This window comes from Peromyscus leucopus, chromosome 6 (genome assembly GCF_004664715.2).
Source record: "Peromyscus leucopus breed LL Stock chromosome 6, UCI_PerLeu_2.1, whole genome shotgun sequence".
Classification (NCBI taxonomy): Eukaryota; Metazoa; Chordata; class Mammalia; order Rodentia; family Cricetidae; genus Peromyscus; species Peromyscus leucopus.
The window spans coordinates 125,554,696-125,626,239 of NC_051068.1; the positions used below are offsets into that span (position 1 = coordinate 125,554,696).

General features: G+C 45.7%; 1 protein-coding gene and 1 long non-coding RNA gene across 2 annotated transcripts; one reads left to right on the forward strand and one right to left on the reverse strand.

Annotated features, from left to right (window-relative positions):
• Positions 1-12,499: 12,499 nt before the first annotated feature.
• Positions 12,500-35,301, reverse strand: Lhx8 (LIM homeobox 8). Its single transcript, XM_028882922.2, has 9 exons — positions 34,854-35,301; positions 32,918-33,007; positions 32,550-32,711; positions 29,189-29,310; positions 26,795-27,015; positions 26,234-26,337; positions 22,072-22,167; positions 16,797-16,980; positions 12,500-13,201 (listed from the first exon to the last, which is right to left on the reverse strand). The coding sequence occupies exons 1-9, from the start codon at positions 34,932-34,934 to the stop codon at positions 13,155-13,157; spliced, it is 1,107 nt and encodes a 368-aa protein (XP_028738755.1). The 5' UTR covers positions 34,935-35,301; the 3' UTR covers positions 12,500-13,154.
• Positions 35,302-36,892: 1,591 nt separating this feature from the next.
• LOC119088139 lies at positions 36,893-39,309 on the forward strand. Its single transcript, XR_005091713.1, has 2 exons — positions 36,893-37,156; positions 37,357-39,309. It is a non-coding gene; the product is annotated as an uncharacterized LOC119088139 (long non-coding RNA).
• The last annotated feature ends 32,235 nt before the right edge of the window (positions 39,310-71,544 follow it).

Sequence of the window (71,544 nt, forward strand, 5' to 3'; positions counted from 1 at the left end):
CCACAGCCTTGGGGTTTACAGAGTGTAACCTGGAACCTCTGACCACCTGCAGGAGAATCCCCCTTGGGGCTTAATGAGACTTCTAGTCCCTCCGCAGTGACAGCAAGTCAACATCTCAGTATGGCTCTTTCTAACACTCCTTTCAGCCCCCAGGAAACTTTTGAGTGCCTTAAAATTGATAGCCACTGAACTAGGACAGTAGTTAAGATGTACACCCCTTTTAGCCATTGTTTCCAATCACTTTGTAACGTTCTCTGTCGTCCCTGATACTGTTTGGGAGCAGGCAGGTTCACAAAGGAGGTAGGGCTCCTGGCTGAGGATATGTTTGATGGTAGCGAGCTTGTCCAGCACGCGTGAAGCTCCTGGGTTCCATTCTTGTTTGCTTGTCTACTTGAGACAGCCTCTCATGGTGTAGCCCTGGCTGGTCTGGAACTGACTATGTAGACCAGGTTGGCCGCAAAGTCGCAGAGATCTGCTAGACAGCTGGGTCTAACGGTGAGCCATGTGTCTCACCCAGGCCCAGATCTCATTCTTAACATTTTTAAGCTCTCGGCTTTGTTTTGAAGAGCTTTATGGGGGTGGGGGTGGGGAGGTTATGCTTCACTTGCTCTCCAACTGGGAATTTTTGTATTATTACAGGATTACACAGGCCCATGTGCAGCACTTGCCTGTTTCCCTGGGCTATTAACAGAACTTTATATTATTGGCTCATTTAACTTTAATAAAACCTCAATTACATCTGAAGGCATCCAGTCTAAAACCCACTCCCTCTTCGACTTGAGATGCCCAGAGAATTCCTGAACCACAGCAGTGAGGCGGGAGCTCTGGGTGGGGGTGTGACGCACTTGGCTATGGTGGGCCCAGCGTGACACAAAGGTAAGGGCCCACGCGGGAAACAATAGAGCCTGGCATTTCCGCTGAAACGGCAAGGATGGGGCTGGCGGGGCCGCTGGGCTCCCAGAGGCCCACTGAGCTGTGAGACCAGGATGTAAGTGGACCAGTCTGACTGCCAAGGTCTGGGAGGCCCCAAGTCTTTATTAACTGGGCCCCACAGCTAAGCAGTGAGCTGCAGAAGTGGGAGAGGGCCCAAGAGGCAATCAGATCAATCCTGTTTCACAGGAATAAATCCTTCTAGAATTGGCTTCCTTTGGAGGAGCGTAGGTAGAGCTGTGGGCTGGACGGTGAGCTGATTAACAGAAGGTTAGGATGGCTGAGTGACAGCTGAGACTGGAGATCTCCAACCTGAACATCAAAGCCTCTACTGCACTTCAATGTGCAGTGGCATGCAGCTGAAGACCTGGCTGTGAGGGAGAGAGTTCCCTTGGTCTAGAGCCTAACGTTGCTTGCCCACCCAAGGGCCCTCTCCTGCTTTACTTGGTCCCTTATTCCAGGAGCAGCTACTTCTTTATGTAGGGCTCACAGTGCATCAGGTACTGTGCTGAACACTTTATCATTAGCATGGCATGTAACTCTCCAAGCAACCCTGTGGGGTACACAGGGGCATGACCTTTTTTTAGAAACAGATGAGGTGAGATGAAGCCACAAGTTCACACTTGTGATTGGCTGACTCACTGTTCTCCTGCTTTTCTTCTCACTCACTGCAGCCTAGAAGGGCAGCGTGGCTGGAGGCCAGTAAGAAAGTGTATGGAGGGGGAGGGGCTGAGAGATGAGGCCAGAGGGCTCCAAGGTGTGGACAAGTGGGGACTGTCCAGAGAGTAGACAGGAAGCCAGGGGAAGGGGTTCAGCAGAAAAACATCCCTGTCCCATGTATTTTAGGGAGCTGGAAGAAAACAGTCCAGAAGAGAGAAGGTGACTTACTCCATGTCAGTAGTGAGATGTGTGTGAGACACAGGCCCTAGAGACAGGACTGAGACAAACAGATTCATTTTAAGTTGGTCTGAGGCACTTAAGGAGCAAGAGGCAGGCTGGAATTTAGACATGACTTATTGTCATTTGCTCTGCTGCTGTTATGAAACACTTATCAAAAGCAACTTGAGGAGGCAAGATTTATTTCAGCATGTAGCTTACCATCCACTGTGAAGAGCAATCAGAGCAGAACTCAAGGCCGGAACCTAGAGGCAGGAATCGAGCAGAGGCCATGGAGGAATGCTGTTTACTGGCTTGCTCCCTGTGGCTTGCTTAGCCTGCTTTCTTAGACAACCCAGGACCATTGCCTGGAGTGGTCTGGCTTTCGCATATCAACCATTAATCAAAACAACAAACAAACAAACAAACAAAAAACGCCCCCAATAGATTTGCCTGCAGACCAGTGTGATAGAGGGATCATCTCAGTTGAAGTCCTCTCCTCAAAAGTGACTCTAGAGTGTGCCAGGATGACACAAACTAACTAATTCTGTGATTGTCACACTAACTCCAGTGATCTGGGTCACAGGCAATATCTACATCTGAAGAAAAGGTGTGAAAGATTCCCACCATTTAAACTCATGACAGAAGTGGTGTGTGTGTGTGTGTGTGTGTGTGTGTGTGTGTGAGAGAGAGAGAGAGTGAGAGAGAGAGAGAGAGAGAGAGAGAGAGAGAGAGAGAGAGAGAGAGAGAGAGAGAGAGAGAGAGTAAAACTTAAAAACTTCCTCTTTTAAAGAAAAGAAAAGGGGAAGTGCTGTGGGATGGTCTGTATGTCAAATTTCTCTGATTAGTCAATAAATAAAACACTGATTGGCCAGTGGCCAGGCAGGAAGTATAGGCAGGACTAACAGAGAGGAGAAAAGAAAGAACAGGAAGGCAGAGAGAGACACTGCAGCCGCTGCCATGACCAGCAGCATGTGAAGATGCAGGTAAGCCACCAGCCATGTGGCAAGGTATAGATTTGTAGAAATGGATTAATTTAAGATATAAGAACAGTTAGCAAGAAGCCTGCCACGGCCATACAGTTTGTAAGCAATATAAGTCTCTGTGTTTACTTGGTTGGGTCTGAGCAGCTGTGGGACTGGTGGGTGACAGAGATTTGTCCTGACTGTGGGCAAGGCAGGAAAACTCTAGCTACAAGAGAGAGACAGAGAGACAGAGACAGAGAGACACAAATAGAGAGACAGCGAGACAAACCAAGAGATACACACAGAGACACCCAGAAACACAGAGAGACAGAGACAGAGAGAGACAAAAAGAGAGACAGAGAGAAAGAGACAGACAGAGACACAGAGACAAATAGAGAGACACACTGAGAGATACACACAGAGACACATAGAAACACAGAGAGACAGAGACAGAGGCAGAGAGAGACAAAAAGAGAGACAGAGAGAAAGACATAGAGAAAGAGACAGACAGACAGACACACACACACACAGAGGGGGTGGGGGCGGGAATCACCTCTTTTCTCCAGAATGCAAAGTCAACACAGATTTTCCGACCATGAAGAGAGCAATGGGCATCCCAACCTCTCAGTCCTCTTGGAGGACTTATGAGGAAAGTGAGCTGATGCCCCATAACAGCTACTGTTGGCGAAAAGAAAGGCCTCGGCAACACTAGACAAGAGCCGGTGAGGGCTGCACACTGTGGCCACATTCACACAAGGAAAGCCAAGTAGAAGATTGAGCAATTACCCCAATAACTGCAGCCTGGGGAGCCAGCCAACTTGGGCAACTTGGATACAAACATGTGTGCTGGCTGCTTCCCTCGCCAGGATTACTTGATAATCACCCAACTGTCTGTTTTGCTTAGATAAAGAGAACAAGAAACAGGTCTCCACCCGAGGCAGGAACCTCCCATGGGCCACAGTGAAGTGGGGCTGAGGAGGGAGCTGGGGACGCTGGCCTGGGTGTCTACCCATCTGCGTGGAGGTGTTAACCACATGAGATAGTGGGTAGGTTCTGGGGACCCTGAGGTCAACCATCCCTTTCCCACATTCTCAAAGTTAAACTTGAGACAAACTTTAGATGGGAAGACTACGAGAATGTGAGGGGAAGGCAGGGGCAGCAATTGATCTGCATGGGGGTGAGTGGGCAGGTATGAAAGCTGAGTTTGAACAGTCAGTAGGTTATCCAGGAAAAGAAAAACAAGGAAGGGAGAGGAAAGTCTTGGGAAAGAGAGGCCTTTTTTCCTCCTCTAGTAGTAAGAATTAGTTTACCAAGAAGTCAGAGCATCCAATATCTATTAAGCACCAGGCACACTTTGAAGCACTCTATATATACCCTCTTACTGCATCATGGCAGGTATTGGAAAGAGGACTATCATCATTCCGTTCGTGTGTATGAGAAACAGGAGGCAGGCCTGGATGTGTGGCCCAGTGGGTGAGGATCTGCCCAGCATGCCTGAGGCCCTGGCACTCCCAGGTCTATAAAAGGGACAGAAAGGAGTGGGGAAAGGAGTGGAGGGGGGCAGGGAGGGAAGGACACACAGAGAGAGATGACTGAAAGACATAACCGTCGACTAACTTACCCACAGTGGCCATACTGGGCTCCACCTACTGTCATCAGCATCCAAGCATCTGCCATACTCCTCCCAGTCTGGTTAGTCTCTAACAGGGCCTCAGACATCCCCAATGGGCAGCAAGACCTGGTACTTCAGGAAGGCCAGAGTTGGGCTCCAGAGTAGAGCCCCAGCAGAACAAACTCCATGACAGCTTTGGCACTGACCTTATACGCCCTGCTCAACACCTCCTGCCTCTTCTTTCTTCAGTCTTGACTCCTCCACCTCTCCTCTGCATGAATTCAGCATCTTCCTGAAAGCCGTAAGTTCCCCACAGACTCTGGCTGCTGCAACACAGCTTTTTCTCTCCTAGCCTCACAGGAGTGGAGACCCCTCACAGGTGTGGAGACCCTTCACAGATTCATGTCCGTGTCAGAGTTCTCCTGATCTCTTTCCAAATGTGCTTCTATGGTCTCTCACCCACAGCCAGTGTTGAGATCTGCCAAGGGAGCTGTGGAGCTGGCTGTGCCCATCCTGAGACTTGTGCCCATCCTGAGACATGTGCCTACCACCATCATGAATGAACAGAGCTGTTTCCTGAAAGACAAATGATGAACTGGGAAGGCTGCCCACACACACTCAGGCTCTCTTGGGGAAGCCTCAACCAAAGACAAAATGTGTGGTTCAGAACCACGTTGGCAACAGAGCAGACCCTTTCCAGTGTGTCTGAAAGAAATGAGCTAAGAACTAGTTGTGGTTCTCTGGAGACTTCACCCTGGTTCCTGGAAGTAAATATTGTGAAATTGAATTTGTGATAATGGTTTCCATTTTTAAAATATGGTATCACAATTCCTTTGAGTTTAAACTTTTTTGCAAGCATTCAAAACCCCCCAGTAAACAAAATTACAGACTTTCTAACCCAAATCACAGTGATGACACCTTGACTGCAAACTCTATTTAAGGTGAAGAAGGGAATGTGTAGACACTGTGCTGTGGATATCTGTATGCTGTGAATGTGTTGCTCTAATTGGTTAATAAATAAAGTGCTGATTGGCCAGTAGCCAGGCAGGAAGTATAGTCAGGGAAAAAGAGAGAGGAGAATTCTGGGAAGTGGAAGGCTGAGTCAGGAGATGCTGCCAGCAGCCACCATGAGAAGCAAGATGTGAAGGTAGAACTGGGAAAAGGTACCAAGCCATGTGGCTAAACATAAATAAGAATTATGGGTTAATTTAAGTGTAAGAGCTAGTCAGTAATAAGCTTGAGCAAATGGCCATACAGTTCGTAAATAATATAAGTCTCTGTGTGTTTTCTTGGGTCCAAGTGGCTGCAGGGCCTCGGGAGCCGGGCAGGAACAGGATAACTTCAGTTACAACACTGCATCGATGTTTTACATTTGAGCTGAGGCTGGAACAAGAGGAGGCCAAGGGTGAGGAGCTCATTGGTAACCCGTTTTCCACTTGTGAATTTTCTGTAATGAAGGATAGAGGGAGCAGAGCTTCGGCAGGACCAGTGGCTTTCTGATGCTCCTGCAGCTTGGCATCATTTGCCTCACTCCCAAACTAAGGGAGCCTGATTTTACGCTTGATCTTAGCCAAAAGGCCGAGAAGCGATAGGGAGCCTATTTTTAAACAGTTTTTCCCATTCATTGTCTCACCTCAGCCTCATAAAATCTTTTTGCTATTTTGAAAAACAGTATCTAGGGAGACTGGGTCCTCAGTAATCCAGGTGTCTCACATCCCTACTAAAAATATAGGAAAAGCAAGAACTGCCACAGTATGCCAGATTCTTGCTGAAGGAAGGAGGAAGACAACGTGAGAATCTGAGCTCTTCAGGAAGATGATGCTGTCCCGGGTGCTCAAGCACTGTGTGGTGTTCAGGTTGCCTTCCCAGCATCCTCCGCCAAGTGTTCACCTGCTCTGAGGGAAGCACCCCGCCCCTTTCCTTCTCTATTTCCTAACAGTCTTCCTTCTTCCCCAGTTCTCCCACCCCTGACTCGCACATATATACACACAGTCTATCTCTCGACTGTGCTCAGCTCGCTAACTCCCATGTTCAGTTCCATGGTTGATACAAAGTAGCCATTGTAGAAGGCTGTGATAACAGTTTAGGTAGAGGAGAGGATTTCCTGCTGTGGTTTTTACAACCTCTGAGCCTGGAGTCTGCTGCTGTGGATATCGCTCTATATAAATAAAGCACTGATGGCCAGTGACCAGACAGGAAGTATAGGCGGGACAAGGAGAGAGGAGAATTGGGGAAACAGGAAGAAGGGGGGAGACACTGCAGCCACTGGCAGGACAAGCAGCATGTAAAGATGCCGGTAAGCCACCAGCCACGTGGCAAGATATAGATTTATAAAAATGGGTTAATTTAAGATATAAGAACAGTTAGCAAGAAGCCTGCCACAACCATACAGTTTATAAGTAATATAAGCATCTGAGTGATTATTTTATACGTGGATTGTGGGACTGCGGGGCTTGGTGGAACCTGGAGAGAAGCCTTCCAGCAACAGTCTGCCTTCCTGGGAATTTCTTAGGAAACTCATACTACTAACAATGCATGAATACATCCTCCTAAGAGATACCTATAAAAATAATCTGCATAATTCTTGCATATAAAACCAAAATGTTAATAATTATGTTAATCAGAACTCCCTAAATTTCCATTCCTTCATTAATTAAACAGGGAAAATATTCAGAAAGATGCAAAGGCCAAGTGCTGAGGTTCAACTGTAATCACCAGCAAAGCGCACAGAATCAGGCAGTGTAGAGGGCAGTGGGTAAATTAAAATCGGATTTCAGGTAAGTGATAGCTCTGAGAAACAAGCCCTTCCTCCTGTCTATTCTAACCATACATGCAAAACAACTAAGGGGCGGGAGGGGGTCATAGACGTGACCTCCTGTGTCTAATTTTACCACCTTTATAAGCAGCTAGTTCTCAGAAATGAAAATTAATAGTCCACACCAAGTACAGCTTTGAGAATCTTCCAGTTGTCCATAAAATTAGAAAGAATAGTTAGGAAGTTCATTTGAGTGGCAGGCACAGTAGAAAGGGATCGGGAACAGCCTCGGACTCTGTGGAGGACACAGCACGAAGGTTCTGGGGCCGTTGATGCATTTCAAGTCTGTTCACACGGCCTCACCACTTCTGGAAGCAGCAGTCTGGACGAGTGCTGCCCCCCAGAGACTCCTGTTGGTGGCGCTATTTGGAGGGTTGGGGTACATAACCTTAGGAGGTGAGACCTTCAAGAAGGAAGTACAGCACTGGGGGTGGGGGGTGGGGTTTTATTGCCTGGCCCCACGTTCTGCTTCCTCTACTTCCTGCATCGAGGGTGCCATGCTTGCTTTTCCTGCCCCTGCCGCGACGCCTCCCCGCCTGGTCCTCTACCATCCCCTCCGTGATGGACTCCAGCCCGCTCAATCTCTAAGTTAAAATGAAGCCTTTCTCACTAACGTTGCTTTTGGTTGGGGTATTTTTTTGGTTCCGGTATTTTTATCACAGCAACAGAAAAGTAACTAATACACTAGGGAAAGACAGATGGTTACATTTTATTCATAAAAGTATAAGTTTGCCAAACTCTGGCCACATAGATGGCTCCAGTTAAACTCAGTGAGTCACAAAACAAAATGAATAATTATGAACTTGAAAGATTTGTGGGGAGGAGAGGGTGAGTGGTCAGCATGCACTGTGTATATCCATGTGTGAAACTGTCTAAAAACAAACTTAATGAAAAGATAGCTATAAATATGCCTGCCACACAGCCATTGAAATAGAGAACAAATTGACACATGGCTGAGTTTGTAGAGCACCTGCCTAGAATGCATGCGGCCCTTAATGATCCCTGGTACAGAAAAACAAATTAACAATAAAATAGAGAGTAAGGGCATAGAATTAAAAGGTCCTATCTGGAGGAAGAGAACTGCTCAATTCACACACTGCCTTGGGGTTGTTGTGGACATACGGGGTAGAGTCTTCAATGTCCACACTTGTAATAGAGCTGGGAGACTAATGATGGACCCTGCCCTGAGGTCACTCAGTGTTGAACAAAATGCATCTGAGGAACCTGGGGTGTGCTTCAAGCACTCATCGTTAGATTACACTCAATCAAACGTGAGAGGCTGCCAGAGCCTCTAAACTTACTGGGATGCATGTCTTGGTGCACTGGGAACACTGTAACAAAATACCTTAGACTGAGTGATTTATAAGCAGCAGGGTGGTGTTGTGCATAGTTTTAGAGGCCAGCGTTCGCGATGAAGACACGAGCACATGCGGGGTGTGCTTGGGGCCCACTCTTCACAGATGGACCCAGCTACACATCCTCAAAGAGTGGAAAGGCAAAGGGGCAAGCCAGCTCCCTCCGGCCTCGTTTAAAGGTCATTCATCCTGTTCACAAAGGCTTCCGCCGCCGCCGCCGCCGCCGCCACCGCCACCACCACCACCACCACCTCTGTTTTTAGAGACAAGGTTTCTCTGTGTAACTCTGGCTGTCCCGGAATTCACTCTGAAGACCATGCTGGCCTTAAACTTAGAGACACTTGCCACCCCTGCCCTCCCCTCTGTCTCCCAAGTAGTGAGAAAAAGGTTGTGTACTACCATGCCCAGCTCCCACCTCTTTTTAATCAGTATATATATGGTGTGGCAGGGGACAGTCTCATTAATATAATTACAACCTAACACGAATTTTAAGTATTAATTGTATATGACATTCTTTTCAATACTGTGATATTGTAGATAGTTTTAATGTTTGAATTTGGGGGCAATAACAGCCATAACCCTTTATATCAATTAAAATCTTATAGATCAATATTTTACTTAAAAGACATTTATACAAGTTTCATTAGTAATTTGTCTATAGAATTGTTAACAATTAGCAGGTATTCGATTTGCTACTAATATTCAGATTTATTAGGGCACAGATCGATCTGGTGTGTCATTTAGGAGGTCAGTGTAAACGCTGGCATTAAGACATTGTTTTAATCAGCGCTGCCTTCAGTCTTGACCAGAGAAGCTTCTCTCAGAGTGGCCAGCAGTTAGAGCAGGCTCACGACCGCCCAACTCCTACAGAAGTGACTGTGAAGTGCCCATCCCTAATGAGACGTACATGCCAACGGGTCCCCCAAGACTCAGGGACATGGAGGAAGAGGAGGCCCAGAGGCTGTAAGGGGTGGAGGGTGGGGGGAGGGCCATCTTCTGGTGCACCCACCAAGTCACCGCAGCTAGTCAGTCACTTGCACAAGGTGAAGCCAATCTGGTCAGTCCACCTTCCACAAGCAGCCCTAAGTGGACTCACTGGGTTCTGAGAAAAGAGAAAGGGCCTAAAGTGGACTGGTTGGGGGGCACCTTGGGAGGAGTGGAGGGGAAGAGTTGAATTCGGATGTGATCCAGACACCATGTCTACACATAGGAAATTGTCGAGGAGTAGAATATACTGAGTAATTTTAGAAGACATTCTATAAAAGGGGAAAACCAGGTTATGAGACAGGACTGTGTGTGAACACAGCATATATTTTCTACATGTTTTCTGTTGCTTTTAGTGCGAGTGTGTGTGTGTGTGTGTGTGTGTGTGAGAGAGAGAGAGAGAGAGTGTGTGTGTGTGTGTGTGTGTGTGTGTGTGTGTGAGAGAGAGAGAGAGAGAGAGAGAGAGAGAGAGAGAGAGAGAGAGAGAGAGAGTGTGTGGAGGTGAGGGTAGGGTCTCAGCTGCCCTCCACTGTTCTCCACCTTAGATGTTTTTACATAATGTCTCTCTCAGAACCTGGTAATTGCTGTTTGAGCTAGGATGGATGGCCACCAAACTCCCCAGCGCTGCAGTTACAGACATGTATGGCTGTGCCCAGATTTTATAAGGGAAATGGGGATTTGAACTGGGATCTTCTTGCCTCCACAGCAAGCACCAGTACCCACTGAACCATCATCTCTTCAGCCTCCCAATTTTCTTTTTTGTTTTGGAATAGCCATTTAGCCACAGGAGACTGTGGCTTTTCCAGCCTCCACCTCTGGAGTGACAGGGTACCATACCCGGCTTTGAAGTGCTGAACACTGAACCCAGGACTTCAAGCAGAGTGGACACTCTACCATCGGAACTACTCTGTGCCTAAACTTCCTTTAGACTCAGATCTGTTTTCCTGAAACTTTAGTTGTATCATTTCAGTTCCTTTACCTCCGGCAGGGAGCACATTGAGAACCTTTTCTGTGCTAATATACACATTCAGTACTGCATTCCAATCTAAAAGACTTCTAACACCACCCAAGTGCTTCTTTCCCAACTGCTAAGGCCCTCCATGCCATAACAAACGTCTCAAGATCCCATCTAATCTCATAATTCTACTACACTAATTATATATACTGCGTGCCAAGAAATGCTGCAGCTATCAGCTTTCAAATGCCTGTAACAGTTTTTTAAAGTATGAACTATGATTCTACCTTACAGTGTTTATTATGGGATACTCAGCTATGTGTGCTTATAATTTATAATAATATGGGATTTTAAGAATGGCATTTGTGAAATGTAAGATTACTGTTGTTAATGGCACCTCGTCCTACTAACCGGCTTGGCTTAAGGAGGCTGAGTCGGGTGTCCCTGCTTGAGTACGAAGCTTGATTTGCATGGCACAGGTTATCCTACCTCCCAGTTTCTTGGTTTTAAGGGTATTAAAATGCATTAACTGCCTCTGTGTTGTATGTCTCCACCAGCAGGGTTTGAGATCTTTCTAGAACCCTTGTTTGCTGTACCTACTGGTAAAATGGGTATCTTACCTCTTCTCTGGTCTCTTCAGGCCTAAGAAGGCCGCTGTCGTCCGGCCCCTTCATCCCACCCTCACCAAAGCTACTTCACTACCTCCAGTTCTAACCCAGTAAGTATTGTGCTCACATGCTCACACCGAGCGTGGCAGCTTAGACACACTTGATTATCTTCCCAGTCGACTGCATACACGGCTGAAGGCCCCATCCACTCATATGTAAATTCTTCTGTATCCATCTCTGTTGTTAGTGATCGGTGCAGGGAACACAAACCTCAGCCATTCACATAGCTTTGAATCTCTGCTGAAGAACTGTGGAATCTCCAACTTTGAGATTCCTCTTCGGGGGTTTTAAAGCTCTTACAGATCCAAAGGGAAGGGCAGTGGAGAGAAGAGGCTTGCCTTAGGCCCCGCCCAGGCTAATGGCTGAGAATGCCAATCACACACAGCTGGGGCAGGCTCTCAAACTGCCCAGTGCTGAGCTTGGCTTCTCCGCAGGAGCTTGCTGGGACATCTGGGAAAGGTAAAGCTGACGTCACCCCCTCCTTGCCTATGTCAGGTAGTAAGACCCAAGGAGACCAGCGTCAATCTCCCAAAATCAGATAGAGAGACTTCTGGCTGTGCTGTTTGGACTTCGGTCAAAGGGATTCCAACCAGAGCAGCAGGCTGAAAAGGAAAATTGCTTTTTTCTTCCACTCAGGCTCGCAGCTTCTTGCACAGGGCAGATCGTCTAGTTCCTCGTGCCCATGTGACTGCATTCTGGTTGCACTTATGATGACTAAGATGAAATTACAAATACTTCACTATTACTTCCAGTCCCCAGCCAGATGTGTGTCCGCTCCACTAAGCAAACACTTAAGCCTAAGAGTCTCATTACCGTTCCCTCCCTAAGTGGTCCATGAAAGTCAGGAAGTGAGTGTGGAGAGGTGGCACCGCTCGCCCTGGAGATTCAGAGAAGCATCTATTACCTAGGCCCAGGGTGAAGTCCTGGGGGTGAGAATTCAGAACTAAGAATCCCTAGGATGCAGTCACCTGGGGAAAACAACAACAAACCAAACCAAACACAGAGCCCTGGTTCTAGAAACTCTACTAGTTTCTTTGAAACTCTGAAGAAATACATGCTATGGCTGCATTCCATGTCTAGAGTGAGATACCCCAGCAGTCAGTCCGAAAACCATTCTGTCTTTAAGGTCACATTTGACTATCTAGTTTAAAAGCAATTAAAGTTTAAATGAGATGTTTTCATGTGGGTTTGTTTGTTTTTTGTTAAGTATAGTCATCTACAAACAGGTTTCCCAATAAAGCGTACTCATGTCCCAGCTCAAAACAAAATGGCTTTGAAAAAAGATCAGGAGCAATTTAGTGGTGATAACACACACAGAAAACAAGCTGGCTGCGACTTCCACAAGGATGGCAAGGGTTTAATGAACTTAGGATGGTGGCTTTGTCAACTAGAGTGTATTTACAGCTACAGCTCCCCAAGTGCAGGCACTGCCGTGGGTGTGCGGCATGCTACAACGGACGCGCTCTCAGCTCATCCCGAAAACACCGTCAAAATCAATCTCAGTTGCAATTCACAGATACAAGCTTCAAGGTATAAAGTTGTATATAACAAAAAATACAGATAATATTTATAACAATAACTTACAGGTACAAACTAATGATAAACTACAGTTTCACAAAGGATTGTAAACATTTTGCACATTATCAGTCCAGTCTTTTAGGCAAAGTGCTCTTCTGATGACAAATAAATTAACAGATACACTCTAGAGCCAACTATTTCCAGACAATACAAAAAAATGTTTTGACTTGTTTTCTTCTTGTAAACATAAGTTTTACAAAAAAACAAAATGAAGAATCAATAAAAGTGTCTTGCAGGCCAACTACTGATACATACCTGGGCAGCGAAAGGATGTTTGAAATGCTTTGGGTGTTAAATAAAAAATTAACATTAATATCTTTTCAATGGTATTTTATACATAATAAATGACAAGTCTATATCCTCAATCATTTCTATCCCTGAAAAAAGGAATTAGGTGTGACTTATTGGTAGCTGGGTCATTGTATAGGGTAACAAGGGCTGGCGTCCAGGAGTTGTTGGTGAGCTACAAAACAGAAAGAGACGTGGGCATCAGTTCTTTAAGGTGGCAAAGTAGTCTCAACAAACAAGGACATCTCAAGGCAAGGTGGCTTTGTCGCTGTCTCAGCTGTGGGCATCAGTTCTGTGTGATATCTGGTGTCATATATAAGCAGTGGTCACTCTCCCTCCTCAGCAGGACCACCGACTCATCTTTAGGAGGAGGAGACACAAGCTTTGTGCACAGCGATGTGCTCCATCTCTCTCCCGTTCACTGCACCTCACCCTGCATCGAGAAAGGCACTGTGTGCTTCTCATAGAGAGTCAGCTCTGTATGCAGATGTTGCCTGTCTTTGCGTGCAGGTATTGGGGGAGGGGCATGCCCAGGTTCTCCCTAGGAGTACTTAACTGCATTCTCCCCGAACTGCAACTCATGGTTCCTCTTCCTAGGCCTTAGTCTCCAGGGTACTGGGGTTACAGGTGAGAACCCCCACCCTCAGCTAGCATCTAAACGTGTTTGTCTCAACTAGTACTGGAGTCTCTCCCAGGAACACACACAGTTCCAACAGCAGCATAACTAAACGGCACAATGGTATTATAGGCTGTTTGTTTTTTTTAACCAAAACTTAAAATAAAATTCTGCTTTCAGCGAAGGCTGTGTTGTTTCAAACCAAACCTCCCTCTGAGAGCAACTGGGAGAGCCAGACAATGACTGGATCATGTGCTGGGAAGCATTTAAAAGATACCCACGTAGTGGGAAGTTTTGAAGTCCAAACTCAGAGAGGAAAGAAGGAAAATGTTCTTGCTAACAAAGACACTAACAAATTTAACACATGAGGAATGTCTGTCTGAAAGGCTGAAATGTTCAACAGCTTGCTCAGAAGTTGAGTCTTTGGCAGGGCGGTGAAAAAACACAAACCAAACAAACACAGGCCCTCATTTAGAATTAGACTAGCCTCCTAAGCACTGTTGGGGCTTCAGGTGATTTCCTGTAGCCCAATTTTGTGCCACAGGAAACTATAGTTGTCTCTGATGAGAGATACCATCCAGAACCTCAAATGATTTTTTTCTTACCCAAATTTGAAATGAAGTGGGTTTGGGGTTTTTTGGGGGGTGGGGGTGGCAAATAAGATCTGGCTTGACTAAAGCTAGAGGAAAGACATCAGAGAAGATGCAGAGAAGACCCAGATGCTGGAGCCAACAAATGCCAGCTCCAGTGTCAGCTTGGGTAACCCAACATTTCACGTTAGGAATTAAGTGCCAGGTGGATGGATATCAACACAGAGGTAAGAGTCCTTAGCTGAATGTCGGCAACTGAGTAAGATGTTAATGGATGAGTTTTACACTCTAATATATACAGAGATTTTTGTGACCTAGAAGATGAATTGGAAGAAAATATACTAAAAATGGAAGGCCAAAAAGTTGGAATGTGAGAAATCTTCATCATTGGCTCAAAATAATTTTTTGTAACAGAGTCTCACTATGTAACTTTGGCTGACCCAGAACATTCTATGTAGACCAGGGTAGCCTCAAACTCAGAGATCCGCCTGCCTCTACCTCTTCCTTAAAGGTGGGATTAAGACCTTTGCCATCACAACCAGCTAAATAATTTTTAAAGACCACTGAGAGGTCCTCTTAATGCAAGACATCAAACAACTTAGTAAAGTCTCTAAATAGAAGATACTTTCAACACATGCAGTTATTGAAAAGGCTTTGTGCTTAGATTATAATCAAGAAATAAATTAGTTTTGAAAAGAGAAACCTTCAGGCCGGCCCATAGCCAAACATGCAAAGGATCTATCTTCACGAGATAGACAGAATGTCCGAAGGGGAGGGCATCTTGTCAGGCATGAGCAAACGCTAATAAAGATACTGAAATGGTACTGCACTGTCCCCAGACTGGTCAGGATGCAGGAGGGAGAGTGTGCCCAATGCTGGTGGTGACAGGAACACTTTGTTGCTCACATGCTGCTGCTCAAAGCAAGAGGTTGGAGCACAGTGTGACGCTGTCTGTCAGAACATCACATAGAGCCCATGCATATATCAAACAGAAGTGTGAATTAAAGGTACCAGAAGATGTGCACAAGAGAACTCACAGCAGCCTGTCCCTAAAACACCCAAACTGGAACACAAAAGGCTATCAAGCATAAAACTGATGTGAGTGGAATTCTGTACAGTAAGTCAGTAACATGGATGACTTTCACACTCCATGAAAGTGGGAGAGAGAGATACAAGACCACACTGTCCGGTTCCGTTCACATGAAGCCCCAAGATTGCTCAGCAGGAAAGAGCAGTTGCTGTCAAGCTTGACAACCTGAGTTCAATCCCCAGGATTCTCAGGCATAAAAGGAGTTAACAGATTCCTCCAAGTTGTCCTCTGACCTCTAGATGTGTGCTATGGCACACATGCACCCACCACACACACACACACACAAATATATACGCAAAAAGTTTTAAAAAGAAAAATTAAGACATGGCTTTTGAACTCCGGGTAAAGTCTGGCAGAAGAAAATACCCTGGAGGTGTTGCCATGGTAATCCTGCTCAGTGCGAGAGGCACCGCAGGTTCAGACATTCGGTGTATGTGCTGGGCTGAGGACCAATGGGGCGCGAACCCACGACCCTGGGATTAAGAGTCCGTGAAGAGAATTCTGGGAACAGGAAGGCTGACGTCAGGAAACGCTGCCAGCCACCGCCATGAGTACCAACACGTAAGATACTGGTAAGCCACGAGCCGCGTGTCAAGGTACAGATTTATAGAAATGGGTTAATTTAAGATGTAAGATCAGATAGCGAGAAGCCTGCCATGGCCATACAGTTTATAAGTAATATAAGTCTCTGTGTGTTTACTTGGGGGACGCCAATGGGAGAGATCTGTCCCGACTGCCGGCAGGCTGGGACACAGGAAAGCTCCAGTACATGGAGGGGATGCATGCAGTTTCTGGAGGCTAACACTGCTGCTCTCCTTCATCCAGGTGCCGTTTATAGAAGATGCTGGCTGGGGAAGTCATCAAGCCCAGCACCTGTGTGTGCTTTCATATGCGTGACTTACTTCAATGAAAAAGTATAAAAACAAAAAGCTCTGGTGCAGAGATGTGTCAATACCTTCTCTGACCATAGAAAAGTAAAATATTTAACTATGTATCCAGTAGAAAACAGAACAAAGGGGCTGAAAGGTGGCTCAGCAGTTAAAAACACGGGCTGCTCTTCCAAAGGACAAAAGTTTGATTCCCAGCACCCATAGGGTGGTTCACAACCACCTGTAACTCTAGTTCCAGGAGATCTGATACCCTCTTCTGGCCTCTGAGGTTAATTATGCATGTGGTGCAGAGACATACATGCAGACAATATCCATACATATAAAATAAAAGCAAAGGAAAATTAAAGAAAAGGAAGAAAAGAAACAAACAAAAAATGTTGCTGATAAAAACCAAGCACTGAGCCATCACTGATATCGGCAGCTCAGCCGCAGAGCAGAGCATCACACTAATAGTTGGATAACTTCGCTGTCTGCTGTACCCTCCAAAGTTTCTCAGCCATCACTGAGGTAATCCTTCAAAACTGTGAACACAACCAGTCGTCTCATATTAGACGTTACCCGCTGCTGGGTGCTGCGCTACCTACCATCCATGTAAGTATGCAGCGCGGTCAGCATGGTCCCATCCTGGGGCACATAGGCAGAGTAAGCCATTTCTTCCAGCATGGGTGGAGACAGCCTGGACGGGGCGACCGCCGTGACGGGCGCAGAGGAGGAGTGATTTGGACTGACGTGTTTCTTGTGGCGGGCTCTGCAGTTCTGAAACCACACCTGACAGGAGAAGACGGAGGCCGTTAGGTCACACACCAGCTTCTGACCAGTGGCCCAAGTCATTGCCACACAGCCCCAGAAAGAAACCTTCTAGAAGCCTGCAGACAGAGCTGGGAGGCTGTCCCAAGGCCTCGGTTCCCACTCCCACACCACAGACACCGGGTGCGGTGGTCATTCCTGTAACCCCGGCCCTTGGGAGGAGGCCACAGGTAGGTCCTGCATTGAAGGTCATTTTTTGATACATGGCAAGCTAGAGGCCAGCCTGGGCTATACAAAATCCTGCCTCTTTGGCTATATCAAGCTAGGGGCCAGCCTGGGCTATATAAGATCTTGCCTGAAAAAAATTTAAAATGTCCACTGACTGGAGAAACATTTTAGCTCAAGTATTATAACAATAGTCTTTTTATTTTTCTCAGCTAATAGTCTCTGGTGGTTTACTTAAAGATCTATTCTATGCTAAAACAAAACAAAACAAAACAAAAAGGCACTTTTTTAAAAAACGAGTAAAGCCTTGAGAATTCTGGGAAAGTGTCTCCAGTTTTGCTATTGGCATTTGGAAAAAGCAGAAAACAGGAAAGTTCTTTTAATCAGAACTTAAAAAGAAAGTACTGTTGTATTCTTAGACACCTGCTGGAAGCATTTCAAATCCTTGTTCACATTATTAAAATCCCTACTGAGAACTCACAGCTTTCTACAAGATTCTTGATTGAGTCATCCCAGCCGCATTTAACCTGCTGAGCTCACTCTCTTAGTGAATACATAGACTATTCCGTTAGAAGCATGTTAAGGTCAACTCTATAATAAGAACAAACTAGCCATATTTGAGCAGAATGAATTAAAACACATCCAACTGGTAAGACCTCACAAAAAGCAAAGTGCCAACCACTGCGCTATCCACTCTATGATGTAATTCCAGAAGGACAAGGCTTAAATACAGATCTAGGGACATGAGGCCTGACTGCCAGAGCATGTCCAGAAGTGAATCTCATGTGAGTGGACTCTGTCATGAAAGGCAGCTTCAACACACAGTGTTACTCTATTAAAATATGCTATCACAGGCTAAGGTATAGCTTGATTATAGAAGGCTTGCCTAACATGTGCATGGCCCTGGGCACAATCCCTGACGCACGCACGCACGCACGCACGCACGCACGCATGCACACGATCACCTTCATTCCAAACAAATTGTGTCACAGGAGAAATGATAAAGAGCTAAAAAACTTCAAGGAGATTAGAATAAGCATTTTGGCATCTGGGAGGGGCAGGCCAGGGTAAGGTCAAGAATGTTATCTGTGTCCAGGGCTACTGTGTAGGAGCTTCATGGCCTGAGATAAGAGAAAGAAAGTGCAAAGAACTTAAAAGGGAAAAAATGTTGGCCTGATTTCAAAGACATATCCTGCACCTTGGGACTAAAAACCTGGGGGCTGGCCAGCCATCGCTGCAAACCAAGGGAGCCAAACTTATCAGTCTCATAGGTGGTCAGCCTGAGCAGGTAACTGGAGAAAGCACAGGGAATGTTCCTAGGTGGAGATACACCAAGGAAAAGCAGGGTGTAGTCACAGCCTCTTCACTCATTCTCTGGAGACCACCCCCAAAGTCTCCAGTCCCAGGTCCACCCACAGGCTCTGTGACAGCACATACCACCACTCAGAGAGAAGACACAACATTCCCCATTGTTGAGGGGGGTCACCTGCCATTACATCAAAAACATCTAACATTCAATCCACATATATTGAAAGTTCCAATCTGAAAATAAAATCTAAGTGCTAATGCTGGAACGCAATCTAACTTGCACATCGTGACCTAATAAATGCCTGGAAACAGCCTGGCAGGTGTCTCTTGGGTCCTTACTCCTCCAGTAATAAGAACCACTCTGGGAAGACCACGCCATTCCATCTCCTTTGCTGGACTCACAACGGTCACACGTCTGAGCTTCTTGCCTCCACTTCACAATGAATAAAGTCTGAAATTAGGAGGACTCCTCCGTGCCACGGAGTCTGAACTAGCCACAAGAAAACTTCACTGTCTTCAGCAGCATCAACACCACACCTGCAGCCTGTCGTGAGGACAGTTCATGATGGACGAACACTCCACTTCAGCCACCCCTTCACAGGGTAGCTATGCAGACATGTGAAGATGCTGACCCTGTATAGACCCCTCCTGTCCTGTCCTCCTCACATTCATATTGCCTTTAACACCGCAAGACTTCTAGATCTTCTCAGCACTCCTTCTGGACTAACCCCTTGTTAGTTCTTTTGTAAAAAGTAAAGGTAGTACTCTGAACATGTGCGCAGTGCCCGAGACATGGGGCCAGCCTCCTAAGGGAGCCTCGACACACTGCAGTCACCAGGAGCCGCTTTAGAGAAGCTGCCTCCAACTCAGGTGTCCCAAAGGCAACGTTTACTGGTTTATCAGAAACACTTCCTGCTTCCCGGAAAATTAGCACCTAAATGTCAACTACATGAACAGAACATGTATACCAAAAAGGAACTCATGACCCCAGGCCAAACTGTTTTTTGCTGGTTATGATTAGTGCCGTTGATTAAAAAAAAAAAAAAAAAAAAAAAAAAAAATGCAACAATTCTTTTAACAATGCTCCATGCCCCTAGCCTCTCTCCACCGCCCTGGTCAGGCTTTTGATGCCATCCTTCTTCAGACCTCTGCTACTTCACCAGGATCCCTCCACTCAGGGTGTGGCCCTGCTCCCTCCATTCACAGAGCCTCTGCGACCCGTCCTCTCCCTCAGGCCCCTCCTCAGTTTGTAAAGAATCGACTCCATTCAAGGGACTGACCCTGTGGCTTGAGCCCTGGAGTCCCTCAAAAGCTGTTCACACAGCCGGTCACCGCCAACACCACATGGCTAGCACAGGTGGAGGTGACCATATCCTCCTCCCAACAGCCAATGAGCTCTTTGGACTCCTGACCCGGCACCCTTCCCAGGAGAACCCGGACTTCTCTGCTGCAGTCTCCAGGCTGCTTTCCTGACTTGCTAGTAGCCAGTATCTGCCATCATTATGCAATTAGTGAACGTGTTTCTGGAATTTAGTTGTAGGTCTACGCTGCAGTCAAGTCTCTTAAAAGCAAAACCAAAAACCTCCCTAGTTTCCTGGTCACCAGAACCAAAACCCTGGCTCCACTTCTTCCCAAATTTTGTCAACTTGTTCTTTCTTTCCCAAATCAGATGTCATGGCTTCCTCTTTACAAAAGGGGCAATTCCAACAATTTCCCAGAATCCCATACATGAATTCTACAGCATGTATGTTTGGCTATACCTCACTCTTCCCTATCTTGGTCATGTCACTTCTTCTCCTAGATCTTTACTAAAGACCATGATCAGACGATGGGGGTTGGGTAGAAAGTGGGTGGGAGAGGGGAAGGGAGGGGAGAGAGGGGAGAGAAGGGGAGGGGAGAGAAGGGGAAGAGAGGGGAGAGGAGGGGAGGGGAGTGAAGGGGGAGGGGAGGGGAGGGGAGAGAAGGGGAGGGGAGAGAAGGGGAGGGGAGAGAGGGGAGGGGAGGGGAGAGGAGGGGAGAGAAGGGGAGGGAGAGAAGGGGAGGGGAGAGGAGGGGAGAGAAAGGGAGGGGAGGGAGAGGAGGGGAGGGGAGAGAAGGGGAGGGGAGAGAGGAGAGGAGGGGAGGGGAGGGGAGAGAAGGGGAGGGGAGGGGAGGGGAGAGGAGGGGAGAGAGGGGAGGGGAAAGAAGGGGAAGAGAGAGGAGGGGAAGAGAGAGGAGGGAAGGGGAGGGGAGGGGAGAGAAGGGGAGGGGAGGGGAAGAGAGGGGAGGGGAGAGAAGGGGAAGGGGAGGGGAGAGAAGGGAAGAGAGGGGAGGGGAGGGGAGGGAGAGAAGGGAAGAGAGGGGAGGGGAGGGAGAGAAGAGGAGGGGAGGGGAGAGAAGAGGAGAGGAGGGGAGAGGAGAGGAGGGGAGAGGAGGGGAGGGGAGAGGAGAGGGAGGGGAGGGGAGAGAAAGGGAGGGGAGGGGAGAGGAGGGGAGAGAGAGAAGGGGAGGGGAGGGAGGGGAGGGGAGAGAGAGAGGGGAGGGGAGGGGAGAGGAGGGAAGAGAGAGGAGGGGAGAGAGAGGAGGGGGGGAGGGAAGAGAAGGGGAGGGAAGGGGAAGAGAGAGGAGGGGAGGAGGGGAGGGGAGAGAAGGGGAGGGGAGGGGAGAGAAGGGAGGGGGGAGAGAAGGGAAGAGGAGGGGAGGAGGGGAGGGGAGAGAAGGGAAGAGAGGGGAGGGAGGGGAGGGGAGAGGAGGGGAGGGGAGAGAAGAGGAGGGGAGGGGGAGAGGAGAGGGGGGGGGAGAGGAAGGGAGAGGGGAGGGGAGGGGAGAGGAGGGGAGGGGAGAGGAGGGGAGGGGAGAGGAGGGGAAAGCTCAGGTCAGATTTGGCTTGGAACTGCAGAATTTCTCAGCCCAAGGATCTCAGAGCTATCTGAATAAAGATGAACAGAGTAATTGACAAACGGTAGCCTAGTCCAGGAAAGCCAATGTCAGGCTGTTTAACAGTTTCTTCTGAGATTGAAATATTCCATCCTACAGGGAAGCTCCTTAAGCAGGAAGGTAAACAACTCAAAATAGCTTCAGGAAGTCCCTGAAATTGACCAGATTCACTAGGCCCCTCCCTGCCAGAGTAAACTATAAAAGCTGAGCATACTACACAGACCAGCCTAGCTGCCTGGAAGAAGCAGAAACAAGCCGGCTGAGCTGCTGAAAGAGGGTTAGACCAACCGAGACACCTGGAAAGGACACTCTTCAGTCTTCTGAGCTGTTTGCAGGCTGCACAGTGTGCAGGTTCCCAGCCTTTGTGACCTGTCCCCCAGACTGGGGTGAGCCTTGGTGATGCAGCTCTGCTGGAGTCATCTCTGCTCCTGTGAGTGACCATAAAGCTCACTGGTTCACCAAGTCGGACTTGGTGCTTTCCATACTTTAGTCTGTGGTGAGTAGACAGGGCTGCGTCTTTCCAGGAAACTTTGTCACGTGAGCTTTTAAGAAATAGGCTCAGAGTGGAAGAGACCTAAAGTAGGAGCTCACAAAAGGTCAGCATACACCCACAGAGTCAGATGCAGAACCCTCTGCATCTCTTGATTGACGTATGATTCTCACCTGTATGACACGTCTGCTCAAGCCCGTCCGCTCTGCCAGTTTCTGGAGGGTCTGTGCATCTGGGTTGTTGTCCTGAGCAAACTGTGCTTGCATAACCTGTGGTTGTTTTTTAAAACAGAAGTTGGGAGCAAACAGTTAACAGCTCGGTCTTTTAATTTTATGGCGGGACAGATAAAACACACGATGAAAATGTGATGTATATTTTACAATGAAAGAAAGGCTCACTTTATAAAGTCACACAGACTCTGAGATTTTAAAAACTGTCCCACTGCTGGATGGAATGCTGCCTCTCAACTGTGTCATTAGAGATGTCCCCGTTCTCCTTCCAGGCTCGGAACTCACAAATAAATCTACAGACCAAGGCTCCTTCACTTGGCTTCTTGTTTTGTTAAGTGTCCCTGCACTGGAAACTCAAAATACATCATCACGCCACATCTATCTCTGGCCTCTGTGGGTGCACACAGCCTCGGCCGCTAACAGTTTTCATGGTGCTCTGCTGCAGACATGCACCACACAGCACTGCTGAGATACCACTGGTGTGTGTGGAGGGCTTTGCTCCCTGTTCATCAACCTCTGAGATCTTACAAGACCTTAGCAGAGTCCAGAGATTCAACTGTAACCTTCCGAATTGACACCACTACGCAAGTGCTATGACATGTATATATTCACAAATGGCACCAGGAGGGGGCACTAATCTTAAGTTCCTAGAAGAAAAATATAGAAATGCCAATAATTGCCTCTAATCAAAGGTAAGTGGAGGAAGAAAATGAAAGCCACAGTCAAGGCCTTTGGATTCTTGGAAGGGGGAATCATGAGAATCAAGTAACATATTTGAATTTTATTACCCAAAGTCATTCAGCTGAGGGGAATATGCAATAAAGATAATTAATGAAGAACAACAGCATGTAGTAGGCTGTGCTTGTCTGTGGGTCAGGAATTGAGCCCCCCTGCCCCACCTGCTGGCCCCACCTCCCTCCAGGCAGGGGAACTGCAGCCTCTGCTAAGACAATGCCCTCATCCCTCTCTGCATCTTCTCTTGCCAGAAGAAGGTCGCCCAACAGGTTCCTTTGAAAAAGTGGGAGCTCCCAGAGGACTATGGGAAAGAATCCTGCATTATGCCCCCCCAGGGGGAGGGGGGATGCTACAGTCTCCACGTGCCACACTGTGCACTTTGGAGTTGGTGACAGAACCTTGACAATATGAGGAAAATCTCAAGAGATGGAGAAAGTCCAGCGTGGGTCCAGAAACATCTCAAGGGTACAAATGATGATCCTTTTAAGATGCCCCTGGCTACTGACTCTTCCAGGGTCAGATGCTCCTAGTGTCCCATCCAGTGTTGTACCACTATACTCACTGTAAAAGGAACAGACTTTTTCTTATTTAAAAAAGTGGCAAAGTGGACTAAGCATCTGTCGTCTCCATCCCTTCCTCTTTTCCCTTCCTTATCAGAGGGAATGCTTCTCTCTCGAGCTGTGCTTGTGCGGGGGTGACTTCTAAAGACAAAACAGCAAGAGAATTGATCATATCTTTAATTTCTCACAAAGAGCAAGCTGAACTGATACTTGGGAAATTGCTTCTAAGGTCATTCTTGATGATCTGGTTTAAAAAGGAACAAAAGCCCTCTAGAAATAAAAGTTTTAATAATAGAACCAATGTACATTTAGCAAAGACAGTTCATGAAGGAATGGAACGGAACTTTACCTCAGCCAATTAGAACTAGAATATTCTAAAGAAAATGGTGCCCTCATTGTTCTTCCTTTAGTTAGTGCCAGTTTTCAGTCGCACACAAAAAGAGACAAAAAGGAAGAAAAGACACACTGGATTTCTTAGTCTCCCTGTTCTGCAGATGTTGTAGCTGCTGAAGGCCACTCCCAGTCCTGGGAGCTCTTCAGGATGATCATTGGAAGCCCTGAAGCAGCATTTTTACACCAAGGAGTCTACCGGAAAAGTAAGGGGTTTGAGTGCCCTTCTTATCAATGGGGCCACGTTTGAGAGGGTATGCAGACATACCTTCAATCGGAAACTTTTCTTTCTGTGAGATTCTGAAATGGAATTTTAGGAATTTATCTAGTTGCCCTCTTTTAACACTCCTCCGTCCAAAGCAAGCACCACATGGGCAGTCTCAACTCAGTATTCACAGTGATTTTTTTATTATTATTTTTATTGAAGTCAGTATTTAAATACATTCACAGTTTTCTCAAAAATGGGACAGTTTGACAAGGTGAATATAGTACTTGGCTTATCAGATAATCTGTTGAAAGTAAATGATTCGGGTTTTTTCCCTCTTTTAAAACTGGCTATCCCAGCTTTCTTGTTCTTTGGAACAACTAAGGATTTATCTCATTTATTTTGACCATCTTGTGTACAGGATCAATGCTACTGAATACTGAATAAACGAGATCATGCTTTTCAGAACCCAACTCTGATGGTTTTTTAGCTTATGATTCAGGTCACATTCTTATGTAGTAATGCATAGTTTAAGTATTTTGCAAGTTTAACTATATGCCTGTCTGCAAGATTCAGGATTTATCCTCTCTGTCTTGCTGGGTTCTGCTGAAGAACATGGGCTCCTGGGAGGCAAAACCACATGAAAAGCACAGAGGTTGGGCAAGTCTGTCTGAGCCTCTCCTCTGCTATTCCCTGAGCAGTTGGTTACCTTGCAGGTGGTTCCTGTGTTCCCCCACCCCGTACTCCCCAGGAGGCAGACTACACTGAGAACTGTAGCAGTGGCTGAGGAGTTGAAGATGATGGGAACATGAAGCCTGGCATAGCACCTGACCTGCAAAAACCCCAACAAATATTCCATCTTTTTTTTTCTTTCTGTAATTATCTTCTCACCAGAGATTGTACAGCTATCTGCCATGACTTTGAAGCTCCACAGTTACAATTTTAGTAAGGAATTTTAACATCCAAGTTATGAAGCCTATAATCGTCAAAGTCACAGCCAATTCCTTATGGAACAGACCAGTTTCAAACCTGATACGTGTCTATTAGAGATGCTGTCTAATCCAGCCTTCCTGCTCAAACCGGGTGCTTTTGCAAAGCTTAGACAAGAATTCACATCAGCCGAAGCCGTGTGTGGCTTTCTCCAGCACTCCAGGGCGCATCTGAGCAGCAAGGTTCAGGCAGCAACAAGTCTCTCAAGTACTGTTTCTCACATATTACTTACGATCATGGACTTCACGTCTAATAAACAGCAAGCAACTGTGTACTTGGAGGTTTTTTCTTAATGGATCTAGATTTTAATACTCAGCATTTGGTCCATTTGCCAAATTCTTTTGGAATGCTGGCCATGTCCAGGTTACTCCTAATCATTCTGTTTTTACTGTAGAGGTCTAAAATGCTGACCAGGCTCTGACTGCTGGAAGTGGTTTTTCTTTCACTTGCTAACGAGACATGATTGCCTTCGGTACTGAGCTGAAGCAGATACTATATGCAACACACCCAGCAACCCATGGAAGAGGTGCAGTAATGTTATTCATCTTAAAATGAACACCTCAGCCACACTGATCATTTAGAAAATACGATTATCTGGAAAAATTCCAGAAAGAATCATCATATGTAGACTTAAATATAAATCAAGGAACATTTTCTTGACAGTGTGCACAAATGAGACAATCCTTGCATCCTAGACAACTGTGATAGCGAAGTCTGTCTGCTTTTGGAGGCAGAGTCAACCTCAGCCGGACGGTGGAGCCACTGCCTCTACCCCTTTACGATGGCGTCAACCACTGGATTCCTGTCTCACTTAGGCAGTTCTGTTCCTCCCAGTACGGAATCCCTGTGGTTTAAACACCTCACATAATTGACTTAAATGACAACACAGCAGAGTGCCGAGTCTCCACACAGCCATCTTCTGTTGTCATTGCATGTAGAATGTCTGCCTTAGACTGATGCTCGAGGGGACGGCACTGTGTCCTAACTTGATGTCAAAACCAAAAGACCCTAAGGACACAAAGCGACCGTGACTGGACTCTGCAGACCATGACATTTTAGGGCAATGCACTGATATTCTCATCAAGTTAGATCTTTTAAAAAGTGTAGGACCTTTATTAAATAATATTCTCAGGCAGCATGGAGATCTATTTAATTTGCTTGAAGTCTGTTTTCTTTGGGGGCGGGGAAAGAGTTTTAGAAATTGCAAATGTATTGCCATGTCTACCTGGAGCTGATCGGCTGTGAAGCTGGTCCGAGCTCTTTTGGCTGGCTTTGGATGATTGACATCTTGTTCTGTGAGCAGGGCTCCTTCCACACTAATCCCATTACCTGCGTTTTAAAAAACAAACCACCCAGGTTGGTAACTCAGATGGGTCCACACTAATGCACAGTCGTAGTTTCCTCACACACCTTCGCATCTTCCAAGTTTGTAAAGTGTTAAAAACATGTTGCCAATAGACCATAAGAGACTTTATATATAGCCTTGTGCACTCTGCCTGAAATGCAGTAAAAGCATACATCTAGGCCCATGTGAGGAAGGCAAATACGCACAAATAAAGCTGAACCCAAACTCCAGGCTGCTGCCACGGAGTACAGTGTGGAACTCACAGAGGCCACCCTTTGCCCGCAGAGCAACAGATGGAGCCCTTTCCTGGCAGCCCTGTTGACTTTACAGCCTTTACCTCTTGTATAAAATACGACATTAGAATGACTTTGGGGTGGAATCAATTTTTATCTCTTCATTCAAGGTCTTCAAAGACTCAAAGGTGTTCTGAGTCCTACTTACCATTCTCCACTTCTCTTTTTAAATTATCCAGCATGCAGTCGAAATGCATTCTGCAGAGGACTTTCTCTTCCACCAAGGCAAACTCCTCTCCAGTTGACAGCTGCCTCTTGCAAGAAAAGCAGGCAAAGCAGGCCAAATGATACACATTGCCCTTGGCCCTACGGACCCAGTCAGTGGAGTGGATGTGCCTGCCACAGCGGGAGCACCGTGTCCCATAACGTCTGCAGGACACAGGGAGGAGGCATGGTGAGGAGCGTATCAGGCAAGTCCAAACTAACCCATCATCATGCTCTTTGCAATGATTTAAGTATTGTGAAAGTGAAACAGAAATTAATTTTTTTCTCAGTATGGGAAGCAGTTGAGACAGGGTCACAATTCAAATCTGCTTTAAAGACAAAATTGCCTCAATTGGTAATGGCGAAGATGATTAGTTTTCAAATACATGAACGAGGAGTTTCAATAGCCCTTTTATTGTGTCATATCTTAAGGCACTTATAGGTCGCGTAGCAATTCCAGATACACATGCACAGTTACACATGCACACTCCAGGTTGAAAACCTCAAAGGGCAAGACTACACTAACTGAACATAGGAACATTGATCGGCTAAAATCTAGTTGGAGGGATGGGTGCAGCTCATGGCGGAATATGTACTTATCATGTGTGCACATGCTGGGTTCAATCTGCAGTGCCAGAAACAAACACAAAACCCAATGACTAGGGGGAATAACTAATGCTGACATATTTAAATTAGAAATTATCAGGGAAAGTACAGAATCTGTATTCTTCACCCTGAAGGGCGAGGAGAAAAAAAAATGCAGAAGCATTCCAGCAACGATGAATGGCTACATTGCCAGCCATGGGAGTAGAAATAGTGCCTAAAATTCCAGAAACATCTGTAGGCATTCTCAGCAAGATGCCAGAGGCAAGGGGAATTTTCCCCTCCCAGTCGTAGTGATCAGATGCCCTTTTCTGTCTCCCACCACAGTCACTGGTGGACAAGGTTGGCACCTCCGCCTGTGTCCACCCAGGGACCCATCTTTAAGTATTACCAGTTTAATTGGAGCACTGAATTCTAAAAATGAATTTCAGAACACAAAAAAAATCCTAAAAAAACAGATTTTAATAAATATTTTCTTAAAAAATCAAAAATTTCAAAGGGTGATTAATATACTGTAAGTCGAAGAGGAACCAACTGTTACTAATGCCCAGGAAATGGCCTAATTCTGGCCAGGCAGCGGTGGTGCACACCTTTAAGCCCAGCACTGGGGAGGCAGAGGCAGGTAGATCTCTGTGAGTTGGAGGCCAGCCTGGGCTACAGAGTGAGTTCCAGGACAGCCAGGACTACACAGAGAAACCCTGTCTTGAAAAAACAAGAAAAGAAAAAAGAAAAGAAAAAAATGGCATAATTCTGGTGAGAAGTATGCATTTTTTGGAAATTATAAAATCACTTGATTTTTATAAGATAGACTCTAATTATGATCACATGCTATAACCTGTCTATGTATTGTATTCAACTTAATCACTAAACTCTCTGAAATGACTTTTGAAATGGCATTGATGCTGTAATTAGTTGTTACTAATTTTGCTATACAAAATTTCACAATGAACTTTTTCTAATTTAGGAATGCAAATAAAGAGATATGACCACATTTAAAGTAATGTTTACAAGGTTTAGACAACTCTCCACAAAGAAGTACATCCTGGAAGACACCTGACACTTAACACAGCCATGGAGAGATCACAGAGAGAATGTGCACACTTACTGAGCAAGTACTTCTCAGAAGCCAAAGTCAAAGAACAGACCAAAATAAAAATAAAAATAAAACAAGACCTCTGGGCAGAATGATTCCGTTTGTTGATTTATGACAGTTTGTTCTTTTAAATAGTGTAGCTGATTATTTTATCTAAACGCCTGGTATCTTAGAGGTTTATTACCAGGGATCAGTTTCCCCATAATGATTTTATTTCACTTCACAACTGACTTCAAACAAGGAGCAATGCTACCATCATGTGTCTTATCCTTGAATACCCCAAACTTTCATCCTTAGAATGGGAATATGATCCAAAACAAAGTTTATTTAGCCAATTCCTAAAGGAAACAAACAAACACTAATTTAGCTTTAATACAAATTATACCCCCCAAAGAATTTTTGAGAAGTTGATTATGGTGCTTATAGCCTCTAATCTTGTCACTTGAGAGATGACACAGAAGGATCATGAGTTCAAGGCCAGCCTAGGCTACATAGCAAGATCTGATCTCAAAAAAAAAAAAAAAATGAAATATATCATCATAATTGGCTTTGAGTAATCAAACTCTATGCAAAAAGTCCTGTTACAAAGGTCTTTTAAAATAACTTCTTGAGGTGTTTATTAAAATGAAAATAGCAATATACCTGAAGTAATCGAGTTTACAGAAAATGTCTTTGTCTTTAATATAACAGCTCGTGTGCCTTCCCAGGGAGGTTCTGCAGACACTGCAGGACAGACATCGGACGTGCCAACACAAGTCATTCACCTGTGAGGGGAGATGAGGATGAGCACCGATGTGGTGTGGGAGGCAAGAGGAAGGCCTTACACATGTTCTGGAGACCGCCCCCCCCCCCAGCAGCACCATTGGCATGAGCATGCATCTGCCTATATCCTCTTCTAGACTCCAACAAGAAACCAGACGCCTATAGATCACATTCAAGTTTGTTTTTATAATCCTTTGAAGGCTTCAGGCTGTCTTTCTTCTCCTTCCTCCCTCCTTGACCAAACCTCTATGAACACAGAGAGAGCATTTATTCTAAAGTCCTGTGTATGGGTTGTTTTCACTTTGTTCTGATCCTTCCTACGGTGGAACCTGGCAGCTATGGAAGTCAAGATACAAACCTCTTCAACCTACTTTTTGGCCAAACAGCTATAAACTGTGTGCCATCAATAAGAATGACAAAGACAGAAAATGCTTTGTAAAGTATCCTAACAGAGAAAGCAAGCAATCCACTTCCCTCACACACCAGAAGTCGTTACAGTAGAGCTCAGTGATCTGTGCCTCATGCCTGCTTCTAACGTGCACAGCTACAGAGAACAGAGTGCAGAGGAGGGTGTTGGCAACCTACCAAACGACCTAGCTCCTGGAGAAAGAGAGGTGTCTGATCATAGGTGGCTATGACAGCACCCAGGAAATACGTCCACGTAGTGAGGCAGGACAGTATTTAATAAAGAGGCACTCTAGACTTTGACAGCTCAGGAAACAAATGAACACTACAGTCACCTGAAGCTGCGCTGCCCCTGCCCCTCTAAGCACTGAATGTCAGCCACCAAATGGAGCCTGCAGAGCGGCTCCTGAAGTGTGCTGATGAGTAGATATAGGGACTAATTAGGTTTATGCTTTGTAACTCCCGGTCAGGGTGTTTTAACTCTGATAGGATGGACATAAAAAAGACACTTTGAAGGAAACCATGGGTTTTCTATTGAGTTATGAGCCTTTTCTCAAAGCAGTGTTTCATTTCTGATGGAAATTTAAATTTGAGGTCTGGGTCTTTCTTCAAAAGAACCATATAATCACTATATAAAAAAATAGTTAATTGAATTAAAATGAAGACATCCTGGAAATAAAGATGTATTTTTCCTCACGTTTTCCCCTAAGTTGCTCCCAGTTAATATAGAAAGTCCAAGTGTCCGAGTATTCCATTGCTAACGGCCTTCAATCACACCCAGGCTTTTGTTTTCTAAAGCAAGGCTTTAAAACAGAGCCCTGGCCTCTCTCTATAATACTCTACAAAAGCCAGACCTCTGTCTGGCTTGACACCTTTCCACAAAATTTCTTTTGAAAAACAAAAGAAAGCTCCTTAACATTCTTCGCCTTTGCCAGGGAGTAAAGGAGGGTGGGGAAGATTCTGGAACGGGTTCTGGAACCCTTCTCTAAACTAGTATTCATCCAAGGCTCAACACCAGGCTAGGACCACTCCCGGGTGATAGGAGGGGCCTGGAAGGGGGCCACAGCTTCAGGTAGCTCCCGCTGACCACTCATCTGACTCCATGTGACCTGCTGCTCCACAGGATGATGTTTTTCCAATAGCCTCAAAAGCTGGATCTGCACTGGGTCAAAATACTTTTTACCAGTGAAAAGTTTAGAGTCAAACCTAGAGTAAGGAGTTAGCGCTTCACCTGGGGGTAAGGATGCTGAGTATTTAGTTTCTAAGTGATGCTGTGGTAGCAAAAGTTAGTTGATTTATAAAACCTAGTAGACTATGATTGCATTTAGAAAACCTTCCTAGATAGACTCCTGTCCAATTACAAAAGGAAACTTTGCATAACTCACTCAGCTAGAATTTTTATATCATATGAAGACAAGCATAAGCAATATATAAAATCACACACGATGACTGCTAGAATTTGAGGCAGAACTCGGACTTTACTGGGTAACTATTTCTACATCTTCTCTGCTGTGATATGTTAAAAGTTCTTAAGTCCGTTTCAGAAACAGTCAAGATTCTGCTACTTACTGAGAACCTTGTTCAAAACAAGAAGATAATTTTGACTCAGGGGAATGGTTTTGTGACATTTATAGTTTTCCAAATAGCAAATTAGAAATGAAATTTTTAAGAATGCAGATTTAAAGAGAAAGCCCAGGTTAGTTTGCCTGCTTCAAGAATCAACAACATCTAAAACTGTTTTCACCCAAGCCTCTTTTGGTGCTTTATCTGGGCTCCAGAGTAATATTCCCATTCCACCCAGAATTCAGCTTTTGAATGTTGACATTAACTTAAACCCACTAATTCACTTTTTGAACTTTTACTTTCCATAATTAATCCTTCAGAAAGCTGAAGCATGGGGAGGAGAAGAGAAAGTGAACGGGCTTGCAACTAATTTGGTATAGAGGAAAACATTTTTTTTTTTCACATAGCGCTTTTTAAAAGCTATTGAAGCTGGAAACCCAATGCATTCATGTTAAGACACATGGGACCGAGATCCTGCCTGCAATGGCATGGATAACTGCAGCCTACCAAAATTTCAACTCCAAAATTCCCCCACACCCCTGCACACAATATTTTAAAAGAAAAAGTTAAACCGAATTAAGAAGGTCAGTCAACTCTGAAACCACCGCGTGGAACATTTCAACCGAGGCTCTCAGTATGCCTGCCTAACTTCAGTCTATTTGGATCTGCGGCTCCCTCTCCCCCAGCACGGACAGGACATAACACTATTGTGCTTAGCAAGGTCCGCGAGGTACCGAAATGGCTTCTAAAAACTTAAATGAACTTTTGCTTTGGGAAGGTTCCGGGTACCTGCAAGACCGCGAAGATAATAACAGTCTAAACAAAAGGTGTTTTTTTTTATCAGTTTACAGTGTTTTTAGTCAAAGAAGGAGATTGTGAATCGGTTGGCAGACCGACCTGGGCTAGTCTTCGAAGATAGCAACACAGGCGTGTTGGAGAAGAGGGACCGTGGAGAGTACAGGATATTTAGGTAAGTAGAGGTCTAGGCTTGGTAAACAAAAGCCCTGGCAACTGGCAGCTCTCAGGATGGATGGCGCTTCCCCAAACCCTCCGCACCCACCCGGGGAGCCCTCCTTACAGCAGCAGACCGCGTCTCCACAGTTTCCCAACCCGACAACCCTGAGTGGCACTTCCCCCTCCTCGTGGTGGGGCCTAGAGCGGACCACTTGGCCGAGAGGGACTTTAGAGCCTGGGCTGACACGGGGTGGGGCACTTTCCCCTAGAGCCTCACGCGGACTCCCTTTGGGGCTCGCACGCCCCCCCCCCATCCTACCTTGAGGAGGTATTTGTCCACAATCTCCAGGCCGCAGCTACTGCACACACACTTGCCTGGCGGGCAGACGGAGCCCGAGGCCATGGACTGTGGCGACGACGACGGGGAAAGCGGGGCCGAGGAGGAGCAGGAGTCCTCGTCCCCAGCTCCCTCAGGATTCACCTGCAGGAAGAAGGGGGCACTGGCCGCAGACCTCTCCTCCCTTCCACGTCCCACCACCCCACGGGGGCACCCCAAGGGCTGTCCTCCCTCCCCAGCCTTCCCTGTCCTCTCCCTGGGGTCCCCAGACCTGCAAGACCCCCCGCAGCCCCGCGTCCCGCCCCGCCCAAGGAACTGGGGGTCCCCCCGCAGGCCGCCGCCCCACTCACCAGTCCTGCGTCCTCCCCGGCGCCTTTGCGGGTCCTCCCGGCCGCCAGGGCTGCAGGCCGCCCGCACTCCTCCGACATGAGCCCCGGGCACTGCGCCGCGACAGCGGGGAAGGCGGGGAGACACGGGTCAGGAGCCGGCGGCGTGCACACGGCGCCCCGCAGCCGCCGCGGCCCCGCCGAGCTCTTGAAGGCCCCGCACGAGGGCGGCGCGTGCAGCGGCCGCGGGCACCTGAGCCCGGGCGCAGCTGGCGGGCCAGCGCGCAGCCTCCCTGGGCCGCCGCCGCCAGCGGGCGACTGCAGGACTGCGGGGCCGTGGCTCGGGGCCCCGCGCTCACCCCGGCACGCCGGCTCCCCGCCCCCCGCCGGGGGTACCCAGCTAATAACCGGCCTCCGCGCACAAAGCGATTGCTTTCTAGACGTCAATCACCCGGGAGCGGGGAACACCCGGCTAAAGGGGGCGCGGGGCGTGGGGAGGTGGAGTGAGAGAGAAGAAAAGATGACTGAGGAGGGGGTGGGGAGAAAAAACTTGATTTCTTTAATAACATCAATTAAAAGAGCAAGACACACACACATATTTTTAAAGGGGGGGCTTTTTGAATAGGATAGCCCGAAAGGTGAAGAGGTTTAATCGGATACTTGAAAGCTAATTACAGTGGGATTTAAGAAGCCTGGTGTTTGTTCCGACGATTTGAATGAAAATGCTTCAGATTAAACGGAGCCAGCAGCTCTTTGGTAAACTTGAAGCAATTAGAACGGTAAGCGATTTACACTGGTTTCTTTAAGGTGTGAATTGCCACTTAGTGCTCAGTAAGTCAACATTTTAGCTACTAAAGGATTATTTTTAACCAGTGCAAAAAGCGGGTCGAATAATGGAAATATCCAGCTGAATTTAATTTGTCCCATTTAAAAAAAAAAAAAAAAACCAAAAAACAAAAAACACAACCTCACCCGACGCGGGTCAGTACGTTTTAGAGCACACAGGCGCGTCGCTCAAGTGTCCCCAAGCACCGGCTGCACTTTCAGTTTTGTTCTACAAACGAACGCAATCTCTCTGAGAAGTCTGCTTAGGGCTGGCGGGTCGGCGGGCTCCCGCGGCCCACAGCCGCCCCCGGCCCGCGGTCCGTCCCTTTGTCTCCCTTTCCTCCGTCCTCTGAAAACCCAGGTGAGCCAGCGCGCGGGTCTGCCCAGCGCAGCCGCCTCCCGGCCGGCCGGCCGCGTCCTCGCGCGCACAAAGCATCCGGGCGGAAACTCTACCTGTCACCTTCCCGGCAAACACAAAGCCCGCAGTGGCCCGCGCGTCCTGCCGAGGCCCCCAGGCTGGGAACCGGTTCCAGTTAAAACGCGAGCCACCCACGGGTCCTGCCTCCGGAGAGAGGTGACAGCTTTCTGGGTCCCCGGGTTAGGCTCGCCTCCTGCGGCGAGACTTGCCCCTTGGGTGTTTCCAATGAAATCATTTTTTTCTGGCCCTTCCCAAGAGCCGGCGGGACTCTGCAGGACCCACGTCCTCGAGTCTGTCGCCGCGGGTCCCCAGACCCCACACGCGCCCGACCCGAGGCAAGAGCCAGCGCTCAGCGGAGCGCGGCGATTGGTACCTGGTGCCACTCGCAAACGCCTGGACCCCCAGCCCACCGCTGTCCCAGGCCGCCTCGAACAGCGAGTTACATAGAAGAAAAGCAGGACTCACATGGCCCCAGAGCACCTTACGCTCCAGACTTCGTCTCCCAAATTAGAGTGTCCATGCCTCAGGTTAAGTGAGCCCACGGGGAGGGGACGCGGTGATTACTACCTAACGCTACTACGTAATAAAAAAAAAAAGTCAGGTCTGGAGATGAGGCAGTGACAGGTAGTTTCCGAGCCTCGCCTGGGAGCCCAGCAACTCTTTTTTCAAGGAAACTGCTGCTATTCAACGGATCCCGCTGGGCGTCGGCGCGCTCACCTTCTCGCGGGGAACCGCCAGCTCCGGCACGTCCTTTCCTTCCAGTTTACACACAAACATCTGATCGCTCTTCCAATACATGGCCCCGCAGGCGTTGCTTATCACATACCAGCTCCAGAGGGTCAGAGGCTGCGGGTGTCTGCAGTGCCCCCCTCCCCCGCCCCAGAGCGCCAAGGAAAGCTAACACGCAGGGTTGTGGTGCCAAAGTGCGTCTCGTCCAAAGAGGCCACAGTGGCCGTAGCCACTCTCGGACCCGCTGTTCTTAGATTCCTCTCTCAGCTACACTGAGGTCTGTCCCTCCAGGAAAAGAGGGAAAGAAGTTGTGTTTTCCAGAGGGTGGAACCTCACGGGGAGGAGGGGGTGTGGGGGAAAGTCTTTTCCTGGAGGGACAGCCTCACCTCCTTGCGGAAAAACCCGCCTTCTCTACATGTTAAGATCTTTATCTGCACCAGACAACTTACTCCAAGTTCAGTGTTAAAGGTGGGGGAAATGTGGATGGCCCATTAACTTGACTTTTCTGTTATTCCCCCTTTTCTTTATTATTTCTTCTCCTTCTCCTTCTCCTTCTCCTTCTCCTTCTTCTTCTTCTTCTTTTTTTAGAATCTGCTTTCCTCGTCTGACTTGTTTTAAATTCTCGCTCCCCAGCCAAAACCTAAACAAAGATTCGGGTTACATCTCTTTCAGCGCGGGAGGGGAAGCAGAGGTCTCCTGGGTTCCCAAGCTTTAGTCCTTCGGAAATGCGCATCCGTGGGTCTATCTCCATTGGCGAAAAGTTTTCCCGTTAAGATAAAGAAGGGGCATCTGAGCGACTAGATTTGATTTGCGACTAGATTTGGAATCAAGGATACAAGGAAGACGAAAGTATGTTACTCACGAATGCTGCTTTTATTTCATTCTAGACAAAAATCTCTGCCGTAGATGGAGGCGTCCATTGCTGCTGCGCACTCCCGTGCTAGAGTGTGTGCGTGTGCCTAGAAGTAGGGAGTAGGAGTAATTTTGCTCTGGATTGGAAAGTGTAGGAGCTTTGTGTTTGCTTGTTTGTTTTTAAAATTTCTTTGTAAGTTATCACTTCGTTTATAGAAGATAAATTTTGTAAGAAGTTATATTTAAATGACGTTTATTTACTATTTGTCCTTTTAGATAAACAAAATCGAAACATTTGGAACGTTAGTAATATAAAGACATCTTGGAGTCTTTATTTTTTATCCAGACTTGTAACAAAACCATGCTTTGTTACTTCAATTAGACGGAATGTGTGTAGTAAAACACAAGAATAGGAAATCTCACTCCCTTGTGTTTCTTGTGCGGAAGATGAAGTGAGACTTTGCCCGGACCTGCCGTCAGCGGCCAGCGGAGGGGCGGGCAGTGGACGGGTGGACACACTTTCCCAGATGAACTGAGCCTGGGGCCGAGCAAAGACTACAACTTCGCGTTTCCTTTGATCGCCCCTTTCCTCCTTAGACACGGGACTTGAACATACACCATCTCTGCTTTCCTTTTCAGCGGTTACACACCCGTTCACACTAGCATTCTCTAGCCGGTCCCCATCAGGAGATCTCCTTTAGATTTAGTATGGAATAAGAGAAGAGGGACCTAAGATTTAGAGTAACCTATATTTTGGTGGCACACTGAAGGAGTCGGGTTTGTACTGACAGCCTGAAAAGCTAAACTGTGTTTTTTGTTTTGTTATTTCGTCAAAAGCAAAAATCAGGATTAGGTGAAGGAATCCACATAATGATGTATTTTCCGTAGCTGCTGCACGGAGATGACCCTCTGGAATGGAAACAGACTGCTGCGGAACGCGGGCTCCAGCAGGCCGCACGTAGGACCGATCTCCTGGAAGAGAATTAACTAGAATCTAGCGTGGAGATTTACTCACAGTCCTTTGTGCTAAGGTTTGCAACGTGAATCCGTAGTTGCCTTTGCCTGCTAGCGAGAACGGTCTGCACGGGTCATCTGGAGAGCCCCGCGCGCCGGAGCAGTTTGGGGGAAGTGGGGAGGGGCGCCAGCGTGTACGCTGCTTTTCCACCCACCCTCGCCTAATCAGGCGGCTCTCAATCAGGTTTTCAACATACTAATCTTGATCTAAGAGCTCCTGTCTCTGCATAAGTGGAGGAAATGATTCGTTTTTAGAGGCTTCCGGGCTTAGAGAAGGAGGACGTCCTCAGACTGCTGCAGAAGATCTAAACGGCTGGTCTGCGTCTGCCCTGCTCCGTCTGCCCTGCTCCCGGCGCCCGGCGGGACTGAGACCTCACCCGCGGCAGAATTGCGTGTGTCCAGCGCGCTCCCCGGGCTGTCCCGTGGTAAGTGCGTTTCTCCGGTGGAAAGTGCGTTTCCTGTCCTGGGGACTAAAGCTTTGGCACCGGGTGTGTGGTGGAGATGGGCGGAGGGAAAGGGAAGGTTTTCACTAGGAAGGTCAAGGCTGAGCTTCCCGCGGGGTCCTGGGCCTAATGACCTTCTGACCCCGCTCACCTAAAACTGTTTTTCCTCTGCTTGCCCGCAGGCGAGCTGGAGTTCGTTGTTCCTCGGATCAGGCCAAGAAAAAGTTCACCCTCTCTTCTTCCCAAGTTAAGTGTTTTAGCTACAAGTCACAAAACACTTTTCTTAAAAAAAAAATGAGACCAGTTTTGAACGAAACACAGTAATATATATGCATATATATATATGCATATATATTATCTTGCCTGCCGGTAGATGGGAAAATAAATCGGCCGTGCCTTGATGGTGCCTTCCTATTGGACTGAAATTCGTAGGAGCCACCGCTCATCAAATGAAAATCGGAAGCGGAAGGCCCACTTAGGGGGTCTACCAACAGCCTTGATCCCCTGGCTCCATTCACGGAATGAATGGAGTCGGAAAGAGAACCAGAGAGAACTCCAAAGACGTCTGGTCCGGGGATGTGTGGCTCGTACTAAGTGTGTCCTGCTACAACCCAGGGTGTGTGGGAAGCGGTCTGGATCCCGTCGCGCCAGGCCTTGGTCCAGGGCTGGAGAAAGAGAGAACCCCCAACCTACCCGACCCCTACAGCTTCCACCTGGAGAAGGCCTGCTTAATTGGGCAGCGAGCAGCTGCTAAATGTGCGGTCTACTAATGACCCACCTCCTCAGCGACTCCTATCCAAGGCATAAAACTGATATTTTCACACCCGGATCGCACGGCAGGAGCCGTTATAAACACCCTGCATCCGTGGGATGGAAAAAAAAAAAAAAAGGGGCTGCATTGACAGGCGTCTCTGGAGCTCGGTATTTAAAAGCTATAGATCCGAATTAGAAAATTATTACTTTAAGTAGAGAAAGTACCCACCAATTTAACTATTGAACTGCACGTCTGAGCTCTTGGCACTAACTACGGGTCTGGAGGAACTTATCCTGGATCTTGCATGAAAGGCAGGCCATCCACTGGCTCTCGGCTTCTAAAGCTCTCCCCTGGGAGCTGCGGTCCTCCAGAGGGCTGGCGAGGGCTAGCCTGGGTCATGTCTACAAAGACACAGCTAGGACCTGGGGAGAAAGTCTAGGCGAAGTAGCCACAGCGGCCTGAGCTTGTTGGTGCTTTGCTTTCTCCAACCCAAGAACCGCGTCAGGGCGCAGTCGGCGCAAGGACTGTCCGATGAGGCAGGGGAATGTGTGACCTTGGCTCCTGAGAAGGAACTGACAATGTCCCTAAAGTGAATGCTCAGCTATGATCACCATCAAACTGCATGTGTGACACGTGGCTGTTGACTGTGTCTTTGGATTGTTGCCCACCTCGTTTATCGTGCACAGGAGTCTGGAAAGTGTTTGAAGAAGGAAGAATGTCCAGAGGTACTGCTCAAAGCGTGGGTCTGGGAACCTGTGTCCCCATTCAGTGGCACAGAGCATGAAACCTGCTCACCTTTAGGACTCACTGAGTCCAGACTCTTTTAGACTTCGTCACCCATAGCGCCAGGGAACAGCACAGGCGCGACTATTCTCGAAAGTGAAGGTCACCAAGATGACGTCTGCCGGGGTCTGAGATCTACTGCTAGCTGAGGCTGAGCCTGGGGAGTGGGGAGGGGGACTTTCTTGATAGACTGCACAAGGGACACTCGGGACACCCTGGTGTGCAGACCAGTGCTCCTCCCCTTGGCCCCGAGCTACACCTCAAGGAAGACAAACTCTGGAGATACACGGAGGGAGAGCTAGGTTCTGCTTATCCAGAGCCTGCACATGTGCTCTAGTTCTTGGTAGAGCATCAGGAAACCCGGCCCACTTACCGGACAGAGAAATGGAGCGAGAAAATAATTCCGGGCCACGAGGAACCCGAAATTAGGGGAGGGGCGGCCTGGAAAACTCCTGGGTTAAACGTTAGCACGCAGTTCCATTAACACATTGTGACATTCACAAGCCCACAATCTCGCTTTAAGCACGCCTGTGGTTTGGAGTCGCGGTGTTCTGTGCCTTTTCTTGTGACCAATAAAGCAGGAACCACGGAAACTTGACTATCGTTTCTATAGAATCCTGCCTGTAAACCCTAAAGAACAAGATGTAAGGGAATGTGAGAAATGTCCAAGCAACAATCCCCACCACCGTGGAGTTTCTGGCAGGTTCTAGGAACTCCTCTCTCCCAGGAGATACAGCTTTGAGCTCCCTCCTCTGGGAGACTGGAGACTTCATCCCGGAGGTCCCCACCCACTGTCTTCCCCCCGTATCATCCCACCCCGCCCGAGTCCGTTTCTCGCGGTTCTATAATTGGAATTAAACTCCAGCTAGGGTGGCAGAAAAGCCACTCAGGGTCTGAATGCAACAGCCCAGGCGTCAACAGAGTTTCTGTAGCGGGGAGTGGGGCTGCAGGGTATCGCGAGAGCCTCTGGTTCCCAGAATTTGATAAAGTTTGCCAAGGGAACTCGCGGCTCTGGCGGTTAGTCCTTGGGAGAGCCCAGCAAGCTGCCCACAGCTTTGGTGCCCACGGCTCTCTGCAACACTCCCAAGGCTTGTGCCCTCAGCCATATCTTAAGGGAACTTGTAAAATGATGCCTTCGCCATGAAGGTCTGCAGAAAAATTCTAAACCATACTTTTAAAAGTTAAGTATCTTGGTATGTGCATTTCAACTGCAGGAGACTTGGTTCTCATAACCAAGAAAATGTTTTCCTCCAATTCGCTCCCTCTCTTCCTTCCTCTCTCTTTTCTACCCTCCTGCCTTTCTGGGGGCGGGTGGAGGGAAGTAGGTTGTTAAAAGAGCCAGACAACTTGCTGTCCATTTAATGTGAAGTTTGAAGCTAATCAATTTGTAGCCAGATATTGAAGAATTTTACTCCAGACCTCAGTTTTTATCATTCACAGGATGGAGAGCACGTCACTAAGAAGGTGTCATAAGAATAGAAACAGTGCTTGGATAAGTGTTCATTCACACAGTAGGTCCTTGGGTGCTGGTCGGGGTGGGGTGCAGTTCTCCCTCTCCTAATTCTCCCATGCTACCTTGGAGAGATCTAGGAGCAGAGGCATCACCAAAGCCTTGTTCCAAGAGGCGGGAACAGGCCAGGTGTGATGCCCCATAGGGTTCCCCAGACTTGGTACCTGAAGCAGCGGTACCTCCATGCCCTTCACAGATTCCAGGAGAGAATGGTCAGCCGGGAGCCCCTTCTACTGGCCCGGAGCTTAACAGTACCCCTTATTCAAGCTTTCCTGAACAGCTCTGGTCTCCCTGGTTTATCTCAGGCTAATCTTATGCATTTAAAAAGCAGGCACCTGGATTTCTGCGAATCTGTGCGAGCCTCTGAGTACTGGGAGCTGGGCAGTAGATGTTGTTCCTCCACCCCCACACATACACCCAGTGCTCTGATGCACATTCTTATTTTAACTTGGCAATAATACCATCTCCACCTTCTAATCTAAACATAAAATGTGGAAGCTGCATTTTTAGTCTTTCAGCCATAGAGCTCTTTTGGGTGAGTTCAGAAGGGACACTTTTGGTAAATGGTTTTATGATGTGATTCTTTTCAGAGTTCAGAAGACTTGGTTGTGACCTAATAATCCAGCCTCCAGCCTTTTCCTCCTGGGACTTCTGTCTGCCCCATATCCATAGGTAAACAGAGGTTTCTGGTATCCTTCGGTGAAGTATGCCCCATTCCACTTCCACTATCATGGAATGGTTTGGAGTGTCGAATAAAAAAGCCACAAGAGGGGAAATGGAGTCAGTTCTTAAACCCACAGTCACGTGTCTGTCCTTCCCCTTACAGCTGACGTTTACTGTCACGAGTGGATTTGTTCCGATGAATCCAGCAGTGACTGAATCTCTATACTGATACTGATACAGAGGGCTAAGCCCTCTTCTAGAATTTTCCTTTCGAACTTGACCACAACTCTTTATAAAGTCTGAAGAGGTTACAGTGCCTGCCTCTGGCTGTGCAAAACCAGGGTATCTTACCACTTGTGGGGAAGCCTTCAGAAATAGTTTCCTAACACAGGGTATTCCAGATGACCCCAACAGGTACTCTGAAAGCTCCATAGAGACAGGAGCTGTGTTGTCTTCTGATTCTCTGAAACCCAGCTTAGTGCTTGGCAGTGGACAATATAAGTTCTGGCCAACAGCAGGTTCCCTCCCTCCCTCCTCGGCCAGCTTCACTCCAGCACTTCGTCCATTGCTCAAGCAATTTAATTGTTTTTTAATCCCTCGAAGAATTTAAGCCAGGAAGAGAGTGGACGATCTGACCAAATAATTGAGGGAATTTGGGTTCCACTCTTCATTTATAATGATGGAACTCTTCAAATCTCAGTGAGCAATGGAACTGGACACCTGCTTTGTCTTCCAGAGAGGCCACAGAAGGAGCAGCTTCTGAACTTGGGGATACTATAGTGGAGCATTGCAGGGACACCTAGGGGTACTATAGTGTAGCATTGTAGGAACACCTTGGATAGAGAACATGCGTGGTCAGGGACAGGATAAGCCTCTTTGGTCTCACTCTGCAAACACAGAAATGCTATACATTTTATTAGATGCTGAAACAGATTTTGCTCCAGGAAAAGAAGGGGGACCAGAGTAGACAGAGAAGATGGGAACTGAGGTGATTGGGAACCAGGTGCTGTTGCTGCTGTGAGATCTAAACCCAGACACAGCCCATATTCACCTTGGCTGTGCATTTGTCCAGAACTTCCCAGGAAACCTGATGACTGGGATTCCAAGTCTTGGAAAGATCTGGAAGAGGCCTCTCATCCAGTGATGAGGGTTCCAGTCCCAATGGTGATTAATTCACCCACTCGTGTGTGTTTGTGTGTGTGTGTGTGTGTGTGTGTGTGTGTGTGTGTGTGTGTAACACCTTACTCTGAATTCTTGAGTTTCTCACATGCACCAGTAACACCTGCAAATTCATCAGGAGCTGCTACAGGCTTTTGTAAAAGAGGCAAAATCCAACTTTCAGAGTGGTCAGTCTCATGAATTTCAGTAAAATATAAGCTCTCCTTGCAGGAGGGGCACCAACCCTGTCCCATCCTCAAAAGTGTGTCTCAGGATGTGAGTGGGTAAACACAGTTAGGTTTCACCTCTGGAACCTAGGTGGAGGGGGGGACTCAATTCCCCCTCCCCCATAAAAGAAATGCAATTTTAAAGAATGTTTCACACCGTACCACCTTCAGAGAATATTGGGACTCACTTTGCATTCATTATTGCCTTTCTGTCTTAGAGTCAAAGGGCAGAGGTTTCTTCTGAACGTTTAATTATACGAACGTATCTCTAACGCATTGTGTAATAGACCTTTCAGCCCTTCCTCCTCTTCCTTCTCTTTGGAATATTTCTGCTTTGCACAAGTAACTTTAATAATGCAGTGAGGTGGAAGAAACTTCTTTCAATAAAATAGAAATAAAATTAGATAATAAAATAAAATAAAATTAGAGGCTGAGCTTGCAGCTCAGTGTTCAAGGGCTTGGCTAGCATGTGTGGCCCCTGAGTTCAGTCCTGCTTGGGGTGGAGCGGAATCAATCTATTCTGTTCTTTAAACAGCCAGGGTAGAAAGGCGGGTTCAGTGCAAACACCCATGTCTCTGCTTCTTTAAAAGCTCTGAAGTAACATTTCCTCAAAAGACTCTCTACTTTCGAGGTGACTGGGGGCCATTATAAGCAGTTGTTGGGTGAGCATCACACACTTTCTCTGCTGTCACCCAGTTCATAGATCAGAAACCCAAAGCTCTAAGAAATGCCTCACAGAGGCTGAACACAAACCCATGCCAAGGTCTTAATCACTGTGCTAACCGCCATAGTTGGTCCCCATGGTGTACTGGCTTTCTGACCCCCACTTTCCCTTGGAATAATAGAAGTGAGAATTAGCATCTGGTTTTGGCAGTTGAAGGTGCAAGGTTGGAGGGTCCTGAGCACCAGTTTTCAAGTTCATGTGCTATCTCTGGCCTCAGGGCCGCAGACTGGCAAGGCAGATTAGATCGCATGCTGGGCCTGCACTTTCTCACAGCCTGGGTAAATATTGTTGCATTTCCTTGGTTAACTTCCAGGCCCCAGGCTAAACAGGATACCTCTTGCCAGGCTGCAGCCCCTTTCTCTAGCTGGGTAGCCTGTGCACAATAATCAGTGCCCCCTCTGCAGGTGGTCTCTTGGGGACTGCTGTGGAGCCACCCAGTCCCAGGGCATCCAAGCTGTGTCTTCCAGGCCCTTGGCTTTCACCCCAGAGGCACTGCTGTCCACACCCAGAATGCCCAGGAATGCTGCTGTGGCTGGTCTTCACTCCTGCCCACCCCAGAGGGTGGCCAGAGTCAACCCTAGACAGAGAGAATAGGGATCCTGTTTGGCTGGTCCAGAGATGCCAGCTGCTGCCCTTTAGCCCTTGGCCATGGGCTAGCCCAGCACGCAGACTTGGTTTTACTAAGAATGTACTTGTTGTGGAAGCAGATGTGGCATTGAGAGCTCTTTAAGACTTTTTTTTTTCTATGAAAAGTCAGTGCCCCCCGGAGGATGCCCCTAGCCCAAGCTTGGGTTTCCCTCAGTCCCACTTGCTTGTAAATACACAAGGGTGCTTCTTGCTCTGTCTTTAAAAAGCCCCAGACCGGCAGGCACTCAGGCAGCACACAGGAAAGCACCTACTCCAGTCATTAGGAGTAATGTGTGTGGCAAAGCCATTGAGCAAGGCCTGATTGAGCAAAACTTTCAAGGCCTTAGGGATTTCCTAGGTGGGCAGTCCCCAATGCCTAAATCCTTCAGGAAGCTGAAGCCCGAGAAGTATGATCGGCTTTGCACTGGAGCAGGATCCTGGAATCCACTTGCTCAGGCACCAGCCCAGTTCTCTCCTCCCCTCACTGTCCACCCTCCATCCTAGGTGGCTCAGGGGGAACAGATGCTAAGGCTGCGGGCCTGACCATCCTCTGGAGTGGCTCAGTCTCAGGGAGCATTTCCCTGGGGATTGCCTACTTAGCTGTAGTCCCCTTGCCAGTCAGAGCTGCCTGGCCTTTGATACTTCTTAAATAAAGCCATTCAGTGCTAGGGCAGATGCTTGGAACTTGATTAGGCAATCGTGTATAGCTCTAATCGTGTGTGTGTGTGTGTGTGTGTGTGTGTGTGTGTGTGTGTGTGTGTGTGTTTCTGCTGGGCTGATGAGAATATGTTCTGTGCCAAAGATGGACAGAGTCCTTAGGGTCCTGAGTTTCTTAAGTTAAATCAAGAACTTATTTTCCCTTCGTGGGATTATCTTTTTAATATATTTAAAAACTATGTTCTTAATTCTGGCCACCTTGATCGAAGTGCAGCACTAATGTGGGTTGGAGCCAAAGGGGATATGTTTGCATGCCACCTTTAATCTGCAGGAAGAATCAGTGGTGTTTGACAGGGGCAAGCTTTGCTCGTGCTTTCTTTGCCCCTGGCCAGGCTGTCGTTTTTAACATGGATCCCTGTTCATTGTTTCTGCTCGGTACGGTGGTCATTGGAACACATCTGTTCCTGATCACTTTTCTATGTCGAGCACACACTATCGTGTTAGCGAGATTTTACACCATCTGTTTAAAAACACCCGTGCCAGTGCTATGTGATGCCCGGCTGAACTTCAGCCAAACTTCATTTTACACTGTTCTCTTGGTCCAGAGCATATATAATACACTTTAATGAAATTTATGCTTTTATACTTGCTGACAGGCATCAGAAACACATTTGCCCAGGTCAGCAGCAGTTGAGCTAAGTGTGACAGAGGAGGCAGAGCACCAAAACACCGCAGTAGTGAAGACGCTGGAGAAGAGATATTTGGAAACAAAGCTATTAAATTAAAATCAAATCATCACCCAACTAAACAGAGCATGTGTGTGTGTGCGTGCGCGTGTGCGCGCGCGCGCACACACACACACACACACACACACACACACACACACACGGGGTGGGGTAGGGGACTATTGGATATTTCTGATGATTTGTGTATTTCTTCATTATAAGCGTTAAACTTAGGAATTTTGTATTTTTGACATTATTCCAAGGCTGTAATAACTGGTTTGCAAAACAATAAAGTACAATGGCAGTGTAATGTGATTATGTTAAACGTATTTTGAATGCAATGCAGAGGTTATTGAGCTTATCTAATCAGGAATTTATTTTTTTATCTTGTGGTCACTCACACAGGTTTGAGGTCTTCAAAGCAGAGCTAATGTGACATTTCAAAGACTATTCATAAATCTAGTGTTTGATTGCTAAGTATTGTGTCTGGTGGAGGAATAACTGTGAGGCTGTAATTGGCCAGAGAATGTGGACACAGGCGGAGTGTTTTCAAATCGCTTTTCTAGAATGCAGCACTCCCGTGGTTACCTTGACCAGTCTGTTTACATTGGGGTAAAGCTTTAGCATACCAATTTCTGAAGGTGTCTCAGTTATAGGTCCAGACAGCAGTTCTGAGGAGTGAGTAAATAAGCTTCTGGCCTGGGTGCCTGGAGTTCAGTACTCAACTGACAGAAATGTTTCCTTCGATGGAATCTGCTGAAAACAGTTGTTTATCTCTCTCTCATTATCTAGACAGGCTACTGTGACTTAAGGGTGTCCACTAAATACCAACTCAGGATGTAAACTCTGTTTATTCATGAAAATAAATTTTTGCTTTGATGTATATAATTTATAAATAAAATGTATCTATGGTAATGCAGATGACTGATATTATTCATACAAGACATTTGGAGGTGAGTGCATTGTTACTGTGAGATGGATCAGGTTATAAAAGGAGAGAGACTTTGTAACATCCCTGCCTACATGTATTTTTTAAAAATTATTTATCAAGATCTCCATTTCATTAAGCTGTTAGCTTGGATGTGTTGAAATGTAACTTACAGATTTCTTTGTAAAATAACCAGTGTTACTAAAATGCAAACCCTATGAATCTTCACATGTCTGGTTCCAATTAATCCGCTTAGACTATTTAATGGATAAAATAACAAACCTTATTTAGCCAATCTGGAGTTCTGCACCGATTTTCCATGGGCCTCTTGCAGGTCTGATGCCTTTTTTTACACACATTAATGCACGGTTCTCATCTTAGAAGACCAGGATTGGAAAACTAAATAACTAGATGCATTTTCTCTAAAAACATCTTTGACTGTTACATCAGTTGGAGAGAGAGTCCCCAGACAAATATCAATGATTACTGAGGAAGAGAGAGAATTGTACCCATATAACTATTGGGGTTAAATTCATTGAGCTTGTTTGAGTGCCTACGAGGTACCAGGTGGTACAGATGCAAGAGTACCTCATGGGTGGTCCTTGAACTCTGAAAATACCCTGTCTAGAAGGAGACTGGGCAAAGAAATAATTTGTTGATCCTTTCAATTCTATAATGTTTCAATCTATACTTTGGTTCTTGAATTAATAAAATTATCAGATGATCTCATGTAATTTTCTCTATATACATATAAATCATATACATAAATTCACACATTGTGAAGGCTCTCATTTGTGGGAATGAAAACAAACTCTCCCAACAAGCCACAGACCACTACCACAGGCCTTGGTGATAACATATAGGGTGTGCACCTTCCCCTGGAAGGAAGCCAGTGGTAGTTTCCTGAAGCACCTGTTCAACTGTTCTGCTTCCTGTGTTACAGTGGATCATCCAGTCTACTGTGGGATCGGAGCAGTGGTTGGGTGGAGCTGATTCCTGGTTTTGTTTGTTTTGTTTTGTTTTTGTTTGTTTGTTTTGTTTTGTTTTGTTTTTGTTTTGTTTTGTTTTTTTGACAGCGTCTCACTGTGTAGCCCTAGCCAGCTTGTAGACCGGGTTGCCCTTGAAGTCAAGACAATCGATGACTGAAGCCAATGTTTGTAGGATCTTTTGTTGTTTCATATGTATTTGCTTGTCTGGATGCTTAACTGTCTGGCAAACTGGAAGGTCGAGTTTATTTTCTTCTTTTCCCCACACAAACATGCTGTGGATAAGCTACTTTGTAACAAGAATTGTTAGAAGGTCTTATTAAAAAAAAATCAAACCTGAAGCCAGGTATTGGGGTGAATGCTGAAAGATCAGAAGCAGAACCAGCCACATCCAACCTCACCTTGCCAATTCCTCAGCTGATCCTGTTTCCTCAGACTGAAAGCCTCTGAGTCCTCATCCAAATGGATCTCAGCTGAACTGCTGCTAAAAGCCTAGAAGCTTAACAGGCTCTAGTTCCTGGTCCTCATGCCTTATATACCTTTCTGCTTTCTGCCATCACTTCCTGGGATTAAAAGTGTGTGTCACCATGCCTGGCTGTTTCCAGTGTGGCTTTGAACTCACAGAGATCCAGACAGATCTCTGCCTCTGGAGTGCTAGGATTAAAGGCGTGTGTGCCACCATTTTCTGGCCTCTGTATCTAGTGGCTTTTCTGTTCTCTGACCCCAGATAAGTTTATTAGGGTACACAATATATTGGGAAATACAGTATCATCACACTACTTGGCAAAAATATATGTCTTTTTTTTTAGTAGAAAGTTTTGGAAAAATCAGAGTAAAATTTTAGAGGTAATTTTTTTCCTAGCACTTACAAAGATTACAGCAGTTACATTTATCAACTATCTCTAATAATTCTGGAGATCAAAGCATAGTTTTATTCTTTTATGTATTTTATAGAAAATAGTAAGGGAGAAAGGAGCAATCGTGTGACTGAATTAACTGAACACCTTTTGCTCTGGAGGATCCTGCATTCCAACTGTCCCCCGTTGATCATGGTGGCTGGATTTAGTCGACATCCTGGGTGGTGCATCTTATTTTGACTGGACATAATCACTGATCTGTGATGTATTTACACAAGCTGTTTATTTCTACTGGATATTGTCACACACCACCCCCTCTCCAACCACCACATAGAGTCTCCTGTAGCTCGGGCTACCTCACCGTGTAACTGAAGATGACCTTGAATTTCTGATGATCCTGCCTGCATCTCCTACGTGCTGGGACTTCAGGCCTGCACTACCACGGTGGACTGATACACTGTTTCTGTAGTCTCTCCATTTCCCTCCATTCAGAGTTGGCAGGAGACAAAAAGCTCAGGTAGAAATGCCTAGAGGTGGGGGCCTCTGACCTGCATTCCACTTTCAAGCCTCTCAGTTGTTTTTTTTTTTTTTTTTATTTTCGAGACAGGGTTTCTCTGTGTAGCTTTGCACCTTTCCTGGAACTCGATTTGGAGACCAGGCTGGCCTCAAACTCACACAGATCCGCCTGCCTCTGCCTCCCAAGTGCTGGGATTAAAGGTATGTGCCACTACCGCCCGGCCAGCCTCTCAGTTTTTAGCAGTGTACTGACTTTGGTGGAACCACTTCAATTTCTGCATCCTTGTTGCTATGTGTCTCAGGTGAGGAAAGAGTCATCAAACTAAGAATTAATTTCATGGGAATCTTTCTAGGTTTTTGTGGTAAACTACTGTCCACAGATTTTTTTTTTCTTTTTGCATTTCTCACACCAGCTCTTACGAGTATCGGTCATGTCAGCCTGTAGAGGGAGATTTCCCAGATCATCTGCCTGTTGTTAGTGCACCATTGTGCGTGTGCTGCCTTGTGGATTGATTGGTGAAATTAAATTGAGCTTGAACTCTGGTCTCTGGGCTACAGGCATTCCTTTGTCTCATAGTCTCCTGCTCTCCTCCTCCTCCTCCTCCTCCTCCTCCTCCTCCTTCCCCTTCTCCTTTTTTCTTTTTGGTTTTTCAAGACAGCATTTCTCTGTGTAGCCCAGGTTATCCTGGAACTTGCTACAAAGCAATAGCCTTGAACTCAGAGGTCCGCCTCTGCCTTCCCAGTGCTGGGACTAAAGGCCTGGGCCACCACTGCCCAGTTTATCTATCTATCTATCTATCTATCTATCTATCTATCTATCTATCTATCTCAAGCTTGTTGTGGAATAATCTTTTTGTACACTGTGAAGATGTGTCTTTGCCAAGGCACCTTCTGATTGGTTTAATAAAGAGCTGTGTGGCCAATAGCTAGATAGGAAGAGGTGAAGTGAGACTTCTGGACAGAGAGAGAGGAGAGGAAGAGATGAATCTAGGCATGAGAGAGATGCCAGGGGCCACGGAGAGGAAACAGGAGGTGCAAGATGAAAGAGAGGTAAAAAGCCATGAGGCCAAACATAGATTAATGAAATGAGGTAATTTAAGTTATAAGAGCTAGTGGGACAAGCCTAAGCTATAGGTTGAGCTTTCATAATTAATAAGTGTCTGTGTCATTTTGTGAGCTGACAGCCCAAAGAAAAACCTGTCTACATAAGCTCCAGGGATTTCTTTATTTGGAAACTTGTATTTTTGGTTGTGAGACTAGCCTTTAATGGCCGAGCCATCTCTTCAGCCCCTGTGGACTCAGGGCTTCGGGATTTCCACGTCACAAGGCAACAACAGGATGTCCAGAAAGGGTCCCCGAGAGGGCCCAGCTTGGACAGTGCAGCAGAACCAGCGGCCACGAACCGGACCAATGACTCTGCGACGGTCACCTGCAGGTAGAGATGCGTGGGGACCAATGACTCTGCGACGGTCACCTGCAGGTAGAAATGTGTGGGGACCAATGACTCTGCGATGGTCACCTGCAGGTAGAAATGTGTGGGGACCAATGACTCTGCGATGGTCACCTGCAGGTAGAAATGTGTGGGGACCAATGACTCTGTGATGGTCACCTGCAGGTGGAAATGTGCGGGGACCAATGACTCTGTGACGGTCACCTGCAGGTAGAGATGTGTGGGGACCAATGACTCTGCGATGGTCACCTGCAGGTAGAAATGTGCGGGGACCAATGACTCTGCGATGGTCACCTGCAGGTAGAAATGTGTGGGGACCAATGACTCTGTGATGGTCACCTGCAGGTGGAAATGTGTGGGGACCAATGACTCTGCGGTGGTCACCTGCAGGTAGAGATGTGTGGGGACCAATGACTCTGCGGTGGTTACCTGCAGGTAGAGATGTGTGGGCAAGGGGCTCCTGCAGGACTCACTGTGCGGTACTGCAGCTCCGTGACGAGATTTCCCCCTACTTCCTTTTCTTCTCTCTTTTCTCTTAAATTTTATTTTGTTTTATTTTGGTGTGGGGCAGGAGATGGGTGGAATTGGGAGGCATGATGTGAAAGACAGAATAAATTTTAAAAAAGGAAACTTACATTTATTCCAAGTCAGAACTTAACACACTTAGCGTTTTCTTGCTAAAATTAAACATGCTTTACTTTTTTCCTCACAAAACATAAAAAGTATAGAGAGGAATCTAGCTGGAAAAAAGTCAACGTAACCTTTTCTATGAATCCTTAGTTAGTTACGGCAGGATCATTCCTATTTTGTTGATTTGGTGATTTTGGTCCAAAGCTTTATGGATTTCTAGAACGTGCTTCTGCCTCCCCCTCTATCAGACTGGCTCCTTCTGCTGCCAGCATGTCTTGGTGCTCTGTGGTTGGCAATGCTGTAGGGATCGTGTGAAGGCCTCTCTTTTCTGTCCAAGGGGGCAGCCTTGTTCTTGTATTCCGAGGTAAATTGTAACAGCTTGAGTGAAGATGTATCTTATCTTCCATCCTGTGCTATGGATAATCCTTTTGTATGCTGTGAATATGTGTGTCTCTCATTGGTTGAGAATAAAGTTGTTTTGGCCTATGACAAGACAGGATAAAGTTAGGTGAAAGAATCAAACTAGGACTCAGAGGAAGTGGGACGGGGTCAAGACAGATGCCAAGAGCCACCCGAGAAGCAGGATGCTGGAGGACCGTTAAGCCATAGACCATGAGGCAATAAATAGTTTAATAGGAATGGGTTAATTTAAATGTAAGTGCTAGTTAATAATAAGCCTGAGCCATCGGCCAAACATTTGTAATTAATATAAGCCTCTGTGTGGTAATTGAGAAGCAGCTGCCAGGTATTTGGGAGTTGCTGGTGGGAGGGAAACTTCCGCATACAAGCCTATCTATCACAAGAACTGCAGTTATTACATGATGACTGCTTCCACTAGAAAATAGTGGGACTCTGTGCATGTGGAGCTTTGGCCCAGGAAACATTCCTCTCATAACTTCTGCAGTGAACTCCACTTGGACGATCCAAAAGTTACCATTCTAACTATATCCATATCTGTCACTATAACCTCTTAATGGACAGCATCACATAGACTGGGATGATGAATCACAGTTAGTGTGATCTTTTGAGGGTAGTGTGTACTCTTTTGTATCATAAGAACTTGGTTGATTTCTTATTGAATAGCTATCTTTAGTAGACTATCATCAACTGGCAACATACAAACCTCTCTATAATACGTGGGCTATTTCTTCAAAGCTCATTCTGACTGGAGCTCAGGGTGAGGACCCAGGTCTAACACAGTGAGAAATTTAACTGATACTACTCTTAAAAGCTCAGAAAGAAAAGAGTTATGGACTCCACCACCCAATTCAGGATGACTCCATAGAATCATCAAAATGACAAAGACCTAGTGTTTTGTTTTAAACTCTTGTATTTTGAAGTTTTCTTTCTTCTTTCTTTCTTTTTTAACAGTTGTCTAGTTGTTTCTGTTGATAACTGTTTTTTTCCAACCAATCAAATGCTTGCAAATTTCAAACAAGCATTCTTCATTCTTCCACTTGGCCTTTAGATTCTGAAGGCTGGTTTAAATACTGCCTTTTCCTTGAGCATTTTTACTAGTTTCTCTTCTTTTTAAAATAATATTTTAAATTTATTCTGACAAGTTTACACCCTTAAGCAATGTATCTTGATTATATCCCACTCAAACTTCCCTCCAACCCTCCCCATATGCCCCCAGGACTTTCCCCTCTCACCCTTATAGTCTCTCTCCCTCCCTCCCTCTCTCCCTCCGTCCTCCGTCCCTCCGTCCCTCCCTCCCTCCCTCCCTCCTCTTTTTAATAGCACACTGTTGTGCAACAGTGTCCTCCAAGATTGAAACATTCTATTCTGCAAGGAAGTTCTGTAAGCAGGAAAGTAAACAATTTAAATAGCCTCAGGAAGCCCCTGAAACTGAGCAGGACCACTTGACCACTCACTACCAGAATGTGCAATGAAAGCTGACAGAACCCAAGACAAGGGGAGGAGGAGAGCTTGGCTCTCACTGTGGGAGCAAAGCAAGCACCTGAGGTTGAGAAGCCTGAGAAGCGAGGATGAGGAGAAATGCACCTCACTTCGACCCGTTAGGATCTACCTATGGCACAAAATTCACATTTATTTGTTGATGAGAAATAAGATAATTCTCTTATCTATTTCTGTGATGTGTTGAAGATCTTTTTTAAAATCTCTTAAGAGCCTGGAGAGATGAGCTAGCAGTTAAATATTCATACCGTTCTTGCTGAGGATCTGAGTTAAGTTCCAAGTACCCAGGGAGTGACTCACAACCACCTGTAACTCCAGCTACACGGTACCTGATGCCCTCTTCTGGCCTCCATGGGCAACTGACCTCACGTGTATACATACACAGACAGACACACAAACACACACATAATTAAAAATAAAATGAAATCTTAAAAACAAACAACTTTTTTGTCTTTGGTAGAATCGTAGTTTTGCATTCTCTCCAGACATCACTGTATTCTAAACACAAATATGTGAGGAGCTGATGCTGAAGATGAGTCTACAGCTCTCACTCCATCTGATGTACTGTGACTAGGAACCTAGTATTTAAACATCCTAAGCTGCATGGTGCCATGCCATTGAAAACCAAAGTGCAAAAGATAATGGAGAGAAATTTCCAGAGTCCTGCCTCCCACCCATTTGGCCTGGGGCTTGCCTGTCCTTCCATATGCCACCCTGCAGTCCAGGGAGCTTTTTCTCATTTCTTTGCTAGTCTAGACACTCTTGGAGAGCAGAAAGCATGATTTAGGGAGCTTGAGATTCTTAATGCCTTCAACTGGGACTATGTTATGATTGGTGAGCTGATGGACAGACTGACAAAGGGATGGCGGTTCTGTTTGATGGGTGGCTCTGAGGGAAGGGGGGTGATGGGCCTGTGCACACTCTTATTATGTACACTGAGGCTAATGCCAAGAGGACCAGGTACATGATCAATGTATTAGTTCACTGTTAATACACAAGCAAACAGAAACCTCTTCTTAGAATCGAAAGAATCTACGTTGCCACTTATCAGCTTTGTGACTTTGACTTTTGCTTGTTTAAAAAAAAAAATACAGATACTAACAACTTGTCCCTATGCCTTTTTTTTTTTTAATTGGAAAGTAGAGATAGCTTCCTTTAATTTATAGGGGTGTTGTGATAGTAAGTCAGATAATGCCTGAACAATTTGTGTGTGTTTCCTAGGTTTGAATTCTAGGCCTTGTGCAAGCTAGACAAACACCCTACCACTGAGCTATATCCTCAGTCCTTTTTTGGGGCGGGGGGGGCGGGTAGAGTTTCACTATGAAACCAGGTAACCCTGGCTGGCCAGGAATTTGATACTTAGATGAGGCTGGTCTCCTGCTCAGAGACCCGCCTGCCTCTGCTGCCTGAGTGCTGTCACCACACCAGGTCCTGCAAGATGTTTTTAAAATACAAACGAATAATCTAGGGTAGGTAATCTATAAGTCCCGGGAGCCCAAGTTGGGAAGCTATCCTAAACACAAACAAGGCATCCAAACAGTGACCTATTAGCATTTAGAGGCAGAGGAGGAACCTGGGACTGATTGCTATTGTAATTCCTAGCTAGCTATTCAAGTCCTGTGATTTGGGTAGAGTGTGGAATCTGGAGTACAGCTTAGTGCCTGTAAAGGGATGCAGCCAAACACTTTCTAGACCAGACTTCTGTAGGAAAGTCCTGGTTGAATGTCAGGTGGGGTGGAAATGTTTGCAAAAGCAAGTTCATGGAACTACAGAGGCGAACTATGTTTCTCAGGGTAATTTGTGTAGCTGGCTTCACAAGCAAGCCCTTAGCTAGTAGGAGGGTGCATAACCCCTCTGTGGGGTGCTTTTCTCCAGGGAGAGGGGCTACATAGGCATCCATGTTTGTAAAGATGTAGAAGACAGACAATGAGAGGTGAGCTGTGCTGGGGAACCCTTCCTTCCAGCAGCAAGAGAGCAGAAAGGACAGCTTGTAGATAGCCACTAACACTTGTGCCAGCTGCTTTCAGGGCCGCTGGAGAGCAACCCAGATGAACGGAACACACACTATCCAGCCCTTCCTTCTCTTCCCGAACACTTGCAGGACACAGGTGGCTTAAGCACATGAAACAGATTGCTCTGGGCAACAGATGGGGAGAGGCCCAGCAAACAGGATGATGAAGGAGAGCTCGCGTGTGGGAAAATGCTGTTCCCTAATCTTTTCTTTCCAAATTAATTTCTTACATTCTTCAAAAACAATGCTGCTTTGCTTCCATTCCTTAGCATCACCACTAAGTTTGACGGTTTGAGGTTGTAGAGCTGAATACAGCTCTGAAAAGTAGACTGTCTGAGTGAAGGTTTCTATCACTGTGAAGAGACATCATGACCACGGCAGCTCTGACAAAGGAAAACATTTAATTGGGCAGCTTACAATTCAGATGTCCAGTCCATTATCATCATGGTGGGACATGGTGGAGCAGGTGTAGCCTTATTGGAAGAAGTGTTTCACTGGGAGGGGGGCAGCCGGTGGGGGTGGACTTTGAGGTCTTATCTGCTGCCTGTGGATCAAGATGTAGAACTCTCAGCTCCTTCTCCAACACCATGTCTGCCTGAATGCCGCCATGTCATACCATGGGTCAAGCATTCAAACACATGAGTCTGTGGGAGCCATTCCTAGTTAAACCACCACATCGGCATAGGTAAAATTGTGGTGGTACTGTGTTCCCCAAAATATTGTGTACCCTATAAGCTTATCTGTGGTCAGAGAACAGAAAAGCCACTAGATACTTAGGATAGGCAGTGGTAGCACACGCCTTTAATCCTAGCATTCCAGAGGCAGAAATCCATGTGTTCAAGGATACAGCCAAGCATGGTGACTCACGCCTTTAATCCCAGAAAAACCGTGTCTTTAATCCCAGGGAGTGATAGCAGAAAGCAGAAAGGTATATAAATAAGGTGTGAGGACCAGAAACTAGAAGCATTTGGCTGGTTAAGCTTTCAGGCTTTGGAGCAGCAGTTCAGCTGAGTTTCATTCTGGATGAGGACTCAAAGGCTTCCAGTCTGAGGAAACAGGACCAGCTGAGGATCCAGTGAGGTGAGGTAGCTGTGGCTTGTTCTGTCTCTCTGACCTTCCAATACTTGGCTCCAGGTTTATTTTATTAATAAGACCTGTTAAGATTCCTGCTACATAAAATTTCCAAAAATGTGATGTAAACAAGTCCAATAATTATATAGCAAAAAAACCAACCAAACAAACAAACAAAAAACAGAAATTAGATGTGCTAACATTTTAAAGTCTCTCTCTTTTGGACTTCTAAATTTAAATTTTGCTGATTTTTATTACTATATACATACATAAATATTATTATTTTATCTTTTGCTTGAGACAGTCAGCCCAGGCTGGTCTCAAGTGTATGATAATCCTCTTGCCATTTCACCCTCATATGACAAGCCTGGGTCACAATGCTATGCTTTAAAATGCATTTTCTTCCCATTTTTCTTTCTTCTTCTTATCTTGTTTTAGAGCTCAACAAATATTTGCTGAATAAATGAGCAAGTTCATAGTAAACCCTGAAGGATATGAACATAAGGTGGGACAAGCAAAGTGTTTTATTTTGTTTGTGGTGTGGTGTGGTGTGGGGTGTGTGTGTGTGTGTGTGTGGTGCCTGTGGAGGACAGAGGTCCTGGAACCCTCGGGGGCTGGGGTTACAGGTGGTTGTGGATGTCTTCTCTGCGGGTGCTATGAGCAGAACTCTGTCCTCTGGAACAGCAGCAAGCAAGCACTCTTAACTGTTAACTGTGGCACTGTCTCTCTCCAGCCCTGATTGTTGATTTCTTCAATGTTTCATTACTACCTTCAGATATTCCGTAGCTATAACCAGAGAAGGCAAAGTCGCAGATGAAGGGGAACTACTGTATTTACAAAACTGCCTTTCAGAGATGTTTGCACACCTGTCATTTAGGTTCAGCTACTACTAACCAACCTGACAGTTTAGGCCAGACTGAAAAATAAATCATCACATGAACTAGCTGGTCAGAATAGAGCCGACCATGCTTCCAGTTTTCAGGGAGGTATGTTGTACTTCCAAGTAGCCACTGAGTTCCCAGTCCCACCATGTTTTAGACCATGTGTGGGGATATTACTTAGGCAGCTGAGTCCTCCAAGTGTTAAACTTTGTTCTTATGTAACTAAACTCTAAACTGTGTTGTTACATGCTCTGAGAATTTCTTGCCGGGCCTGGGCGGTGGTGGCGCACGCCTTTAATCCCAGCACTCGGGAGGCAGAGGCAGGTGGATCTTTGTGAGCTCCATGCCAGCCTGATCTACAGAGCGAGATCCAGGAAAGACGCAAAGCTACACAGAGAAACCCTGTCTCAAATTTCTTCGGATTCTGCCTTTGTTTCTCTCTATGAAGTCTCTGTTCTTCTATTTTGCTCACTTTTTCTTTTTACCTTCATTTGCTTATTTATTTTTGAGAAAGCATCTCACTCCAGAGCCTGGCCTGGAACTCACAGCCCTGCCTCAGTGTCTCCAGTGCTGGGGTGACAGATGGCACCACACATTTAGCAGCTTCTGTTTCCCCTGAGTCAGGGTCACTTCACTGTTTACATTTTTTCTGGGACCTAAGAAATGAACGTTTTGAAATAAAAGCTGATGTGCCAACAAGTTCGAATACTGTTAAGAGAGCAAAATCATGGAAGTTTGTGTTGCAAAATAAACCTAGTTATCTCTTGTGAAGATTTTTAGAATGCTCATTTGTCTACCTGGAACTGGGAGGAAAAGAGTTCCAACCTGGGACTGGAGAGATGGTTCGATGGTTAGGAGCACTTGTTGCTCTTCTAGAGAATTTGGGTTCCGTTCCAAGCAGCCTAATGGGGTGGCTCAGGACCATCAGCAACTCTAGCTTCTGGGGATTGGGTGCTCCTTTTTGTCTTCTCAAACACCTACACACCTGTGACATACATTCATACACACATAAATAAGAATACAATTTAAAAAAAAAAAAGGTGGGGAACTTCAAACGGAGAGTTTCCAGCCTTGTGGGGTTAGCAATGTTACCGATATTTGCCGGCCAGTAACTCTGCACTGGGTGGGTTTCTGCTCTGCAGGTCAGACTTCCGTCTGTCTGGATTTCCTCCCCGTTTCACTGGTGATGGACAGGCACATGTAAAGTCCTCACAGGGCGTGTGCTGCATTCTAGGTGTTGGCTTCCCTTGTCTTAGATGCTGAGTTTGAAACATCATCAATGGGGGATGGGGTGGGAAGGTCTGTGGTCTCCTCTAGCAAAGAAAGTGAGGTCTGGGTACCTGGACGGAATGGATGGATATGCTTTCTAATTTGCTCATGGAAGGTGGGGTAGCTGGCATGCTCTCTGATAAGAGGGGTTGGCTGGCAAGGGGCCAGAGGGTTTTGTACAGGGGGGTCCTGGCCAGGAAGAGAACCTTGTTGAACCTCATAGGACAGACCTTGTCTCTAAGTGTCTTTCCCCTCTCCAAGAACTATACGCATATAAAAATACTCCACTTTAATTTTTATCTAGGTATTTTATTTTCTATTTATGTGTGTGTATATGTATGTCTGTGTATGTCATGTATGTGCAGGCCACAAGAGGGTGTCTGATCCTTTGGAGCTGGAGTTTGGGTGGTTGTGAGCCCTGCAACATGAGTGCTAGCTACTGAATTCTAGCCCTCTGGAAGATCAGCCAACACACTTAGTTTCTGAGTCATCTCTCCAGACTCAGTGCACCATTTTAAATCAAGCAGTTCGTGAATTTGTGTGTGTGTGTGCATGCGTGTGCACCTATGCCGTGGTATTTGCTCTGCCAATGACCTTGGGCTGTAAGGCCCGAAGGAGGCCATGCTTCCTGCCTTTTAAAATGAGAGGAGAGAGGGATCACCTGTTTCCTTCTTACTTTTTTTTAAAGTTTTATTCTGGAGAAGTGGCTCAGTGGTTAAAAGCACTGGCTGATATTCCAGAGGACCCGGGGTTCAATTCCCAAGCCGTCTGGTGTCCTGGTCATACCAGGATATTAAAAAATAAAAACCAAAAAAACAGGAAGAAGGGACCTTGTGACCCTTCTCTCCTCTCCTTTTAAGAGGTCATGCACAAGAAACACTGTCTCCTTCAGGCCATGTAGGCCAAGGTCATGGGCAGAGCAGAAACCACCACGAAGGTACATGTGTGAGGGTTATTGATCTGCGCCTGTGGTGTGTTTGTGGGTGTGTAAGTCAGGTCGGTTGTTGTTTCTTGGGTGCAGTCTGTTGTGTTTTCAACCAAGCAGTTTTAAAGTTAACTTTGTGCCCTGAATGTGGGCCAAGCTCAATCAGGCCTTCTTTCAGCTTAGAGTCAGCTCCCCGGGAGAGATGCTCAGCATACAGTTCAGTTAGAACTTTGCCTTCGGGAAGGATTTCTAGGGACCTGAGAGAAGGAAACAGAGTAAAAAAGGCATTCACTATGTGTGTATAATACTGTGGCTGCCTCCCTGTTTTTCGAGACAGGGCTTCTTCGTGTGAACTCACTTTATAGACCAGGTTAGCCTCAGACTCAGAGATCTATCTGCCCCTGCCTCCTGAGTGCTGGGATTAAAGGTGTGTGCCACCACACATGGCTGTGACATCTATCTTTAAGAGGGCTGGTATTGAAAAGAAAACAACAAGCCATAGCCAAGAGCGGTAGCATGTGCCTCTGTTCCTAGCACTAGAGAGACGGAGGCAGGGGAGTCAGGAGCTGGATCCCTGCCTGTCTTAAAAGCGGGGAGGGGGAAATGGGCAAGTGGCTCAGTGGTTAGGATCACATGCTCTTGAAGGACAGTCTCCAGTCTCAGTACCCACATGGACACTCAGTACTGTCCATAACTCCAAGTCCAGGGGGATCCAACACCCTTTTCCTCCACAGGCATGTACACAGTGTATAGACACACGTGCAAAAGACTCATATACATAAAATAAGAGAGATCTAGAAAGACACGGTGGAGGTAGAGTTTCATCTATGGTTGTGGAAATGGAACTTTAAGGTAGAGCACAGGCCAGACACACGGGCGGCCCACATTCTAGCCCCAGCACAGGGGAAAAGGAAGATTTAAAGTATAAGTAAAGCATTTTTAATTTTAGGATACACATTTCCTACTTTTCTCCTTGGAAAACAAAAAGTTGTTTAAAATAGTGCTGTGGTAAAATATCCTAAATTATCAAATACAAATACTAAGAGGCGCATGGAAGGCTAATATTTAAAAAGAATAGAGTGTTTCCTTAAAGTTACATAAATGAAGGTTGATATGTATCACACTTGGAATTTTATTTTTAAAACCATTGTGGTAGGGTGGGCCTGGTGCTACAGGGCTGGAATCCAGCAGCTCAGGAGCTGAGGCAGGAGAGCAGGCAATGTCAAGGCCTCCCTAGGCAACCTTTAGAGACTGTCTTAAAATAAAAAGCAAAATGAAGGCTGGGGGTGTAGCTCAGTGGGGAGGTGACTGTGTGGCAGGCCCTGGGTTCAATCCCCAGAACTACAGAAGGGAAGAAAAGAAACAACGGTTGCATGAAATATCAGTGCTTTATAAGATTGGGTAGTAATGTTGCCAAGGTGTACTATCTATGCATATATAAAAATAATATCTCAGAATCACAGCAAGAGGTACATTTTAATAGATTCTGTTCCAAGTATATTTTTCCTCTGGTTTTGATAAAAGATTTGTAAAGTGTAATCTTGGCCAAGGTAGGCTGGCAAGCAGCATCAATACTTTGTGTTGTTCTCTGTAGATGTAACCAACCATCTTATTAAATAAGAAACACAGAAACAATGTAAAAGAGAAAGCCAAGAGGTCAGAGCTCAGAGCTAAAATCTCACCCTTCCTCCTGCTGTCCCAGCTTCCCGAAAGAGAGCTATATCCTGTCTGTTCGTTTTTGTTTTTTTTTTTTAATAGTATTTTGTTCTGCCTTCTCATTGGTTGTAAACCCAAACACGTGACTGCCTCATCACTGTCTGAATGTACAGCCCCCTAGGTCTTAAAGGCATATGTCTCCAATGCTGGCTATATCCCTGAACACACAGAGATCTATGGGATTAAAGGCGTGTGCCACCACCGCCACACTCTGTCTATGGCTCTAATAGCTCTGACCCCCAGGGCAACTTTATTTATTAACATACAATCAAAATCACATTTCAGTACAATTAGAATACCACCACAGTTCTCCTAACATAGGGAATCTTCTTTCCAAACAGCGGATATGGGAGAGGCAAACAAACAACCTCCACCGCCATGGTAAGAACGTCAAGTACAGTCCTGGAAAAAAGAGTGGCGATAAACTAACCACCTCTTAAAGATGTGACGTGTGGCTTGGGCTGCAGCCATGAGACTCAGGCCCAATCCCTAGAAACTTCTTAAAAAAGAAAAAAAAAAAAAAAAGAAATGATATATTCTTTCAATATTTTTATTACTAAGAAATCACAAAAAGGAAACAAGAAACTGGACTTTGTTGTTGTTGCTGTTGTTTGTTTTTCGAGACAGCGTTTCTCTGTGTAGCTTTGTGCCTTTCCTGGAGCTCACTCTGTAGCCCAGACTGGCCTCGAACTCACAGAGATCTGCCTGCCTCTGCCTTCCGAGTGCTGGGATTAAAGGCATGTGCCACCACCGCCCAGCTGAAACTGTGGAATTTATGTGAGTTCATTTCCCTTAAATAAACTGCACCTTCAGCAATTTCTGTATTATGGAAATCTTGCTCTTTGGGCCACACTTTCTAAACTCAGAAATTGAAATATAGTTTATGTGTTTTTTTAATTTTTAAAAGTGATTTATTTTATGCATATGTGTGTTTTGCCTGCATATATGTATATGCACAATGTCAGTGCATGACGCCTGTCTGTGAAATAGGTGCCTGTGGGGGCATGAGATCCTGCAGGCCTGTGCCTGAGTTTGTGTATGTTCTCCGTGCGTGCGGGTGCCCTGGGAGGCCAGAAGAGGGCGCCTGATCCCCTGGAACTGGAGTTACAGAATGTTTCAAACACACTTGTGTGCTTGAAACTGAACCCATGTCCTTCAAAGATTGGTAGGTGCTCTTAGCTGCTGAGGCATCTCTCCAGCACCAAGTATGGCCCATTTCTTTTTGGCCATTTTTTTTTTAAAAAAAGATTTATTTACTTACTATTTATACAGCATTCTGTCTGCATGTGTGTCTGCAGGCCAGAAGAGGGCGCCAGATCTCATTACAGATGGTTGTGAGCTACCATGTAGTTGCTGGGAATTGAACCTAGGTCCTCTGGAAGAGCCAGTGCTCTTAGCTGCTGAGCCATCTCTTCAGCCCCATCTTTTTGGCCATTTTATGGAAAAGAAACGAGTCTCTTACTGGGGTTTACAATCAGTGACGTCTGACACAGCCCATTGTAAAGTATGTAAGCGTGCGGGAATTGTGATTGAGTAACTATGCCTCCCTCAGGCTAGGGAGCCTAAGGCAGTCATTAATAGTCACAAGTGCCACTAAAAATAATTTTATGCCATATGGAAATGCTTCCAGTATATGAGAAGAGAAAAATCTGGATTCAAAATTACATAATCAAGATAATTTCAAATATTTTGAAAGAAAAAAGACTTGAAGGAAATACGATGGGATGTAGTTGCCCAAGGAAGAAATTCATGAGGTTGAGGTTGTTTTTGTTTCTTTTGCTTTTTGCTTTTGTGTGTGTGTGTGTGTGTGTGTGTGTGTGTGTGTGTGTGTGTGTGGTGTATCTACTTTTTAAAAATCACTTTTGGTTAAAGAGTATTACTTTTTTGAGATAGTGTCTCACTCTATAGCCCAAGCTTGTTTTTAATTCATGGCAATCCTCCTGCCTCAGCTTCCTGAGCACTGGGATTACCAGTGTAAATCACCACAATTAGCTCACCTCATTTCTAAAATAAAGAGGAGAGATCTCAACAAAAACAAGTAGATGAAAAATGAACCAGCCTCCACAGAGCAGTCTATCACAGCAGAGAGTGGTGGTCCATGCCTGTTATCCCACCCCTGGTGAGGCTGAGGCAGGAGGATGGTAAGTTCCAGGCCAGTTTGGACTGCACGCCACTTTGAGACCAGCATAATCTACACCGTGAGACTTTCTTAAAAAGTCAAAAACAAAATAAAAATCTGTGCTCACACTCTCAAATTTTTACAAACAGTAATCATTTTTTTTTTTTTTAAGTCTCTCATGACAAAGTTTTTCTGTGTACCTGCTGTGGCTGTCCTGGAACTTGCTTTGTAGACCAGGTGGCCTTGAACTTATGTAGATCTGCCTGCCTCTGCCTCTTGAGAGCTGGGATTTTAGGCGTGTACCACCACCGACCGGTTTAGGTCATTGTTAATAGGTTAAGCAAGCAAGGTATTCAAGAAAATCATTAAGCTCTAGTATATTTTTAGAATGGAGTATTACATAGCTATTAACATTATTTTTCCACTGAGAAATTCTGACATAACTTGAAAACGTGCTATCTGTAGAGTAAGTTCTCCCTGTATGCAGACATTAAGTGTACAAAAATAGAAACAGAGTAGGATGACATGTCAAGGCAGTCACAGTAGGAAGTTTTCATTGTCTCCACATGCTTTGGCTAACTCTTTCACAATGCCTACACTGTAATTCATTTACAATGCCTACTTTTGTAATCGGAATAACATAGACACTGAATTTTCTATAAACAATATTCCAAAGGTTTCTCTTTTACAAAAACGTGTTCCTCTTAAATGCAATGACTTAAATAATATAATATATATTTCTTATAAGTTAATAATTTCAAGAGTAATAATAGCTTTTTAGTTTCAAGTCAGAATTTTACCAATAGACGTTGCTTTTTTCTCAGAGCTTAAATCAGGGGCTTTTTATAGAAGCATATAATCTTTTAGTAAAAAGTAATTGGTGATTACTACCAATCTGACACTGGATCCCATTGTTCACTAACAGACTCACAGGAGAACAGCGTGCTGAGTCAAGGAAGTGCGTGAATGTGGCTGCCCAGTGGCTTTGTGCTTCTCACTACCGCAAACTTCAAGTATCAGGACTCTTTCAACAGCTGTGACTATCACAGTCCTCTCTGGATGTGCAGGAGCGTGTGCAGAAGCAGGCTGCAGTCTAGGGGGTGTGTGTGTGTGTGTGTGTGTGTGGCCATGGCAGCTCCACCATCCCAGAGGGACACCTACAGCAAGGAGACACCCACTGAGGTGTCAAAACCATCAAGAGCTCAGTCAAGCCCTTTTTTTTTTTAAACTACTGGTTAGTGTGAGACCCACCCTAGCAAGCAGGGAGGCAGACTCTCCTAACTAGCTACTCTAGCTGTGGATTCCTTAACAAAGATCAGCCATTCTGACTCAAATAACCCAGGAGAGGTGTCTGGGGAGATCAGAGTCAGTGAGGTGTGAGTCAGCAAAGGCCTCATCACAGACAGTCACGTTCCCTCCGTGGATGTAAGTGCTGGGGATAAACCGGCTCACTAATTTGGGGGGTGCTTATAAAGAGCTAAAATCCTCTTGCTTTTAAAACAGGTGATTTTAAAAGGGAGGATCAGGTAAAAGCAGAACATAAAAGCATCTGAAACATGATGTTTTTGTTTTCATGCTGAAAACTTTCTAAAGAAAATTATAAATATAGTAGTATGATAAACCCAAATCTCATGATTAACAAGACACAGCAACTTGAAACCACTAGAACTAAATTCCTTAGTTCTTTTCCATCGTGTACTCAACATGTCATCAACTTAGCTTCATCTGATGCACAGACCATAAGATAAAAAACACCCCGTGCCATCAGCTTTGTCCTTTTGAAAGAAATTGCTCGTTCTTTCCAGAGGGGGTGTGGTTTCAGACTGTGGAGAACCAAGGATTCAGCGTTATAACTATCTAATGGGAAAACAGAAGATGCATCTATTGTTGTATAACTCAGCATTTCCTCAAATTTTGTTTCTGCTACAAAAAAGGAGACCGATTCAAATTTTAAAAGTCCCACCCATAATCCCTTCTTCCCCAAACCCCACAACCTTCCCAAAGCTCCTCGACCAATTTTGTTCATATGATATTTCCCTTGAGGTCTTAATCGGTTTAGTCTGTAGGATTTCCTCTTTGGTGACACTATCAGAAGAAATTACCCTGTTTCGTTACCTACGGTCAATGAGGTCTGACGGCTTTTCCTTCTTGTTGGTCTGCAGTGAGTGGAGGTCGCAAACGATTCTCTGAGACAGGAAGGTGTTGTCTAGACGTGACCCTTTGAAGTCCCCTTCACTTCCATCCTCAGCTCACTGAAATTTCTTGTTGGGGGGTTATCTACCTTAAACCCTCAGAGCTTGGCTGCTGCTGCTGCTGCTGCTGCTGCTGCTGCTGCTGCTGCTGCTGCATCGTTTAGCCATTTACACTGCTTCCCTGTAGTGGAAGATAAGCTGTGGAATTTGCCTGGAATTCATTCACTGTCAGCCTTGGGTGGCCTTTACCCAGGCAGTGGCTTCAGGCCGGAGGGAACGCTGGAGAAGTGGGGAGAAGTGGAGGAGAAGCTCTGCAAACCGGAAGGTCTATAGTAAGGGTTATCCTGGTCGTGCAACAGTAACTACAGTTTTTCAGAGAAACACTGCATCGATTCTGAGTTTGTAGTTTATGCCAGGGCATTGTCAATCAATCCTGACAGAAAAGAGTGGTCTCCTAGTTACTCGTAAACAGATTTTTTTTAAAAAGTTTGCTTTGTTATTTTATCCTTCTTACATTGCCCTATCAAGCAGTGCAGTTGAATTCTCTCGGTAGTACTGCACTGAGCAAGTCATCAAAGAGGAACGTCTGTCTCTTTAATTTGAGTGCTTGGGCTCCCACAATGCACTGCATTCTCTCTAGAAGATGCAGAGGAGCCAGGACAAGGGCTGGTACTTAAGTGTTAGCACAGATCTGGGCTCGGGGTGAATATGCTGTCAAAGAAGTAACCTTGGGTTAGAGAGACAGCCCTGAGGGTGAGGTCCTTGCTGAGTAATCACAGGGAACTAAGTTTGGACCCCTGGCTCCCATGGAGAAGAGAAAACAAAACACTTGTGCAGTGGAGTGATCTCTCACCCCAGCACTCCGGGAGGCAGAGACAAGCGGAGCCCCGGGCTTGTGAGCTGCACAAGCTACAGTAGTGAGCTGCGTGCGTGCGTGCGTGCGTGCGTGCATAGGTGAGCGCACCTGCACGCAATGCGTGTACACCCACACAGCACACCCACATGGGAAAACAGTGGGAATAGCCTGCCATTCTTCAGATTCTTACCAGGAAACAAATAGATTTCTGGAGTCAGTCCTCGCCGAATACTACTCCTCTGAGGTGGGGATGGGGATTATAGAGGTTTTCTAGATTTTTTTTTTCTTCTATTAATGAAAGACTAAAGTTTAGCATCTCAATGTATTGCCTGCTCCCCCTCCTCCTTTTAGTCTCAGTGATTCCCTGTCACATGTTGGATTCACACCTGCCTTGTCTGGGTGAGATTCAGGGAAAGCATGGAATGGTGATCGTAGACAAGATCCTTGGAAAGCCGGAGCTCCTCTTGTAGATTGGGGGAATTTACTAATAAGCCAGATTCCCCGTAGAACAGGCCCTTGGGAAGAGCTCTCAGAGGGACAGGAGAGCTGCATTCACAGTGCAGGGCCACAGAGGGCGCTGTTGGGGGATCTGCCCTGCATGGCCCTACACCGACATCTAGAAAGGCATTTCACCCGTGTGTGGTGCGGCTTGGACTCTTATCCCGCGCACGAGATGGCTTTTCATGTCTCTGTTTTCAAGACATGGAATCAGCCTTGTGTTTACAGCGCGCTTACATTTGAATGGTTGTTATAATTACAGCGTCAAAATACAGAATTTGGGGCCAGGGGGTGTACATGTGTGATGCCAGCAATGGGGGATTCAGCCGAGTTCAAGTTCAAGGCCAGCTTGGGGTGCAGGGTGAGTTCCATGCCAGCCTCCCGAGCAACCACGGATTTTAAAATGATGAAGTCTTGGCACCACAGCTGAATTTAATAGAAATACCTTGGTGGGAAGAGACTTAGGAAGAAATCTGGCTCCTTGAGCTTCGCTGAAGTGTGACCTCGCTGTGAAACATGGGAATAAATCAAATCCACAAAACACAGGGCGAGTTTACTTCATTTTAAACACTCACATACTGATTTATAGCGTTTTAACATTCTCTCACCAAGCGTTTTACAGATGTCCCATTTTAATTTGATAATGCCCCACTTCCCAACATGTACACGAAGCAGTCAATATATCATGAGTAGTCACCCCAAATTATACTTATTCAGGAGGTGCTTTTCAGTTATTTTCCTGAACAACCTTTGTAGCTTGTAGGATAGATTCAGATTTTAAGCTGACATTTGCATTTGGGGACTGAGAAAGACAGTATGATACAATACAGTCACTCACATAATTAAAAAATTACTTTTATTGTGGACTTAGTAATATAAATGAATTTTCTATTTTTCCTCTATTTTTAATTTACTAGAGTCTTGGAAATTTATCTCACCCAGATTATTAAAACTTATCTATAAAAATAATGAAGTTTTTTAAATGGACATTTATTATTTATTGATAAAATCATATAGCAAATGCTGTTTAGTCAGAAATATTGAAAACAAAAATTAAAAAAACATTTTAATAAGAATATTGTTTATTTTTTACTTCACAAGAAGTCTCATTTCCATTTCAAGACAGGGTTTCTCTGTGTAGCGCTGGCTGTCCTCGAACTCTCTGTAGACTCAGAGAGCTGCCTGTTTCTGCCTCCCGAGTGCTGAGATTAAAGGTGTGCACCACTGCTGAATGGCTAGAAGTCTCATTTCCAATATTAGAATTAAAATTATTTGTAACTACATAAAATTTTAAGTTAAAGAAGAGTTATTGAGAAAATAACTTTAAAAGAGAGAATTATGTTATGACATTTCATAACCATTTCTTGTCACTGTTACACTTTTTCCTGGGCCATTGCAACTTATTTCTTATTTTCTGATTTTAAAAATTAATGGGACACTTCATTAAAGCTCTGTCATCTAGTAACATACATGCATTAGGCTGACAACACACACATGCATGCACATACAGACACACATCTGGACACACACACACACACACACGAGTCTTAATCACTCCAGTGATGTCACTGAGCCTCGCAGTATTCTGGGCCTGGAGGAAGTGCTCTATGGAAGACTTGCAGCTTCATCTGGTAGTAATTTGTAATTTACCATGTTTTGGGCTCACAGCCAGGTCAGCTATTGCCAAACGAAGGCAGGCAGGGGAATACAATCATTATCAAGAGAAGAGCTGGAATGTACTGAATGAAGCAAACTACACAGACTCAAAGTCTAGGGAGTAATCGACTCCTCTAAAATAACTTTTAGGGGCTAGAGAAAGAAGAGGACCCAGGAGCTCAGCCCCACTCTGGCCTGGGCATCGCAAGTATTACTCTTTAGATATATTAATTAGCTAGACAACAAGGAATAGGTTTCCTCGAACATTTTAGGCAAAAGGAATTTCTCACTGGGAAATCCACCGACAGTTAGTTCCTCCCCATGTTTTAGTGGTTTGGGATGTAGTCCCTCATGAGCTCATCCCAGGGATTCAGTACTCCTCGCGGTGCGTAAAGCTGCAACAGAAAGCACTTACGGTCTTACATAAACCTGATAAGAAGTCACAACATTTAACTATGCGATGAAAATTTCATGAGTCCCTAAATGGTGAGTGTGTTTAAGAGTCCTAAAAATGGAAAAGATCTCAAATAAAGATAAAAAAGTGGTATACAATAAACTCCCGAAATAGGAACTTGGAAATATTTATAAAAGACTTGAAGTTAAGGGTCTTAAACCCTTAGGTCTGAAACAATTTTCTGTGTGGGTTGAGCAGCCATCAGTTCCTTGGGTGCCTTTTCTTGAGGTGTTTGCAGCAATCATGGGTGTTTACCGAACAGTCTAAGTTAACATCACTTTTTCCAGTGCTAAGGGTAGAATTAGCCCACCCATTCAGTGCATTCTCATTAAAGTTCCTGTTCTATGAAGTGGCTGCAATAAATCAGGCAGTATTGATGACCATGAGATAGCACACAGAGAACACTTCTACAGTCTGTTTATAGATTGTCCGGGGGGGGGGGGGGGGCTGGAGAGATGGCTCAGTGGTTAAGAGCATTTGCCGTTCTTGCAGAGGACCTGAATTAAGATCCCAGCACCCATCTTAGGTGTCTCCCAACCTCCTGTAACTCCAGCTCCAGGGGATCCACCCTTATCTTCTAGCTTCTAGGGGCCCCTACACACAATGAGATGCATATATATACTCTCTCACACAAATAAGAAGCTTGAAAATTTTCGTTTGATATGGAGGTAATTTCTAAAGAAGAGACAATTAGTATGTACATAAATAACCAATAAAACAGGTTAGAATTTCAGATTCATTGCTAGTCTAAAATAGACAAGCACCATTACCAACTTGGTTCCTTTTCTCCTGGGTAACCTTGGGTAAGTCACTTAAACAGTCTCCCTATGTATAAAGAAAACACATTTTGTAATAACATCTTCAAAGAATATTTAGTGATAATATAGGTATATTGCCTGGAATGATAGTAACATAATCAGGCATTCAATTAATGGCCACTGTTGTGATTGCAGAATGACTTCTTTAAAAAATTAAGAATATTTTAGTTACTTGTGTGCCTGTGTGTGCACGTGTTCCTGTATATGTGGGTGTGGCTGTGAGCCACCCAATGTGCGTTCTGGGAACTGAACTCAGGTCCTCTGTAAGAGCAGCAAGCGCTCTTAACCTGTCAGCTCTCCAGCTCATATAGAATCACTTAAATGACCAGTTTATGCCGACCTTTTTAATTCTTAACACTTCCTAGTGCAAAAAAGAAGAAACCCAATGCTTCATTTCTCTTCCTTTGTAAAATTGTGTGTGTGTGTGTGTGTGTGTGTGTGTGTGTGTGTGTGTGTAGGTGTGAAGATGATCTTGTGGGTTGCCCTTTGCCTTCTACCGTGCTCTTGGCTGCTTGAGCCAGGGTTTCTGGCCTGTGGGTTTCTAAGGATTCTCCTGCCTCCGTCTCCCATTTTCCCTAGGAGAGCTGGGCCACCTGTGGGTCAAACCTTGAGCTTGCAGACAAGTGCTTTCCTGCTGAACTGGACAGCCGTCCATGTTTCGTTCTTAATGTGACATTGTTCTAGGGCTGTTTCTCAACGACTTGGCTGGTTGTTGAGGTGGGTTTGTGTGGAGTAAGTGAATGGACCTGAAGCTGTGTGCTGGTGTTCAGGGCTGTCTGTATGGGTTGCTCAAGTTACCAAGCCAAAGTTACAGTTCAGAGCTTCTGGTTCTGGACAGAAACGTAAATGGCTAACTGCTAGGAAGGTTGAAGAAAAGCAGGTACCCCAATAACTCTACTATTGTCTTGACCATGCAAACTGGGGGTGCAGAATGCTGGGGGCGGGGCTAAGGCCACATGCTATGGACCATTAATCTGATTTTACTTACAAAACATTGGTTCAGCTTGGCTGTTAAATTCATAATTTTTACAGCAGCAAACTCTGTCTCAAAGCTGTTTGTGCTAATATTCCAAGAATCATCTCAGATCTCTTTTACATTGACTCATATTTACTAATGGATTGAACAAGATGCCTACTATAGAGTAAATTCCTAAAATTTAAATAGATTAAAATGTGTATTTTTCTTATACATTTGCAAGAGTTTTGTTTGAAAAATGTATTAACAGAAATTAGCTTTTTTACTCTAAACATGCCTCTTGTGACCACCCATAAACATTGTGGGCAAGATAGGGCTTATCAAAAGTGACTGGATGGAAGCCTTATAAATCCCAACACTGTTAAAATGAGTGTCACACACTCCTTAAACATAAATTTGGTGTAATAACTATAAATAACTATAAATTTAGCAACACGTTTGAAACAAAAGAACTACAAGTTAGAGGCGGAATTACCTCAAAACCAGTGCAGACTGTCCTCCAAGGCACAGGCGTTGTGGCGAGGGAAGTTTGGCATTAGTGTTTTACTAAAATAACAAAGAGAATTCTCACCTGGAATATTTGGAGACGCAGCTGTTGTGTCTATGTAATGACCCGTCCAGCACACCATACTGACAGACTCCACGCTGGTGTAGATTATACTGGCAGTGTTAGAGGAGACTGGCTTTAGTTTGAACTAATAAAATGTGGACACACAGAGTTGCGCAAGTGTAGGCTCAAGCCTTAAGAAGCCTCCATCTGTTGCTCTGCCCTGAGACTCCACACAAAGCAGCCAGAGGTGGCTTGTTTAAGGAAAGTGGGGCTCTGTGGCTCAAAGACCACATGGGAGATGCAATCAGATCCCAGTGACTTAGCCTTGGTGACCTGACTTGAGAATGATGCCATGCCATCTTGCATTCTTTGACTTGGGTGAAGCTGTGAGCTGATTGCAGACTCCAGAGGACCCAGTGACTACCACAGGATGCCCGAGGCACTGCCTCCCTGCACCCAGTCTACACTGCAAAGTTGTGTTGTTTTAAGCTCCAAAGCTGGGCACAATGTGGCACATGGCAATAGTTAACCATTGCACTTGGCACAAGAAGCTTTCTTCTGGATGCAATCCCACCACTGTGGCTTAAGTTCACAGTTTGGAGCAATTCATACTGCGAGAATTTACCATTTGCATTTTTTCGTTCAACACTGTATTGTACATATTTTCTAGGTAATTCATCTACCACAATATCTAGATTTTGTAAGAGAAAAGAAAAAAAACACAGGGCTAAAACAGAAACATCATAAAAATCTATAAAGTAGCCTTAAAAAGTGAGTGATATGTCCATCCCTCCTCCTTTCTTTCCCTTCAAGGTCTCACTATGTAGCTTAGGCTGGCCTCCCGCTTTGGCTCTGGAATACAAGGAATTTAGGCACATGCCAGCATGGCTGGATGTTTGTCTTTATGTTAATGAACACATATGTCGGATCTGGATGGGTTTTGCCATGTATCTGTTATCTATAGCCGAGAAACACAACACACTCAAATCTAGTGTCTTAAAGTAACAGTAAACATTTATTATTTCTCACTTTCTCTTGCACAAGAATTCAAGAGTGTCTTTGCTTGGCTCTGGCTTGGGTCCTGCCATGAGGTGGAGGTGGGAAGTTGGTGGGAGTGAGTCATCTGGGAGCTCACTGCTGCTGGCATCCTCATTGTCCAAGCTGCATACTCGAGCTACTGAGCTCAGCCCTGTTGGGGTGGGAACCTTGTACAGCTCCTCCAGTACCGGGCTCCAGGGATGTCTCAGTGTTTTCAGCACGCGGGCC

Bases quoted from the DNA above. Each gene is read 5' to 3' on its own strand.
- Lhx8 (XM_028882922.2), bottom strand. From the start codon at position 34,934: ATGTATTGGAAGAGCGATCAGATGTTTGTGTGTAAACTGGAAGGAAAG. The intron at 26,338-26,794 runs GTAAGTAGGACT...TTTAAAACGCAG, and splicing joins AAAAAGAGAAGTGGAGAATG to GTAATGGGATTAGTGTGGAA. The intron at 16,981-22,071 runs GTGAGAATCATA...TTCTCCTGTCAG, and splicing joins TGAGCAGACGTGTCATACAG to GTGTGGTTTCAGAACTGCAG.